The 62102-nt window shown below is 53.5% G+C and overlaps 2 protein-coding genes and 2 long non-coding RNA genes across 4 annotated transcripts; 2 read left to right on the top strand and 2 right to left on the bottom strand.

Annotated features, from left to right (window-relative positions):
- Positions 1–5464: 5464 nt before the first annotated feature.
- Tchp (trichoplein keratin filament binding) lies at positions 5465–20740 on the bottom strand. Its single transcript, XM_006993936.4, has 13 exons — positions 20598–20740; positions 19822–20015; positions 19292–19502; positions 17689–17745; positions 14926–14994; positions 13485–13658; positions 12686–12798; positions 12495–12561; positions 11290–11462; positions 10361–10442; positions 8602–8787; positions 7855–7998; positions 5465–7059 (listed from the first exon to the last, which is right to left on the bottom strand). Exons 2-13 carry the CDS (start codon positions 20013–20015, stop codon positions 7027–7029), a joined length of 1503 nt encoding a protein of 500 aa, XP_006993998.1. The 5' UTR covers positions 20598–20740; the 3' UTR covers positions 5465–7026.
- A 1095-nt stretch (positions 20741–21835) lies between these two features.
- LOC143270334 (uncharacterized) lies at positions 21836–30255 on the top strand. Its single transcript, XR_013047475.1, has 2 exons — positions 21836–22846; positions 28957–30255. It is a non-coding gene; the product is annotated as an uncharacterized LOC143270334 (long non-coding RNA).
- Positions 24026–26160, bottom strand: LOC143270335 (uncharacterized). The gene is made up of 3 exons (XR_013047476.1): positions 26052–26160; positions 25630–25791; positions 24026–24163 (listed from the first exon to the last, which is right to left on the bottom strand). It is a non-coding gene; the product is annotated as an uncharacterized LOC143270335 (long non-coding RNA).
- A 6616-nt stretch (positions 30256–36871) lies between the features above and the next one.
- Positions 36872–56973, top strand: Gltp (glycolipid transfer protein). Its single transcript, XM_006993937.4, has 5 exons — positions 36872–37092; positions 50400–50458; positions 51827–51960; positions 54029–54179; positions 55882–56973. Exons 1-5 carry the CDS (start codon positions 36990–36992, stop codon positions 56062–56064), a joined length of 630 nt encoding a protein of 209 aa, XP_006993999.1. The 5' UTR covers positions 36872–36989; the 3' UTR covers positions 56065–56973.
- The last annotated feature ends 5129 nt before the right edge of the window (positions 56974–62102 follow it).

Below are 62102 nucleotides of genomic sequence, written 5' to 3'. Positions count from 1 at the left end.
TGTGACCCCAGGCCCAGGTGGAGGAACCCACGCAGTCTTTCCAAGGCCCTGTGGGCCCTCCATCCTCTAGACTTCAGGACAACTGACAAAGCTTGTGTGCATCTCCAGGGCCAGTTTGGCTTCACAGAACATGTGAAGAGGCCCCTGAGACTGGCATACACTCCATGTATGGATAGGCATAGTATCTTAAGGCAGGTTATTGTATCTGCCAGTAAACTGACTTAGCAAACTATCAGCCTTAGATAATTTGTGCTGATACATATTCTTATATATTTAATACAAATGTAAACTCTCCTTACATTCCTATTTAAGATAATTGTATATTGATACAAATACAAAATTATATTTGTTGTATTGTACACATGTTCCTACTCCTATTTGAAATATTTTTTATATTAATACAAATGTAAAGTTACATTCGCCATACTGTATGTATGTTCTACCTCTGTTTAGGATATTTTGTATATTGATACATATTAAGGATATTGTTATCATATTGTACTATACATTTCTACCTCAATTTAAGATATTTTGTGTATTGTCACAATTTTGAGGTAATTTTCCTTATACTGTACATCTTCTTACAGATTGTTTACCTTGTTAATGTGTAGCCTTAGTCCTTAGGTTATTTAGGTAGATAAGACTTACAGAATTAGCCGGTGGTGGTGGTGGCGGCGGCGGCGGCGGCGGCGGCGGCGGCGGCGGCGGCGGCGGCGGCGGCGGCGCACGCCTTTAATCCCAGCACACGGGAGGCAGAGGCAGGCGGATCTCTGTGAGTTCGAGGCCAGCCTGGGCTACCAAGTGAGTCCCAGGAAAGGCGCAAAGCTACACAGAGAAACCCTGTCTCGAAAAACAAAACAAAAAGACTTACAGAATTATAGTCACCCATGCTTGATATTTCTATAATTATGTTAGGTTGTCCAGATTTACAGAAACATATGTCAGATGGATAGGTAATCTTCAAACACTTCATAGGCCTAGAGAATATGGCATTTAAGTGTTTTGATAACTTAGAATTCTGTTGACATGAGACACGATTGCTCCTGGCAGCACAGATCTGATCCCGAGAGAATGTTGGGCTTCTAAAACATTTCCATTTGGAAGTTTGTCGTCTTCTTGGCACAAAGTGGCCTGCTGGGCAAAGAACTTCCCTTGCCTTGACTGCTGACAGTACGAATGCTGTTCTTTCTGGATGAGCAGGACACAAGGAAAAGCGACTACTGAACTCTGCCAAGACAGGGTAAGATGGTCTTTCAAAATTCCTGCTTCTGAAAATGGTCTGTCAGATTGTCTAGGCCTGTAGACAAATTGGATGTCCCAACAATGCTGAGAAACGTTAGGTGACTGTCCAGGCTGCCAACTATCTCTGTCTATTCTCATAAGAACTTCAGAAATTGCTTGCTTGCATTTTCTGTTTTCTCAGGTATTATTATGTTCCTTCTCAGGTCTTTGATGGGATTGAAGACTAGCTAGTTACAGTTTCAATCTTCTCGTATCTTAGCTAGAACATATTAAGTACTAGAGCTAGAATCTTCACGATAGGACAGCTACTGGAGTAATCTCGGAAATTTGCCATTTACCTATGATCTGGACATTTCTGGACATTCAGCATGTCTTTCTCGTTTGGTGTTGTTCTTGTTGGTTGTAGTTCCATTTCTGTTTATGTTATTGCCCTTTGCTTTTCCTGGACAATATTTGATAATCATTCTTATTGTATATAGTTTGCATTAAGTTTAGAACCTTCTTATTTAGACAAAAAGGGGGAAAGTAGTGGTATTTGCTCCGCCCATGACCTTGGGCTATAGGGCTCAAAGGAGGCGGTACTTCCTGCCATTGTATGTGGCCTCTTATAAAGTAAGGGAGAAGAGTCACGAGTCCTTCTCCCTGCTGCCTGCTTCCTGGTCAGATCAGAGGATGACTTCAGCTGTCTACTCCGTTCTGTATTCATGAGTGTATCTCCTCAGTTTATATCTCAATAAATTCTGTTACCCATTAAATCGACTCACATGGATTGATGTGACAGGCCTGGCCCTGACAGGAGACTCCCACACTCTCACAGGAATTTTCCTGCTGGAGGCATGCCATAGGAGCTCGGGTAACTTTAATTATCTCCAGTGTTTGCCTCTTACATCATCTGTTTTTCACATTTATTATCTTTTTATTTACAGAAGTCAGCTTGCAGGAATCAGTTCTCTCTGTGGGTCCCAGAGGTTGGACTCAGCGGCCAGGCTGGGCAGCAGGCTCTGCTGTGTGCTGAGACATCTCTCCAGCTCGGTTTTATTTTTAAAATTGCGTTTCAAAGGCTACAGCTGTTTTCTGTGGGGAAATATAGACAAATACCCAAAATGAAAACAACGTGGATAGGGATGTAGCCCAGTTGGTGAGTGCTTGCCAAACATACAAGGCTCTGGCTGGATTCTCCCCAGCAAAATATAAACCAGGCTGAGCAGACACACGCCAGAATGAAAAACACCATTTACCCTGTTAGAAATCACCATAATGCATATTGCTTCCTTAAAGTTGGAATTCTGTAATTACTGCTTTCGAGACACTTTTTTTTTTTTAAATTTTATTTTACAATACCATTCAGTTCTACATATCAGCCACGGATTCCCCTATTCTCCCCCCTCCCACCCCCTCCCCTTACCCCCAGACGACCCCCCATTCCCACCTCCTCCAGGACAAGTCCTCCCCCGAGGACTGCGATCAACCTGGTAGACTCAGTCCAGGCAGGTCCAGTCCCCTCCTCCCAGACTGAGCCAAGTGTCCCTGCATAAGCTCCAGGTTTCAAACAGCCAACTCGTGCAATGAGCACAGGACTTGGTCCCACTGCCTAGTTGCCTCCCAAACAGATCAAGCCAATCAACTGTCTCACCTATTCAGAGGGCCTGATCCAGCTGGGGGCCCCTCAGCCTTTTGTTCATAGTTCATGTGTTTACATTCATTTGGCTTTTTTTTTTCAATAATTGAGTAAATCGAAATTTATTATAAGCCACAGTCGTCCTAGGGACCTCCATGCTACATATATAGCCTCTGTGGTTCTATGGTTTGTGGTCTGATTGTTCTTTATTTTATATCTAGAATCCACTTATGAGTGAGTCCATACCATGACTGTCTTTCTGGGTTTGGGTTACCTCACTCAGGATGAGACACTTTTTAACCTATCCAGGCATGACTAGTCTCCAGAACTTGGTTTACAAGTCTGCTGCTGTCTTGGTGTGTAACACCCCAGCCTCCCAGGTTGGGCACCTCAGTGAGCTCTCACAGACCAGCACGTGAGCCATGTCTTTGCCCCAGGCTCTTTCCAGGCCAGGATGCAGGGTGGCATGTTCCAGGAGGGCTTCTGGGAGGTCACTGCAGGCCAGTGACTCTGACTGGAGGTGTGAGATTGTAAAAGTTCTGACCACATCGTGAGAAGATGGGGTGAAGAGAAGTCCCTGTCACCTGGAACCGTGATGAGGTGGGAGACTCTGGGACCCCAGGTTCCTGTCAACTGTGCACTTAGAACACAGAAGGGCAGATGGATTTCTGGGTTGTGATGGAGTCTGGACTCATCTGGTGACGGCTGAGCAGAGACCCTGAGGTGCCTGTAACTCCATGGTGGGGATGTAGGAGTTGGAAGTGAGGCTGCAATCCCGTGAGGTACTGATGTGGAAACCAGGGTCTGCCTCATGTCACCCGAAAGGCCTGGGAGGTGTCTAGGCCTGACCCTGCAGGGCTGCACTTCTGAGGTGACAGCTGGAAGAGACCGGTGTCACTGCAGGTGCACTCAGAGCAGCTCACGTCTTGATTTTCATGCATGTGTGTGTGCGCGCGCGTGCGTGTGCGAGCGAGCGTGTACGCACACACATGCAGCTACTTGCGGAGTCTGATCTCCCCTTCCACCATATGTTCTTGAGGACTGAAATCCTTAGGCTTGGCAACAAGTGCCTCTATCCACTAAGCCATCTTCCTGGCCTCCGAGAAACCAGTTTCTATCCACAGCCCAGAAAGGTCCAGAACAACTATGTGTGCTGGAAGCCAGAAGCAGAGCTGTGGCCAGTGAGGTCTAGATGCCCAGTGCGGTCTTGGGAGTGACCGGTCAAGTGGTGTCAAGGACAGCATGGCCCAGCGTGGGGACTCTGACGAGAGAGCTGCAGATGTGGTGTGTCTCCTAAGACGAGCACCGTAGGGCCGCGCAGCCTGGGGCCCTCCAGGACTCTGAGGGCTGCAGATGTGGGGGTCACGTGGGGTCACACAAGGAACTGTAGAAAAGCCCATTTCAATAGAAAAAGGCGGAGACAAAGGAAATGAGAGAAGGAACAGCAGTGTACGCGTACGTCAGCCTCGTGCAGCGGAAACAAAGGAGCTGTAGCTGGTGTTGGAGAAGCATGTGACTGTGTCCTGGTGACTGTCAAGTCCCCTTCCTCAGATAAAGACACTGAGGTCAGACTCCACATGGCTGAACCCAGGCCAGGTCATAGACAAAGAACCGCAAGGCCAGTGGTTTTCAAAAGTATCACACTAGTCCTGCAAGCGATACTTATTTCATGAACTGAAGGCTCCCTAAAACCCAGACGGCAGGAAAACACTTTCTGTCCATACACAGGGCTACGGCCGGGTGGGGGTGGTGCACACCTTTAATCCCAGCACTCCACAGGCAGAGGCAGATGATCTCTGGTTTGGTCTAGAGTTCCAGGACAGCCAAGGCTACACAGAAACCCAGTCTAGATAAACCAAGAGAGAAAGAAAGGGGCTGTGTCTCCTTCCTGGCGCGCCATGGTCTATGTCATGCAATGCTGTGTGTCCATGGCTGAGTCCACCGTCTGACTCCTGCCAGGGTTCGGAGCCAGCCAGGGACCTTCCCTAGGGAGACTATGCCAAAAGCCCCGCCGAGGACAGGCTGTATAGAGCATCCATCACTGCATGGCCATAGTGGCCACAGAACGACTGTGAGGGGAACCTGCCGAAGACATCTCGGACCACGCTGAGTCACACAGGGTCGTGTGCTGCATGATGATGTGCTGTAACAGGCAGGGAGGACTGACTACTGGGGTCCCGGGGTGCAGAACCCAGGGTTGGCCTGTGGAAGTTGAGTTTGCACCGTGATGAAGCCACACGCTCCCCACAGCACACTGCTGCCCTCGGTGACTGCACACACACACACAGAGGCAGCTGGAGGCGTGAGCTCTTACAAGAACATGACAGCGCTGACTTTAGAAAGAGCGTCTTGACTCCGTTTGTAGAGGAAGTGTTCCAAACATTTCAAACCAGAGGCCAGAGAGACGGGTCAGCAGTTCAAGGCACTTGCCACACAAGCCTGATGACCCTAGTTCAATTCCTGGGGCCTTCATGAAGGGAGAAGGGAATGTACACAACTGTCCTCTAATCCCATGTGCACACCACCACACACACCATCACACAAAAGCATGCGTGTATACACACGCACACACATGAACACACACACGATGAGAAAACAGAGAACTAGTGGGACATCATTTTAATGCCAGAAAAACAATGCTTGTCCAGTAAACCTTCGATACCTGTGTGCAGTGTCTGTCCACCGGGTTCTGCCCTGGAGCAGTGTGCAACCACTAGTGATTTTCTGTGGTTCCGGGAGAAATAAGAGGGAAAAGCCATGTGGGCAGAGTGCCGCACACCTTTAATGCCAGTACTCAGGAGGCAGAGGCAGGTGATCTCTGAGTTCGAGGCCAGCCTGGTCTACAGAGTTCCAGGACAGGCAGGGCTACACAGAGAAACCCTGTCTCGGAAAACAGGAGGGGAGAGAGAACCATGTTCACAAGAGAAGTGAGAGTAACCTGTGCGATGTGACCAGTGGAAGACCCGTGATGTGGGCTGTCCGCATCAACCTGCCCAGCACCCACCGGCAGCAGTGACAGCCTGAGCTTTCCTTCACGTTAGTGAGCATCTGAAAAGTGCCTAATGGAAATGCTGCTCGGGGACCACATCCGAGAGCTCCAGTGGGAAGTGCAGAGGCTGGGCTGGGGTTCCACAGCGGAGGAGGAAAGGGACGTGGCCCACAGACCTGGGCTGTCTCATAAGCTCTGGGTTTCCATAACCAGAGACGAGACCCTACAACTGGCTGGAGTTTACTGGGGTGCGGAACCCCAGAGGAAGGGCGTGGGAAAGTACAAGTCATAAACCTAACAACTGTTGCTGCAAGGAGCCACAGCTGTGGGCAGAGGTGAGTCGGGCCTGTGTCACACGGGATCCAACAGTGGGGGAAATGGGGTCAGCTGTGATTGATTCCATTTCTCCAGGGTCGCATGCTCCTCTGGGCACATAATTCCCACAGGGCTGCACACAGGCCTGCCCTGGACTCTGGAGGTCCTAGTCACGCCCCTGCCTTTACTAGGCTAGCCAGCCAGGTGCCCTTGACGACATGTGTTCTAATGCTCTATGGGCTTCTTTTCTTCTTGGTGGGGCTGGGGCTGGGATGAGGACCAGACAGGTTCTAGGGAAGCGTTCCACACTGAACTACGCCCCGGCCCCCCATGGGAATTCTCACAACACTGCAGAACAAGGAGCTCCTTTGCCGGGTCTTTGCAGAACGCACGGCAGATGAAGCCCAGACTGCCGGGCTCTTCCTTTGGGGCTACGCAGCTAATGACCTGAAATAACTACACCAAGACCCTGCGAGTCTGCCTTCAATAGAATAACTTATTAAATGGCAACTTTAAAACCCGAAAGGTCCTTCCTCTCTGTGACTGGTCCTCCCTAGAGCTGACATGTACAGGGAACCTACATATCCTGTGCTGGGAATACAACTTGTTCTCGGTAGCTCTGAAGTCTATGCAGAAAGCATGGATGACCTCTGGACAGTGCTGCAAACGTGGGTCGGGGTGAGGAAGGCAGGGGAGGCTCTCACCGGGCGCTGCACACCTATGGCATCTTCACATTCCGCTGGACCACGATGTCCTGCCATGGCCAAACTACCCAGCAGCGCCCTGAGCCCTGGCCAGAACAAGCACTGTGCAGATGTCTGGAGCTGTCTATCAAGTCCGGCATGCTCCTCTGTGCTCAACGTCAGTCCCAGGCAATTCTGGGGTGTCCATAAGGCTGAGAAAGCAAGCAAATGATTAATCGGGTCAGCAGTCTGGAACTCTGGGAACTGACCTCTCGCTCTAGTAGGAGCACACGAGTGACTTTTCACTTGCAGCTGAGAAAGCCCTGACTCTGAGCCACGAGTGAGGCACTCTGTGACTGGCCCTGAGACACTCTGGGTGATCTGTGAAGCCCTGGCCCCGGCACCCTGATGCATGCTCCAGTGACTTTGGAAACGCTGTCTCCTGTACTCGGAGCCCTCTGCCTGGTCTGACTCTGAAGTCTTAGTCCACCCCGGCCCCTGGCTCTCTACAGGGAAGCCGTCAGCCCTCTCTCCAGCACACACCCCTCAGAATGCAAGGAGCCAGGTGGCCTGAGTCCCTCTAGCTGCTGCAGAGAGCCTAGTCAGCAGGTCCCTCCCAACAGGCACGACAGCCTCCATGGTGCCCTGCTCAGGGCTCACACAAGTCACTCAAGAGCACCACATAAGGAGCACAGAGAGATGAAGAGCAGAGGAAAAGGGGGGCGGCACAGAGAAGTAGGTCCCGGTCACCTGGCTCCACCTGGTCCCACGGTCACCTCTCACTAGCTATGGCCTTCATTCTTCAGGTGCAACATCAGCAGTCAGGCTTTCCGTCTTTGCAAAGCCTGAAGCGGCGGGAACCAGAGCAAAACCACTCCGGCCACTTGAGGTCCAATCAAGGAAAGGCCTCTGCACTGAGGCCGTCAGCAGCCGCACAGACAGACACAGGGAGGGACAAGAGAGCCCAGGATGGGGCTGCGGCGGCCAGTCACCTGGCAAGTGCCTACCTTGGGCCGGTAGCCCTCCTCAGCCATGGCCTTCGCCTCCTGCTGCAACAGGGCATCCGAGAGCCGTTCTGCCCGCTGGACCTCCTCCTCTTCCGCCTCCGCCTGCTGGGCTGCTTCCCACGCCTGGAGCTGGCGCTCCGCAACCTGAACACCAAGAACAGAGTCACCAGAGACCAGACCCGTGGGGCAGAGCCCTGCCTCTGAGCCAGGAGGCAAATGCCAGCAGCCAGGATGGGAACCTGAGACCATGGAGATGGCGCTGTGGACCTTGTGAAAGCTCTGGGTGCAGCCATGTGTTTGGAGAACAATGGAGGAGAAAAAAGTAACCGTGACATCAGCGTGGTCCCCACAGAGACTAAGGAACCAGAATGGAGCCTGTGCCACGGAGCCATGGCTCAGCAGTTGGGAGGACAAACTGCTCTCCCAGAGGAGCCAAGTTCAGTTCCCAGCAACCGCCGGTGAGTGGCTCTCGTGCCTGTGACTTAGCGCCAAGAGATCTAGTGCCCTCTACTGGCCTCGTTGGGCACTGCACACAAGTACACAAACCCATATTCAGACACACGCATGCACATAATTCTTTTGAAGTGTCAGGGCTGCTACAGAAACCAAAAGGGATTTAGATATGAATGAGGAAAGGAACTGAGTCATGGAACTCTGAGCTCTGTTCTTCAGTGTCCCGAGAACCCTGCAGAGCCTGCTGCCTCCAGGCCCTGACCTACAGAGGCTGCCCTGGCCCTCGGCGCCCACCTGGGCTTCCAGCTCCTGCTTCCTGGCTGACTTCAGCTCCTCTCTCTCCTCCTTTGCACGCTGAGCTGACTGCTTTGCCTCCTCCAGACTCTGGATGAGTTTTTCCCTGTGTTTTAGGGTTTCCTCTTGTGCCCTCCGGTTCTGTTCGATCTTTTCTTGTATCTGCTGCTGCCTCCCCATGAGAACCTGGCCAAGGGGAAAAGAAGGTTTGCATTTCAGTCTAAGACACCCGTTCTAAGCTTCACATGGGCCGCAGCCACAGGGTACCAATCCAGCCTAATCCTCACACACGGGCAGCAGACCGAACCACAGGCCCAGTGGGCCACTGCCCTTCCCAGCCATGCCACCCGCCCTGATGAGTTCCGTTTCCAATGCTCCACGATCAGTTGAAAATGCCTCCATGGGTTGGCAAGTCAGAGGGGGATTTTCCTGGTTAATGATTGACATGGAAGAGCCCAGCCCACTGTGGGCGGTGCTAGCCCTGGGCAGATGGTCCTAAGTTGTACAGGAAAGCAGGCTAAGCCAGTCATGAGGAACAAGCCAGTGAGCAGCACCCTCCATGGCCTCTGCTTCAGCTCCCGCCTCCAGGTTCTGCCCTGACTTCCTTTGGTGATAGACTGTGACCTGAGAGCTTTAAGTCTCAATAACCCTTTCCTGTCCAAGCTGCTTTAGGTCATGTGTCTTATCACAGCACTAGACACCCTGGCTAAGACACCAACCTACAGGACACAGCAGTGTCATGGGGGAAACACTGGGGAGGCCTCTCCACAGGCCGCCAGGACGCAGTCACGCATCCTCGATGGCTCCAAGCAACAAACACCTGCTGCTGTTTCGAACTTGGACCTTGGCCCAGAGCACTGAGATGTCCCAACCCCAGCCAAGGAACCAAGAAGCCACAAGACATGCCTAACGCCTGCACCGTCAGGAGGGGGACATAAAGTGGCCACCACCAGGGGGAAACTGAAGTGAGGAAGTTCGAAACCCACAGGGAATCTGCTACACACAAGTGAGCACCAACCGACCAGCCAGCGTGGCCTGATTTCCAAACATGGGGCTCACCGTTCCAGCCCGCCTCAGCACAGCTGTCTGTGCAGGACAAGGACCTGACAAGGACCTCCCGCCAGGTCCCTGCACCCCTCACATGCGGCTCCTCTGCTGGCTGCTGGCCCCGGGGGACACGGACTCCTTCATGAAGGTGCCTCCGAGAATACCCACTCGAGGAGGAGGAAGGGCGGGCTGCAGCCGTGTGGTGGTCACGGATAAGGAGCTGAGGTGTGCTAGCGAGAATGCTCGGAATCAATAAACAGCACGTTGGGGAAAACCGTGTGTAGCTAAGAAGCCGTGCACTGGGGCCAGGACACAGAGCAGCAGGAGGCTGTGGGGGAGAGGACTGGGGACTTCCTGCATGTTCTTTCTGTACGTTGCGATCCTTTTAGTAATCCTGTGCTACTTACACAGTGACTTCAACGCTACTTAAGACAACCAGAGCCGGGCGGTGGTGGCGCCCGCCTTTAATCCCAGCACTCGGGAGGCAGAGCCAGGCGGATCTCTGTGAGTTCGAGGCCAGTCTGGGCTACCAAGTGAGTCCCAGGAAAGGCACAAAGCTACACAGAAACCCTGCCTCGGGAGGAAAAAAAAAAAAAAAAGGACAACCAGAGCAGGCAAGTTGGTGGGGCTGCCCATCCCCGTGGGACCAACGGCCGTCCAAGTCCCCATGTCTGGAATCACCTCACTCATCAGTCCCCATGTCTGGAATTACCTCGTTCATCAGTCTGTCCCTCGCACTCTGCTCTCGAGCCCACTCCGCTTCTCTCCTTTCCCACATCTCCTTGGCCTCCTCCCTGGACAAACACAAAGGGGACACAGAGGTTGTGCGCCACCACCAAAGGCAGGGATGGACGGCAGAGCGGGCACACACAGCTGCCCTGCTCTAGACACGCCCATCCACACCAGCTCTCCAACGATGACGGCTAAGGACAGCACTCCGGTAGCATTTTAGGTCATCATTTAATACTTCATCTCCTTAAATTAAAAAAAAAAAAAAAGTACCACAGCCATTTAGCACTAAGGTAAATAAAACCATCAGGACCAGAGATGGGAAGGGTGAGAGCACTAACCTGGGCCGACCACCACCCTCCCAGGATGGCTGCCAGCTCACCTGGCAGCAGCTAGCCACCTCCTGGGGTCTCCCCAAGTCATGTACCCACCACTAGGCTGAATGTCGGGGACCAATCACCGTGTCTGCATATCAGTATGGATTGCCTGTTATTTGGCTATTTCCATCTGTGAGCTGGACTTTTAGGCCCCAAAGCTGGGCGCATAGGCCAGCAGTCCTAAGCCCCTGGGCCCTGAGGAGCTCAGGAGCGGGGACCAGCCAAGGCAACATGGTGGGACTGTCTTCAGGAGCACATTGGGATCCAGGCTGGTTTTTACGGAGCTTAGAAAAATTAAACTGATGGGAACAGTCTCGTCACGTGGTTTAAAGACTTTAGGTGAACGCATTATTACTCTGAACCATAATGACTTCCACCGTGAATAACGTGAGGTCACTACCCCAACCTACTAGCAAAGACATGGTCCCTAGGGATGATGAGTTACAAGGACAGATGTTTCGGAACAAAAGTGGCCTGCCCAGTGACCTGAGGGCACCTCACAGAACCAGAGCAGAGGCCAGCAGCTGCCCCTCACCTCAGCAGCAGCTGCAGCTCTGCCTCCCGAGCTTTCTCGAGCTGCAGCTGCTCCTCGATGACCTGCTTCATCCAGGCTGCATCGGCCAGGGCCTGCTCCCGCCTGGCCAGCTCGACACGCTGCAGTTCGCCTTCCTTCTCCAGGAGCGCCTGCAGGATCCGCCCGTCTGCCTCCTAGAGGGGGGGGCGTGGAGGTCAGACAGAGGAGCCCACCTCCCTACACAGCCCCTTCTGTGTGTCCCAGACACGGCCATGTAGGGCCTGAAGCATTCTCAGGACAGAGGGAAGGGGCTGGACTGCTTCTGGGTAACCACAAAGGTCCGCTGTAGACACTGCACTGCTCGTTAAGGCCCATTCACACCCGCATCACTGGCATCGTTTTTCCCATCAAGAATACCTAAGGAATGGGCCGAGAGATGGCTCCGAGGGGGAAGCATTTGCCACATAAACCTGACAACCTGAGTTCAATCCCCAAAACTCACAGAAGGAGGGACAAACTGCCCCCGAAAGTTGACCCCTGACCTTCATGTGCACACTGTGGCACATGCATGCCCTCCCCTGCAAACAATAATACAGCTTAAATTTCCTTTCTATGCGTTGAGTGTTCTGACTGCATCTGTGTGCACCACATGTGTGCCTGCTGCTTACAGAGGTCAGAAGAGGACGTCAGGTCCCTTTAGCACCCTGTGGCTGCTAGGAACCAAACCCAGGTCCTCTGCAAGAGCAACAAGTGACCTTAACCACTGGGCCACCTCTCCAGCCCCCAAAATTTATTATTTTTCTAAATGAATACCTAAGAACTAGGTGTGGTGGTGCATGGCTTTAATCCCAGCGCTTGAGAAGCAGAAGCAGATGGATCCCTGTGAATCTGAGGCCAGCCTGGTGGCCTCACAGCTATTCCTGGCCTGCCAGGGCCACACAGTGAGACCCTGTGAGTCTCCAAAACGAAGAACCAAAAACCAGTACCAATGGAGTCTGCCGTGGAGCTGCCCCGAGCCCTCACAGTTCAGGTACAGAACAGCACTGACAGCTTTGTCAAGTGTAACCCCACACCTGCCAATTCCTCGGCTCCTCTGTACCGTCCACCGGCATCTCTCTGCTCCCCTTTGTGTTTTAATTCTCCTGAGGATGCACTCAGGTCCTGAGCGGTGAAAATACCATTTCCAAAGGATGGAAACTGCCGGGATGGGATGTGGGCTCACTCACCAGCTCCTCCTGGATCTGCTGGGTCCGCCTGTGCAGCTGCGCATTGTACTGATGTCTCAGGAAACGCCTAAAGATGGGGAGCAAGCGGCTTCAGGGCCACAGGACCAACAACTGCTCCACACAGGCCACACCCCCTCTGGTTCTGGGGAGACCCCATGGGAGTCTGAGAGGGCAAGAGGCTTCCCACCCACCCCAGCTCCGCCTTGCGCCGGAGGGCGGCCATCTGCTTCCTCTCCTCCTCCAGCTTCTCCAGCTCCCAGCGTTGCTTCAGCAGGTTCTCCTGCTCCTTCTTCAGCTTGGTTGCCTGCGGTGACATCGGGAACCCGGTAAGATGGGCAATCACTGTCCTCACGCGTCATCTCCGTCTCTGGCGGGCTCCACATGAGCACAGCCTGGCCTCCTCCATGGGATTGAGTCCCACCTCAACTGAACTATTCCTACAAGCCTGGCCCAGCCCGAGAGACTGACTCCCTGAGCTGGCCCACACCTGCTCTGACTTAACTTCTGTTTCCTCAGCCAACACAGAAGAAGCCTTGCTCAGGCCCTATCTCCTGGTATCTAGAATTAGCGAGAGGCACTCAATTTCTAGCTACTGAAACTATGGGGCTAGGGAAAAGGGAAACGGACAGAGACCAAAGAGGCGAAGCCTCTCTCCATCTGGACAGAGACTCAGTCCTCTCAGGAAGCCAGTGTTCTCGAAGACAGCCTCCTGGACCACCACATGGCTCACACCCTGAGACCCAAACCTGCTACTAGTGGAACAGTGTGCTGGAGCATGTCCCACCGGAAAACCCGGGATCCCAGTGCACAGGTGTGTCTCTAGACCGTTAACGTCCCGAGGTCTGAGCACACGTGGGGGAGCACAGCAGAGCTGGGGCGGAGCACCCACGAGAGGGGAGCACCCAGCTCTGAGAACGGGGACCCGTCCATGGAACCCCCACCCCGCTGGCCTCGGAATGGCTGCCTCGGGCCTGGAGGGCTCCCCCTCACCTCCATCTCCTTCTGCTTGAGCTCCTCCATCTGCTGGCACAGCGCCTCAGCCTGCAGTTTGTCTTCCTGCTGCCTCCGCTCCGCCTCCGCTCTCAGCCGGTCCATCGCCTCCCTGCGCGCTGCTTCATACTCGTTTTCAAACCGCTTCTTCTCCTGCTGTTCCGTGGCTTCTTGCTACCAGAGGGCAACACTCTCAACACACAGCCAGCCGGCCGCAGGGCCCAGGGAAGCTCCGCCTGGAGCCCCTTCCCCAGCAGGGACCTAGAGCTCTCCACGTCAGGCTCTCTCCCCTCCACAAGAGAACACAATGAACGCAAAGTGACCCGTGCGTGCTGTGGACTCATCCCCAGAGGGGCTGCGATGACCCAGGGCTGAGCGCCTGGGACGCAGGTTTATGATGCTGTGGCCAGAGAGACGGCTCGGCAGTAGGGACTTCTCTGCTCTGCCAGGGGACGAGCAGAGTTCAGTTCCCAAGCACCGGCATCAGGCATCCCGGTCACCTGGAACTCCACCTCCCAGCGACCTGATGCTCTCATCTGGCCTCTCAGATACCAGTACACACGTGGCACACACTCAAACACATTTAAAAAAAAAGTAAATACAAGTGAAAACTTGGCGCTGGAGAGATGGCTCCACAGTTAAGAACACCGTGGCTACTCTTCCAGAGGACCTGGGTTCAATTCCCAGAATCTACGTGGCAGTCACAGCTGTCTATAATTCCAGTTCCAGAGGATTCAACACCCTGTTCCTGCCTCCACAGGCACCAGACATGCTTGAAGTATACAGACAGAGCAGGCAAAACACCCATACACAGAAAAAAAAACTTTTCTAAATTTTTTAATTAAAAAAAGCAGCCAAAGTGACACATGCTTACAGCTCAATCCCGGAAAGTGGAAACTGCTGAGTCCCTATAGGTCCCCAGTAGTCTACTTGGGAAAGCTACAGGCCACTGAGAGGCCCCATCTCAAAATAAGGTGGCTGGCTCCTGAGGACCATCACCTGAGGTTATGCACTGACTGCCACATGCACGCACACACACCTACATACCTACCCACACCTGCATGCATACACCCACCCACCCATGTACACACACACACACACACACACACACACACACACCCATGCACACACCTGCACACACCCACCCACACCTGTAAACCCACCCACCCATGTACACACACACACACACACACACACACACACACACACAGTTGCAGACACACACACTTGCAGACACACACCCATGTGCATACCTGCATACACACGCACACCTGCATGCACACACCTGTATCCACAGTCACATGCATGAACATGCATGTAGGCACACACAAAGCTAACGTTCAGGCTGCATGTGCCTGCTCATCCAGCCAAGAGCAGAAACAAGACACAGTGAGGGGGGGAGGAGCCACGGCACAGCATGCAAGGGGCACCCATCACACACCTGTTTTTTCTCTTCTTTCTGTGTTGCCCAGGAATCGATCACGTGCTTCTTGTGAAGGTCCAACTCAATCTGAGGGTGAGAAAGAGAGAAGATTAACTTCCCGGTGGGCTGTGTGAGACTGAGGTGACGTGCTCCTGTCTGTGCCGTCTGCTGGAACCTGACCATGACTCTCTCTGTGAACTTGGAGTGTAAGGCAACCCCAACGAGAACACTGTGAGTGAGGGCGCAGCCTGCAAACCCGAGCTCAGCCTCTGGAGCCACCTGTGGAAAAAGCAGGATGTGGTGGCATGCGTGTGTGGTCCCAGCACCTCTGTACTAAGATGGGAGGCAGAAACGGAGAACTGCCTAGAAACCCAGATGCTTGAGGGCCAGCTAGCTTGGAGTGCTCGGCCAAGCGGCATAAACAAGATAAACCCTGCCTCAGCGGGGGGGGGGGGGGGGGGGAATGACTCAAAAAAGTTGTCCTCTGACCTCCACAGTCACCACGGCACACTTGTACCCCTCACACCTCGCACACAATAATCCATAAAATCAGCAACAAAACCAATCTGAACACTCAGCAGGTAGGAAACCAAAGGACCAGCCGCTTCTAAGCCCAGTTCACACCTTGAACAGAAGGGCCAAAGCTCGCTCCTGGAGCCCCAGGTAAGCAGGAAGCATTTCTCAGCAGACTCGGAAAAGGAACTGAGATTTGAAAGGAGAGCTCAGGAGACAGCTGGGTAAGAAACAGAGCCAGCCCCAAGCTCGGCTCACCAAAACTTCCATTACAAAGGAGCAGCTTTAGACCAGGCTGTCCTTGAACGCAGAGACCCGTCTGCCTCTGCCTCCCCAGTGCTGAGATTAAAGGAGTGAACCAGAGCCTGGTGGATGGTGTCGTGCAGAGCCTTTAACCCCAGAACTTAGGAAGCAGAGGCAGGTGGATCTCTGTGAGTTCAAGGTCAGCCTGGGCTACATAGTAAGACCCTGTCTCAAAACAAAACAAAACAAACAAACAAACAAAAAAAAGTGAACCATCCCACCCAGGTTTCTTATTTTTTACATTTTGTGCATATGCGCGTGTGTGTGCGTGTGCCTGTCAGAGGACAACTTGTGGGAGTTGGTTCTCTCCGTCCACCATGTTGGTCCTGGGGTGAAACTCTGGTCACCAGGTTTGGCAGCAAACACCTTTACCGGCTGATCCCATCTCACCTGGAAACTGCTCCTGGCCGTTTCCAGACTTAAGAAGCTACTTCAAGTGAGAGAACCTAACTCCTACAAACACTGCTGGAATGATAAACGCTATCAGTAACAGGCCTAACACCCTCCAGCCAGTCTGCTCAGTGATGGAAACCAGGACATCACTCCCGCTGTCCCCAGGTCTGCAGACTCCTGTCTCCTCCACCCCAGTCTGCCTTCACCTCAGGGGCCCAGCAGCAGCAGCAGCACCCCTGCCCAGCTGCTCACGCCAACAATGCTGGCAGAGAGAGTGCCCCAGGATGCAGCTGTGCAGGGGTGCAGCTGTGTGGGGGTGCCCGGGGATGCAGCTGTGCGGGCGTGGCCCAGGACGCAGCTGTGCAGGGGTGCCCCAGGATGCAGCTGTGCGGGGGGTGCCCCAGGACGCAGCTGTGCAGGGGTGCAGCTGGGGGGTGCCCCAGGACGCAGCTGTGCAGGGGTGCCCCAGGATGCAGCTGTGCGGGGATGCAGCTGTGCAGGGGTGCCCCAGGATGCAGCTGTGCAGGGGTGCCCCAGGATGCAGCTGTGCAGGGGTGCCCCAGGAAGCAGCTGTGCAGGGGTGCCCCAGGATGCAGCTGTGCAGGGGTACCCCAGGATGCAGCTGTGCAGGGGTGCCCCAGGATGCAGCTGTGCGGGGGTGCCCCAGGATGCAGCTGTGCGGGGGTTCCCCAGGATGCAGCTGTGCGGGGGTGCCCCAGGACGCAGCCGTGGCCCTGCACACTGTTAAAGTGGTCCAATGCCTCTGAAGGAGGCCAGGCAGTGCTGCTCAAGGTCTAGCCCGTCTACTTCACCAGCTCCATCACTTCAGGACTCTACTCTTGGGCACCGTGGTCCCCCTGGCCTTTACAGCCCCCTGGCTCTGTTCTCACCCCACAGGCCAGTTCTTCAGCACCTCCATCCAGAAGGCCCTTTCTTCACTCTGTACTGCAGAACTAAAGCCAGCAGCCTGCATGCTCCTCCCCTTCAGAAACCGCTCTTAGAGATGTCCTGAGCCCACCCGCCCAGGTCTGTCTCTGCAGCCTGCTGGGAAGAGCCCCAGGGCCAAAGAGTTAGCGGCCACTGTTCAGCCCTGTCCGACCAGGCCTTCTGCCTGGTGATCTTTTTTCCTCTGTACCAACCCAGCACAAATCCAGATTCAAAAAAAAAAGCCAGGCGGTGGTGGTGCATGCCTTTAAACCCAGCACTCAGGAGGCAGAGGCAGGCGGATCTCTGTGAGTTCGAGGCCAGCCTGGTCTACAGAGTGAGTTCCAGGACAGCCAAAGCTACACAGAGAAACACTGTCTCGAAAAACCAACAAAAGGGGCTGGAGAGATGGCTCAGCGGTTAAGAGCACTGGCTGCTCTTTCAGAGGCCTGGGGTTCAATTCCCAGCACCCACATGGCAGCTAACAACTGTCTGTAACTCCAAGATCTGACACCTTCACACAGACATACATGCAGGCAAAACACCAATGTACATAAAACAATAATAAATAAATTAAAACAAACAAACAAATCTGAAAACACAATGTCACCCACCCAGGCAAAGTGATAGAAGGCCCTTAATTCTCACCTCTCGAAGTTTGGGATTGTTTTTTTTCCAGTGTTCATATAAGAGTTGTTCAGCAATCTATGGAGAAAACACAGAAGAACACCTGACGTCACTGTTCAAATCCATTCACGTAGACAAAGTACAGCAGAAGTCAGCTCAGGCCATGACCTTCTCCATTCAGCAGTGTCAACCCATCTGCCACTCAAGTCTGCTCTCCTTACACTCATAGGTCTGGGGACAGGCCATCAGAGGAGAATGGACCTAGAACTAGCGAAGAGCTGATGCTGTGGCTGGGTCCCTTCTTGGAGTTTCCAAGTACACAGCAAGTTGAAACACACAGACTGAGGCTAATGACCACAGCCACTCGATAAAAGGTCAGTGTTCCCAGACCTTCATGGGACACAGAATTGAAGAGAAGAGGAGGAATCACTTGCAGTGACTTATTCAGCAGAGAAGGGAGCTACCACACACCAAACACGCCCTCTAAAGGCATAAGTGTGGGTGCTGGCTTTTTGTCTCCCCTCATTCTTGCTGGCAAGCTCATCCACTGTCACTGTGGCTGGTATTAACTCCAACTTCTTACAGCAGAAAACCAGAAGTTAACCAGGTAGTGGTGGAGCACCTTTAATTCCAGCACTTGGAAACAGAGGTTGGTGGAAGCGGATCTCTGTGAGTTCGAGGCCAGCTGGGACTACACAGAGAAACCCTGTCTCAGAAAAAGAAAAGAAGGAAGGAAGGAAGGAAGGAAGGAAGAAGGAGGAAAGAGAGAAGAGAGAAGAGAGAGAGGGAGGGAGGGAGGGAGGAAAATGAAAAAGAAAAAATCCCCGACTCCAGCACCAGGCTGGGCGTGGAGAGACCAAGCTTCATGGGTTGAACAACTCCTGGACCCTCGGTCTGCCTGCTGTGCGACGGCACTGTCGCCGCTGTGACCACCCGGACTATGTGCCGAAGGCGCTAACCAAACATGGCTGCCCTCCCCACCCTGTACAGACCTTTAACGTTTTACCGTATCTGGTTCAGATCGTTGCTATGAGCCGGATCTGAATTACTCCTGATGCTTACATTTTAAATACTTGCTCTCGGCCAGGCAGGCTCTTCCCCTCTCATCCCAGCATGAGGAGGTCAGAGGCAGCCAGATCTCTGTCACTTTGAGGCCAGGCTGGTCTACAGAGAAAGTTCCAGGCCAACCAGGACGACACAGACCAGTTCAAAACCAACAACAAAACCAACAGCAAGAACAATTGCCCCCCAGCTTTGGCACTATGCAGAGAAGCCGCGGTGCCTTCAGGGGGTGAGGAAGTAGCTGGTGGCAGCAGCCCCCCACCGGAGCGTATCTTTGAAGGCTACAGACCAAACCCTCCTCCTCATGCGCTCCCTGCTCCCTGAACCAACATGATATGCGCTCCAGCGGGCAAGGACTCCAGGCCTTCCCCATTAGGATGGCCCGAGACCCTATAAAGTCATGGGCCAAAATAAAAAAGAGTGCTTTTCGCACGGACTGTAGAGTCCCCTGGCCATCTCATCTGACCGACCACCTCAGCCGAGAAGAGCCCCAGGGGTGGAACCTTCAGTTCAGGCTGCGGCCACGTCACCATGCGACCTTCCTCAGGTTTAGACTAGGTACCAGTTTCCTTTGTTCCTCTCGGGCTGACTTCAGATCCCGGTGCTGTGCCCGGATTCTTCGCTCCCGCAGGCTCATGCTCAGCCTCAGCTCCTCCAGCTCAGCGGCCAGCAGGTCCTGCTCCTCCAGCACCAGCTGCCTGAGTCTCTCACGCCGGACCTCCAGACTCATCCTCTTCTCCTCCCTCAGCTTCTCACGCTGGTACGCGTGCATGCTAGGTAAGGAGCCCACTGTGCGTCAGTCAAACCCAGGCCACAGTTTCCTATGCATTTCTATATCAGTAGGGGGTGGGTGGGTGTATTTAAACACAAACACCTGCAGAGAAGACGACCGCTCTGCATACATCTTATCTTTCATAATGCACGTTATTTCACTGGTTATTTTCCCCGCACACACCCCAACTTTCAGCTAAAATAGCATCACCATGTAGATTACTCAGCTGTCACAAGCCACGGTCCCTAGGCCCTGAGGCCACATCCCCCGAGCATCTATCTAGTGGAAGGAACCAGCAGGCAGGACACACTGATACTTGCCTCCGCCGATAGGAGGTCTCGGAGCTCCATTCGGCCTGTTTGGAGCTGTGGATGTCCGAAATCCTGAAATAACGGCTGTTCTCTTCCCACTGCAGGCGAAGCTGGGCCTCCTGCTCTCGCTGGCGCTGGCGTGCGACCTGCTGGTCCAGGGGTCTCCCGCTGCACCAGTAAGAGGGCAGCGTGGGGAGCGCCATCTGAAGGGGAGGGGCATCAGTGGGCAGAAACTGAGCCAGCTGCAAACGCTGGATACAACCCCCTCCCCCTCCTTGTCTGGTCTCCTCTCCTTTCCGAGGGGCGCCCGCCCCCTTTATGATCGATTTTTTAAGACGTCCACATTCCCACCCTGGAACAACTGAACGATCAAAACTTTAGAAGGAGGCCCATGCCAGCGTGTTTCCAGTGATGTGCCGCCAAGGCTGCACGTTATCAATTTAAATAAACCTGGGCTGTGGCCAGCCGTCATCGGGGGCACGACAGACACGGAAACCGCCCGGAAAAGTCTGGGAGGGACCACTGAGGACGTTTACACTCTGCAGAAAACTACACGGGCAAGCAGGGCTCGGCGGCATGGCCCCTGCAGACCCAAGGACGGACGTCGGAGGCCGGAGCAGGAAGAGACCACTCGAGTGGTCCCGGAGTTCAAAGCCGACCTGCCTCCAAAACAACAACAACAACATAACCGGAGACGACGCCCAGCACCGGACGGGCACCTGTGGACAGGCCCCGCGGCACCCCCGCCCGGCGCCCCCACCCCGGACCCCCGGGCCCAGCCTAACCTCGGGCTCGTGTTTCTCGGCCCCCCAAGTTCTCGAAGAAGCGTCGCCGCCGGCCTAAGCGCGAGCGTGCGCGCGCGCACCGGATCCGAGAGTCCCGCGGCGCCCGCCCGCCCGCCCGCGGCAGAGACGCCAGCCGTTTCCCGGGCGGTTGCCGGGCAGCCCGCGCGGGGCGACGGGGCGCCGCGAGGGCCAAAGCACCTCCGGCGCGACACCCGCCGCTCGTCGGGAAAAGGAAGCGGTGGTGGGGTTTTTTGCTCTGGCGCCCCCTCGCGGTAGGAGGGACAGCAACCAAGTGTTGCTAGTCCTTGACGCAGGGAGAAAGGAAGGACCAGAGTTCCGGGTGGAGGTGGGGAGGGGATGGAGAGGGTGGTGGCGAGCGAGCGTGGGGTGGGGATGGGGGTTGGAAGTGGAGGGAGGGCGGAAACCGACGGACTAGGATAGAGGAGAATTAAGCACATGTTTCTCAAACAAGGCACATCAGCATCAGCCCGGGAGCTGCCCCAGAGTCAAAAAAAAAAAAAAAAAGAAATCAATGATTTTCAAAGCTCCCAGGGTGTCCCATAGGCAGCAGAAGCCAAGAACCGCTGGTCTCCGTCATTACAAGTCATTGGTAAATTTCTACTGTTGCCTTAGATGAGCGGGGGGGGGGGGGGGTATAAGGGTTTTAATAACTGTAACTCGCCTGATTGCACGTATTTATGCGTGAACTATTCCATTCAAAAGAAAAGGCAACGCCGGGCTGTGACTATGTGCTGCTACCATTGGTTAATAAAGAAGCTACCATGCCGGGCAGTGGTGGTGCACGCCTTTAATCCCAGCACTTGGGAGGCAGAGCCAGGCGGATCTATGTGAGTTCGAGGCCAGCCTGGTCTACAGAGCGAGATCCAGGACAGGCACCAAAACTACACGGAGAAACCCTGTCTCGAACCCCCCCCCCAAAAAAAAAGGAAGGAAGGAAGGAAGGAAGGAAGGAAGGAAGGAAGGAAGGAAGGAAGGAAGGAAGGAAGGAAGGAAGGAAGGAAGAAAGAAAAGGCAGGGCTGGAGAACTCGGAGATTGTGTGTGCTCAGCATGCTCAAAGTTCTGAGTTCAATCCCCAGCACCCCCAACATAGTGTAAAAATATCCCATCATTCATTCTTTTTTCTTTCATTTTTCATCCCCCTCATCCTCCATCCCTTTGTTTCTCTGTTCCCCATGAAGGACACACACTGTTGTTGGGCCTCTACGACCAGGCAGCGTGGTAAGTGTGGCGATGCTGGGCTGGTCACCTCACCCTCTGACCCTGGGGCCTCCTAGGAGCAACCTTGTAAGAGACTAAAGGGAGGTTTAACTGGAGGGTATGGGGTCAGAGGGCGTGGGGTCAGAGGTCTAGGTCATCCCACCAGGACAAAGTGAGCGTACTTCTGCTTTCCTTCAGTTTTGAGATATTCACTGGGGGAATGCCTGCTCCAGACTTGAAGATCCTCATGGATGTCCTACACCCCGGCCATCTCCCATGCTGTATCTCCAATGAAGGGGAGGCAGCACCCCCACCCCACCCCACTCCCCACCCCCACCCTGCTGTGATCAAGCCAGAAAGGGCCGCTCAGCCATGGTAAGGAGTCCAAGGCCTGTCTGTTGGCAGAACTCCCTGAGTGTGCTGAGAACCTCAGACATGCATGAGTTAAATCCAGAGGGACCCGGCTTTGAGTCTTGATTTGTCTTGGGCAAGCCTGCTCCCCTTTCTGGGCCTCAGTTTCTCCAAAAGTACAATTGCCAGATAAACACACACTAGAGGGGCTTCAGGTCATGACTAACCAGTGTACCCTGATCCTGAGGTGCGACTTCTGGATCTCCTCTTTCTCCTCCTTTGAAACAGGGTCTTGCTGTGTTAACTGGAGCTAGAACTCAGTATGTAGCTAATACTGGCCTCACACAGGGGAATCCTCCTGCCTCCGCCTCCCAAGTTCTGGGGCTACAGGCATGTGCCTCACACACAGCTTTTACCTGGGCCTCTTTTACCGGCCGATGCGACTTCACGGCCCCCACAGTTCCCGATTCAGCTGCGTGGTTACATGGCGGTCACCTGTGGCTCGTTAGCATCCTGTAAGGCTCTGTTGCACCTGGAACTCTTGAGCGATATTTGATCACATCCATTTTAGCTCCAGTGGGGCCTCACACAAGTCTTCTTTCTTGCCTGAGGAACCGCAGCGGAGAGGTGTGAAGCTGGGATTCGAACCCAGCTCGGTGGACACGGGGCCAGAGCCCAGGTACTTCCTATCATGATGTTCCCTCCCTAGTGTAGCCTCAATGCCTGCTGCATAGTAAGCACCCAAACGTGCCAAAGCTGGGTATGGCAGTGTATGGGTTCGAGGCCAGCCTGGGCTATAAAATAAGTCTAAAATAAATAAATAAATAAATAAATAAATAAATAAATAAAACAGGGCTGGGGAGAGGGATCAGTGGTTGTACTTGGCCACACAAGCCTAATGACCTGAGATCAGACCCCCTAGAACAGGAATGGAGGGAGGGAGGGAGGGAGGGAGGGAGGGAGGGAGGGAGGGAGGGAGGGAGGAAGAAGGCAGGCGGGCAGATGTGGTATCACACATCTGTAATCACAGCACTTGTATGGCAAGAAAGTAGTTCTTGCTCATAGACCAGATGACATGAAGTCTACCTTTCAGCAGCTGAAACAAGAGAGGCCCCGCCCCAAACAAGACGCAAAGTCCAGAATCAACTCCTGAGAGATGTCCTCTGCCTCCACACACACGCTGTGGCATGTATACACACATACACACACACACACACACCTGCATATGTGAACCAGATTGACTTTATAAGGAAGTCAGCAACATATAATACTTAATGACAGGCCAGTGACAGTGGTCCAGAGGACTCACGTGGGAAGCCTGGCAAGGAAGCAGGGCGGAGAGACAGTGGACTTGCACCTTTGGGTGTCTTGGCATGGAAGGAGGCAGGAATGGGGAGGTGGGCACGGGCATGGAGGGGACTCTCCATCAGCCCAGAGGCCAGGCGCTGCCCTCACTTAGCTAGCTGGCAGGCACCACAGCGTGTTTACCAGCCCTTGGTTTTCTTGGCATCTCAGGATGACCTGCTCCGGCCTCTCTCCATTGGGCTGAGCTGATGACCCTCCCTGAAGACAGAGGAGGAAAATCAACCCACAGGCTGCCTCTAAGAGCACAGCTTTGTGGCAAGCAAACTCGAAATAAGTATTCAGGGGAGAAGATGATACTGGACGCACTGTTCCCTGAAAACAGTGAATAGCGCTGGGGGCAAGATTCACGACGGCTTCCTTTCTTTTTTTCTAATATTTTATTTATTTATTTATTATGTATGCAGTGTTCTGCCTGCAGGCTAGAAGAGGGCACCAGATCTCATTACAGATGGTTGTGAGCCACCATGTGGTTGCTGGGACTTGAACTCAGGACCTCTGGAAGAGCAGCCAGTGCTCTTAACCGCTGAGCCATTTCTCCGGCCCCTCACGATGGCTTTCATCTGCATTTCTCTGGGTCTGCGGTTTCGGTTCCGCTGTGGGCACTGGAGTCTGGGTAATGTTGCTGTTGCTGCTGAGAAATAGAACACTGATTGGTCCCGGGCCTCGGCTGCATCGCCATGTGAGGTACAGGAGCTTAGGACAGCAGCAGCCGGGGAACTTTTCCAAAGCCTGATGCCAGGCCAGGAGCAGCAGCACATACCTACAATGCTGGCTGGCCCAGCTCTGGAGGCTGAGGCAGGAGGATTGTGATTTTGAGGTCAGCTTGGACTACACAGGGAATTACAGGCTGTCCTGGGTTGCACACTGAGACCCTGTCAGAAAGAGGGGGATGGGGAGGCGGGGTTAGAGACCCCAGCCTCCAAAAGAAGTGTCAATTTAGCCAGGTGATTAAAGGCGCACGCCTTTAATCCCAGCACTCGGGAGGCAGAGGCAGGCGGATCTCTGTGAGTTCGAGGCCAGCCTGGACTACAGAGTGAGTTCCAGGAAAGGCTCAAAGCTACATAGGGAAACATGTCTCAAAACAAAACAAAACAAAGAAGTATCAATTTATGCATATTACTGATATGGGTGGAACCTGCACATTGGCTTTCTGTTTGGTTTTTTCTTGTGGTCGTGGGAACTGAGCTGGGGCCTTGAAGGTAGCTTCCTTCCCAGGCTGATGGGTTTATTTTGAAATCTGAGGTCTTGGTGTCGCCTAGTCTGTTCTCAAGCGATCCTCCTCCTTGTCTCAACTTCACAAGTAACTGGGACCCAGGTGCTACTACACCCAGCTTGTTCTTATTTATTTATTTACATTGGGGCAGGATGTGAGGCAGGGTCTCACTATGTAGCCCTGGCTGTCCTGGAACTCACTGTGTAGACCAGGCTGGCCTCGAACTCATAGAAATTTGCCTGTCTCTGCCTCCTAAGCAATGGGATTAAAAGTGTGCAACACCATGCCTGGCTTAGTTTTATCTTAAATAATGTTTAAGGGCTGGAGAGATGGCTCAGCAGTTAAGCGCATACTACTTTTGTAGAGGACTGGAGTTTGGTTCCTAGCACCATCAAGTGACTGACAATGTCACTCCAGTTCCAGGGGAATCCAGTGCCCTCTTCTGGCCTCCAAAGTCACTGCAGTCATGTGTGCAAACACACAGAGACACATGCAAATACACATAATTTTAAAAAAATATGTTTAAGCCGGGCGGTGGTGGCACTCAGGAGGCAGAGCCAGGTGGATCTCTGTGAGTTTGAGGTCAGCCTGGTCTACAGATTGAGTTCCAGGATAGGCACCAAAACTACACAGAGAAACCCTGTCTGGGGACAAAAAAAAAATGTCTAAACAGCCAGGAACTGGTGGCACACACCTTTAATCTCAGCACTCAGGAGGCAGAGGCAGGCAGATCTCTGTGGGTTCGAGGAAAGCCTGGTCTACAGAGTGAGTTCCCAGGACAGCCAGGGCCACACAGAGAAACCCTGTCTCGAAAAACCAAAAATAAACAACCTTTTCATTTTAGAATAGCTTCAAATTTACAGGAAAATTTGAAGAAACAATACCTCGTTTCCATGCCCTGCAGCCTCTCTCCCCATTATTGGCACTTCAGTTCTGGGCATCAGGAGAGACTTTCCTCCGGAGGCCGCTGTCCTGCTATCATGGAACTTCACTTTTAGCGATTGTCCCCAGTGACCCCTTGATCTCTCTCCAAATGCCTGCAGAAACTGGCAGGAAGGAAGGACGGTTCTCACCCCAACACACATGGGCCAGCTGCACGTCACAGCCCTGGCACACACATCCCTCCCCACGTAGGGGGCATCCCGCCCTTGGTGGCCTTCTTCCAACACGTGGCCAAAACGCCCCAGCATCAGGTAAGCCATCAAAACTTATTCTGACAGGCCTGCCTCGTGCGGACAAGAGGCTACATGTGGAATTCCATTCTGGAACCTTCCGTTCATTCAGCGCCCCCTCAGGCAGCCCCTACCTGCTTCCGTCTGCTGGAACACACTCGTGGGATGGAATGGCAGGAGCAGATTTTGCTGCCCGGATTATCTTCAGAGGCCAGCTTGTTTCGGGGAGAGGAGGCGCTACGGACTCCCAAGAGTCCCTTAGCGCTGAGCTGTAGTTCGCCGCGCATCAACTGTAGATAAAACGGTTCTCCACACCAGCTACGGCACACCTCCACCCCCGTGAATGACGGGGATAGATATGGGCTTTAGGCACAGTTCCCTTCAGTGGCCCGTGGGGACATCTGCTTGGGGAGATGGTGACACTGGGTGTCATCCCATGGCAGGAGACCCACAGTACTGCTGTAGCTGTCATGTGACCAGCAGGGACCCACCCAGCACAGCCTTTCTCAGAGCAGAATGAGAATTCAGTTCCTGACGATGATATCAAATACAGTAAACTCACCCACAAACCTGACCACATAGCGTAGGTCCTTTTTTTAAAAAAGATTTTATTTTATTTAGTCCATGTCTGTATGTGTATGGTATATGTATGTGTGTGGCGTATATACATATGCTGTATGCATCTGTGTGATCTATGCATGTATATGGTATATGTATCTCTGTGTGTATATGCACAAGTGTGGTATGTGTATGCGTGATATATTCATGTGATAAATACATGTTTGTGTGGTATATGTAGGTGTGCTGTATGCATCCGTATGTGTAATATTTGCATCTGTGTATGTATGAAATATGTGTGTGATATATGTACGGTACTATGTGCATCTGTGTAGGTGTGATATATGCATGTGTGTACACTTGTTTCTACAGGTCCTCTCTCCCATGCGTGTGTATATGGAGGACAGAAACACATATGTATGTGTCTTTCACTGTCCAGTTTATGTTGTCTGAGATAAGATCTCTCACTGAACCTGGAGCTCACCATTTTGAAAAGACTGTCGGGCAAGAGAACCCCAGGACCCACCTGTTGGGGTTACAGATGTGTGACACCATACCCAGGTTTTATGTAGGCCCTGGGGATCTGAATGTGGGTTCTTATGCTTGTCTAATAAGCATTCTACCTACTGACTCACTTCTACCCAGCTGATGATGATGATGACGATTTGAGATAAGGTCTCACTCTAGCTCAGAATGGCCTGGAACTCACTGTATAGCTCACTGGGGTCTTAAACTCATGGCAATCCTCCTGTCTCAGCCTTCTGGGATGGCGAGTCTAAGTCACACCTGGTTTTGAGACCCTTTTTTTTTTTATATAAGATTAAAAAATACAAAGCTGGGCGGTGGTGGCGCACACCTTTAATCCCAGCACTCGAGAGGCAGAGGCAGGGGGATCTCTGTGAGTTCGAGGCCAGCCTGGTCTACAGAGTGAGTTCCAGGACAGCCAGGGCTACACAGAGAAACCCTGTTTTAGAAAACCAAAAACATACATTTCCTGCTTAAGTCATTCTTCAGTCACCAGGAAGCATTCTCATGGACAGAGTTTTGTAGAACAGCATTACTCAAGGTGTGATTATTTTATTTTTAATGACGGGGGGCCGGGGAGGGGGTAGTCAAATGCTTCTATGTAAGCTCCACCTTTCAACCATTCCGAAGGCTGCAGCTTCATGGCCTCAAGCGCATTCACAAAATCCTTGACTGACACCATTCCACCGTCAGGGGAGCCGCGCACGCGCGCGAGAGAGAGCTTATTTGTTATAGTCTTGGTGTCGTGGTGACTTCCCCATGCCAGGATCAGGATTCAGTCACCCTGAGATGGGTTCCAGCTATCTGCCTTCCCCAGCTTCTCAAGGGTGGCCTCCTCCCAAAGGGTCATGGAGACCCAACCGCATTGGCTCCTCCCACCGACCCGGGTCAGGTACTGCCTGGACCGCACAGATATGCACAATCGCAGCCTTGTGAATGCTTGCTTGTTCCACACCACCACTTAGAAATCCTTGGAGAAACCTGGTGCTACCCTCGCTGCAGTGAGGACACTGACTTCCAGGTCACTGTGTTTCTGTCCCTGTCTCTCTCTTTCCCACCCTCTGGTTCAGCATGCACATCCAGAATGGCGTTTGCATTGCCCTGGAGTCACCCCACCCCCACTTTCCTCTGGGGTCTTGTTTGTGTGTGTGGTTTCTCAAGACGGGGTTTCTCCGTGTAGTTTTAGTGCCTGTCCTGGGTTGTGATCTGTAGACCAGGCTGGCCTCGAACTCACAGAGATCCTCCTGGCTCTGCCTCCTGAGTGCTGGGATCAAAGGCATGCGCCACCACCACCCAGTAGGTCTTTTTTTTTTTTTTTTTTAATTGTCACCTGGGCTAGCCTTGAACTTGTGACTATCCTCTGTCTCCGATTCCTAAGTGCTGGGATCACAGATGTGCGCCACCATGCCTGGCTTCTGGGGTCTCTAAGGAGAGCTTGCTTCAGTTTCCTCCCGAGTCTGGCTGCCATGTCTCCCTGCCCCTGCCTGGCCCGCTAAGTGGAGCTCATGCCCCACCACAGTGGAGCTGAGCGACAGAGTCTCTTGGTCAGAATAAACAGGACACAGGTCAGGAGAGGGTCACCGGGCATCTGCCATTGTTGACAAGTTCCTCTTCAAAGTGACAGAGGTTACAGGGCAGGCTCTTGGATCTTAGGCTGTCCACCAGAAGGACACCCCATAATTATGTGTATGACCCTGGGGGACACTGCCATGGTACACCAGACAAGTGACACACATACAGCACACAGACACACATGCAGGCAAACACTCATACACATAAAATAAAAATACAGAGATCATAATGTACACCTTTAATCCCAGCACTTGGGAGGCAGAGTCAGGTAGATCTGTGGGTTTGACATACACACACACACACACACACACACACACACACACACACACACACACACACACACCACTCTGCTGTTTAAATGACCAAAATGCTATTTTCCTCCAGGAGCTGAAAAAACTTGCAAATATTTGGCTGCCATGTGTCGCCTCGCTTCCCAGGATAGCAGCAAGCAGGCCTGTTGGCTGGCGTCACCTCGGCATTCCTCAGAGAGAGGTGGCAGACAGCCCTGTGGAACAGAAAGGCAGTTGGCACGCGGCCTCTCAACGCTAAGGGGAGTTGGCTCAACAAGGCTCGTTTGGTACACTTAATCCTGCTGAAAACCTGGCAACAGGAGGGGCGAGATCCCCGGGATCTTTTCCCCTACAGTAGCCAGTCTGGGAGGAAACAACTCAGGAAATCAGTGGACAGTAACTGTGCCGTTCATGGCAGCTTTTCCTGCCAGTGTGCCGATGGCCAGATCCGCGCGGACCCGTGAAACCTCACATCAGCCCTGCGTTGAGGCCACCACTGTGACTCCTCGTGTGACAGATGAGACGACCAAGGCTGAGGCAGAGAACTGTGATGGGTTGACTGTCGGCTCCAAACCCTCGAGACCTCTAAATGCTGCCCCGTTGCTAAGAGAGAGGTCTACGTTGCTTTCCTCATGGGGATGACGAGGCACCTCACAAACGCAGCCTGAGGAGGGGTGTCCTTTGCCCACAGTTTGGGTGCAGTGTATTAGAGCAGGGAATTTATGGCACCCACAGTCAGAGAGACGGATGCTATGCTCAGCTTGGCTTCTGTTTATTCAGCCTGGGACCCCAGTCCAGGCAATGTTGCTACCCACAGTCCAGGAAGGTCAGTTAACCCAGTCTAGAGACACCCTCCCCGACAGGCCCAGAGGTTCGTTTCCATGGTGATTCTAATCCCATCAAGTTGACATTAAGCATCACAAGTTCCCCCGGGGATCTTGAGGCAGGAGATTGATTATCTGGAGTATCCAGTTAGGCCAGCTGCTACAGTTTGGATATGGACTGTCCCTCCACAGGCCCATGTTGTCAGGCACAGTGATCCATGCCTATGCTCCCGGCACTCAGAAGGCTGAGGCAGGAGGATTGCACATTCCAGACCAACGGGGCCTAGAACTGATGGCTCATATCAAGATTGTGTCTCAAACCCAATTTGGGTCCACAGCCGAAGGCACTGTTCACAACTGACAAAACCTTTAAGGTGTGGCCCGTAGGGGGAGCCTAGGGCTGGTCTTCTGGTCACTGGGGGCAAGCCATAGAAAGGGATGTTGGGCCCCTGGACCCTTGCTCTCTTTCCCTTCCTAGCCATGCAGTCAGCCATTGGTTCTGCCTTGCAATTCCTGCCATGGGGTCTGAGTTTTATTTCCGCTACTGTGAAAAAAAAAAAAAATAACCCTGACAATAAAACAACTTAGGGGAGACAGAGCTTATTTTAGCTCACATTTCCTGGTCACAGCCCACCACAGCAGAGACGTCAAAGGTGGCCGGAACTAGAACAACTACTCACATGGCATCCACAGCCAAGAGCAGAAAGAGATGAATGCATGCTTACTTTTCAGCTGTCCTTCCCACTACAGTCCCGGACCCAGACCCAGGGAATGGTGCCACCCACGGTGGGCATGTCTTCCCAATTAATGTAATTAAGGTAATCCCCACAGACACTCCCACAGGCCAGCCTGAGCTAGACGATCTCTTGTTGAGACTCTTCCTGGTGGCTCTCGAGTGTGTCAAGTGTACAGTTAACACTAGGAGTTAGGGGGATGGCTGGTAAAGTGAGATCTCATAAGGACCCACAGGATGGAGGACGAAACCTGACTCCTGTAAGTTGTCCTCTGGCCTCCACACATGCATGGAAGCATGAACCAAACTCTCTACAGATAAATAAGTTTAATAAAAAAAAAAAATGATTGGGGTTGGGCACTCAGTGGTAGAGTGCTTGCCTAGCAAGTGCAAGGCCCTGGGTTCGGTCCTCAGCTCTGACAAAAACAAAACGAAACAAAACAAAAAAAGAGTAATTAATTTTTGTTGTTGTTGTTTTCAAGACAGGGTTTCTCTGTGTAGTTTTGGTGCCAGTCCTGGAACTTGCTCTGTAGACCAGGCTGGCCTCAAATTCAGAAATCAGACTGCCTCTGCCTCCCGAGTGCTGGGATTAAAGGTGTGCACCACCACTGCCTGGTCACATTAATTTATTTTTAAAAAAATTAAAATTGCACAGGGCGATGGTGGCACATGCCTTTAATACCAGCACTTGGGAGGCAGAGGCAGGCAGATCTATGTGAGTTCAAAGTCAGCCTGGTCTCATGAGTAAAGACATCCAAAACTGTGGGCTAAAAGAAACCTTTTATCTTCTTTTTAGATTTATTTATTTTTATTTTATGTGTATGGGTGTTTTGCCTGCATGTCTGTATTACACCATGCTCATGCCTGGTGCCCTTGGAAGCCAGAAGAGGGCATCAGATCCTTTAGAACTGGAGTTATAGATGTTGTGAGCTGATGTGGGTGCTGGGAACTGAGTCTGGATCCGCTGCAGGAGCAGCCAGTGCTCTTAACCACTGAGTTGTCTCTCCAGCTCAACTCTTTCTCTATAAAGGAATCATCTGAGGTATTCTGTTGAGGTGACAGAAATGTCACAAATGTCCTCGTAAGAGAGTATGAGGAGAGACTTCATGCACACATCGGAGGGGACAGGTGCAGATGTTGGCAGAGATTGTGTAGACACAAGCCATGGAACACTTGGCACCAGCAGGAGCTGGAAGGGGGTGGATGGGGTTCTTCTGAGCCTTCTGAAGGAGTGTGGGCTAGCACACCTTAGTTTTATCCCGGTGATACTGATCTTGGGTGTCTGGCTGTCAGAACTGGGAGCTGACATCAGTCATTAGTCATCAAGATATTGTCACAGCAACTGTAGGAAACACAGTGACTCCTCCAAGACCACACAGCTAGTTTGGAGAAAATATGTTGTGGGGTTTTGTATACAGCAAGTGTTCAGTACATGCCAGCTGTCATCATCACCATGACCATCATCACCATGACCATCATCACCATCATCATCACCGTCGTTACTGTAGCAATCCTGCCCTTGAGGCTGTTTCTCCGATGAAATGTCACAATGGTTATGGACTTAGATGCCACCAGGGTAGGGCAGGGTTTGATGATTCAATTTGGGAAGGTGCTGTTAACAGAGGGTGGAGTTGGCTCAGGAAAATGAAGAAACTTCAGGTGAACACCCTCTCTGAGTCAGTACGAGTCCCCCAAATTACCGCCACCAGTCCAGCTGGTCTCACTCAAAGTATGGGGTGGCCCAGCAGTCGAAAATGGTGAAGGGGCCTCCCTGGGGGGTTTGTTTGTTTGCTTTGTTTGCTTGATTTGGTTTTGGTTTTTCCAAACAGGGTTTCTCTGTGTAAGAGCCCCGACTGTCCTGGAACTCGCTCTGTAGACCAGGCTGGCCTCGAACTCACAGAGATCTGCCTGCCTCTGCCTCCCAAGTGCTAGGATTAAGGGAGTTTTAAAACTTGAATCCTGTGTCTCTTTGATGGAGTAAATGGAGCACACATTTGTTCAAGTTGTAAATGTCTGTTCTACTCTATATAGTAAGCTGGTGTGGTTACTGGGGGACTGATGGCCCTAGCTAAAGCCAGCTTGCCTAATGGTCAAGTGCTCTTCTCCCCCTCCCTCCACTTTCACTCAGCTCCCTCCCTCCTTCCCTCCCTCCCTCCTTTCTTTCGAGATAGGGTCTCACTATGTAGCTCTGACTGTCCTGGAACTCACTATGTAGACCAGGCTGGCCTTGAACTTGAGTGCTGGGATTAAAGGTGTGTGTCACATCACCTGCCCCCTTTCATTCTTGAACAAGGATCCATGGTGAAAGAGAGGGTACCTGTTGCTCAAAAGAGGGGTCTCGGAGACTAAATGGGTCTCTGCATGGGTGGAGGTAGCCAGCATGAAAACTGGGGTCCATGGGAAGGAAAGGGGTCTCCTCTTGGAACTGTAGGCATGAGAGGCATCTTGGTTTTGGGGCCATTGCAACCATTAGGAACTTGCTCAAACCAACAGACCAATGAAACCAATGAGAACACTGGGGAAGGGGCAAGAATAAGCCCCTTGGTCTTCTCCCGGGACTAGATCTACCAGAGCCAAAACCCTCGGCATCCATTCAGACAGACAGACATCCACAGAGGCTGCCGCTTCAGATGCCCATATACGTTCAAAACTCCTCTGAGAGGGCTCTGAGATGGCCACCAGCACATCCCGATCTTGGCTTCTGAATATGATACCCCACTGAAGGGAGCCAGGGCCCTCTGGAGAGATGACTGATTTCAGGACCAGGGAGGGAGGAGAGTGTAAGCCTGGGATATTTTGTGTAAGAAGGTAAGGAAGTACTTACCGCATGGTGGGGGCTTGTTGAACAGACACAGAGGCCGGTTTGAAGGGGCCGCACCTGGGACAGTCAGATCAGGGCAGCAGCAGATGGCCACGGCAGGTCTGCGCTGTGGCAATCGGCACCAAGCACGGGGTATTTGCTCCTTTTTAGAAAGTAAAGGAACCGCGTGATAGTGCAGAAAAGCGGAAGTGGCCTTGCCTTACTCAGATGATGAAATTAAGATCTGAGCCCATGACAGTGGCACACACTGCAATCTCAGCCCTCAGAATAAACTCACGCATAAACAGGCAGCTCTCGGTGGGTTTGAGGTTAGCCTGATCTACACATGAGACCCTGTAAAAAGATTTTTTAAAAAGCCAGGCAAGAGTGGCACATGCTTTTAATCCCAGCACTCGGGAGGCAGAGGCAGGTGGATCTCTGTGAGTTCGAGGCCAGCCTGATATACAGAGTGAGTTCCTGGACAGCCAGGGCTACACAGAGAAGCCCTGTCTAGAAAAACCAAACCAAACCAAACCCAACAACTTCAGTAGAGGACCACTGAAGTCACATGTGTCATTGTGTACCCGTAGGGTACAACGAGGGGACCCAGTGTGTGGCTGCTGCATTGTGAGATGCAGAACCTGTGATCCAAACAGAAGACCTCAAACCCTCTTCAAAGAAACCGCTTGCTCTCTTCAAAAATGTCAGGAAAGACTGAAGAATGTTCCAGACTGATGGACACCAATAGACAGGACAACCACACTGCACGAGACACATGATTCTGGACCGGGGCCCTAGACACAAAAGACAAATCGAGACTGCTGAGTGTTATTCATTCCCTGCTTGTGGGTGAACAATGGTTCTGTGGGATGCCTTTGTTTGGAGAGATGAGCATTAAAGTTTTTTTTTTTTTTTTTTTTTTTTTGGTTTTTCAAGACAGGGTTTCTCTGTGTAGCTTTGCACCTTTCCTGGAATTCACTTGGTAGTCCAGGCTGGCCTCGAACTCACAGAGATCCGCCTGCCTCTGCCTCCCGAGTGCTGGGATTAAAGGCGTGCGCCACCACCGCCCGGCCGCATTAAAGTATTTTAAGATCGTTTCAGTGACAAGTTATAAGATAAATCCAGTGACTGTACACATTTTTGAGAATTTAAGATTGTGGGTTTTTTTTTGTTTTTTGTTTTGTTTGTATTTTAACTGTCTAGCACTTGAGAGGCTGAGGCAAAATTCGCCTGGAGTTTGAAGCCAGCATGGGCTACAGAGTTGATGCTAGGCCAGCCTTAGCTATACAGTAATGCCTATCTCAAGTAAAATAAAAAATAAAAATAAGCCAGGCAGCGATGCTGCACGCCTTTAATCCCAGCACTCAGGAGGCAGAGACAGGCGGATCTCTGTGAGTTTGAGATCAACCTGGACAAAGTGAATTTCAGAACAGCCAAGATTTCTCTATTACAGAGAAACCCTGTCTCAAAACAAACAAACAAACAAACAAACAAACAAACAAACAAACAGAAGTAAATAAATAATAAAGGGAAAAGGAAGAGAAAATGAAGAAAGGAAGGAAGGTGGGGAGAAAGAAAAGGTAGAAAATATTTTTGTGTGGCTTATGAAGTTTTTAAGTAGCCAATATGTGTAAAGTGATTCTTTTGGAACCAAAAAAACCAGGTTTTAGACTTGTTTTGTGGGGTGTGAAAAATGAACACCCAAGGACAACAGCTGGTGAGATGAACAGCCTGATAGCGTCCGTCAGATGGATTGTGTGACCCTTAACTTTCCAATCTCGGCCCAACTGCTCAGCACACCACACACAGCCCATGGCACTGCCTTGCCAGCCTTCACCCTTGAGAGTTGTGGGACCACAAGAGTCAAGTGGAGAGCAAACACTTTCGAATGAGTTGGATGGATCAGTAGGTGGATGGACAGATGGACAGATGGATGGAAGGAGGGAAGGGTGGGTAGATGGGTACATGGGTGGATGGAGGAAGAGAGGGATGTTTGGCAGATGGGTGGCTGGAAGGAGGGAAGGATGAATGAACTTTCAAAACACCACAAACCCACACGCAGGACCTCTCTCAAGACGTCAAGTCATTATCTTAAAGATCAGCTTTCCTGTACCACACGTGGTTTTAGAATGGCTTGGCTGGGATGAGCGGGTTGAGAAACCGGGATGTCATCTGATGCCAGAGGCCCCACGCAGGCTGTTATCTCTCTGTGGAATTGATGGAGGCGTCTGGAAGGTGGGTGGGGTTCTGGCAGAGGTGGAGCTCTAGGGAGACTGCTGCAGCTTTAGTAAGATTGTATCTTGGGATGCCTGAGGCAGCAAGGCTGGGTGGGGTGGGAACCAGCCAAAGTTGGTGGCTCGGGCTCCTATCAATTGACAATCTAACTTGATGGAGCACGTCATAGTCTGTGTGAGCAAGAAATAATAATGGTCCTATCTCTCCCAACCCGTGACTTCCTGGTTCCACCGGGGGTCACGCCTGTGGTTTGGATCAATCTCTTTTGTCACCTGACCCCTGAAAGGGTAAATTAAAATCACTTAACAAGGTCTAGCATATGCTTTTCTGGCACAAGCAATCTCTCACTGCCCTCATAAACTACCAAGTCTTTACTGCACCCCGGCCCCTGCTCGCCTGCCTTCCCCATCTCAGTCCTAGCAGTCTCTTTCCCCGGCCCACTCCTCACAATCTCTGGTTCCTGGCGCGCACCATTATCACCCTCAGTTTAAGACTGTGCTCAAGCCCTCCCATCCCTTCACCTCTCAGACCAACGTCACTCCCCCTAGAAGTGCTGGCCGGACCCCATTCTCTGTTCATCCAACTGCCTTGCTTATTTATCTAAGGACAGGATCTCTGCCCCAGCCTGGTCCCAGGGCTCCTTAGGTAACATAGGACAACCACTTCCCGGGCGCTGGGGTCACAGGCACGCACCCTATCCAGTTTATGCGGTGCTGGGATGCAACGCAGGACCATCTGACCTACACCCTCAAGCCTGCTTTGTTTTCTTCACCCACAAGCCAGCTCTGGAACTATGAATTTGCGTGTTGTGCTGCTGCACGGAGTCCCGACTAGACTGCTGGCTGGCTCCAGGACAGGGGACTTAGCTACATGGTCACTGCATCCTCGGTGCCCAGCACTGTGAGCAGCAGCCGCGCAGGGCAGGACCCTTGAATATTCGGTGTGGGCGAAGTACCAGGCTCTCCACGGCGAGGGATGTGGGGTGCACTGAGCTCTGGGTTTTAGGGCACAGCAGCGAGGTTGGATGGTGGCTGCGGGTGAACCCGGGTGCTGCGGCTGCGGGAGGCGTGAACCTGCGACCTTTGGAGGACCCGGGATTGGGAAACAAGGCCCCGCCAGGAGGGTTGGACTGTAAGCGGGTCGGGATCAGAGCGACACCGGCCAGGACCCCAGGTTGGGGACCCAGGTGACCAGTGACAGGCGGGCGGTGCAGCGCCTCACCTGGGCGCGGCTCACCTGGGGCCCGCCGCCCGCGCTTCCGCCAAGCCCCGCCCCCGGACCAATGGCAGTGCGGCGGCGGGGGAGACGGGCTCCCATTGGTCAAGGGGGCGCGGCCGTGGACGCCTATTGGCAGAGCCCCCGGGGGGCGGGGCCGAGCGCTCCATGGCTCCGGCCTGCGGGCGGCGCTCGGCGCTCGCTGAGAGGCGCGGGCGGAAGTGGCGACGCTGGCGTCCCGGGAGGCGGCGGGCGGCGACAGCCCGGGCGCGGACGCCCTCGGCGCGGGCTGGGGCATCACCAAGGGCCTCGACCCCGAAATGGCGCTGCTGGCCGAGCACCTGCTCAAGCCGCTGCCCGCGGACCGGCAGATCGAGACCGGGCCCTTCCTGGAGGCGGTGGCCCACCTGCCGCCCTTCTTCGGTGAGTGCCCGGCGCCGCCAGCCCTTCCCACCTGCCCAGATCTCTCTGGCCCCTTCACTCCCTTCAGATGCACCCCAGCCCTTCTCCACCAGCGCTCCCTCTCACCCCTCGTCCCCCCACGGAACATTCCTCACTATTGCACCAGGGGCATGCTGCACCCACCCTCCCCCGGCTCCCCGGAACGCCTTCCTCTTCGGCTTCACCCCCCCCCCCCCCCGTCCCTTTCAGAATGGTTCTCAAGTCTCCTCCGACCCTTAAAAGGAATCAGCCCTTCCTTCCCCAGATCAAAGACCACCCCCCACCTCCAAGGGCTTGAAGATGGAGCTGCAGAACTCAAGGGCGCTTTTCAGAGGAAGTCATGAAAAAGATTTTCCTCGGTCTAGGAAAGGGGTCAGGAGAAGGGGAGTGGGTGGGATCGTTGGGGGTGATGTCAGCGTCAGGGTGCTTAGCTCGAATCCCTCCCTCCCTCTGGCTTGGAGAGGAGGGAGTCCTTCCTCCATATGTCAAGTTGAAGAAGCTTTTAGGAGTGTTAGCCTGAGTCCGTCCCCCCCCCCCCCCGCCCCGCCCCGTCCAGTTTCAGACCCTCTTCCTCCCCTCCTCCAGCCCAGGCCTTGTTGGAAAGTGGAAGGAAAACCGATGCCGCCTGCCCTGCCCTTTGCCTTGCAGTCCACAAAGGGTGCAACCCGAGCCTTGCTTGCTTTCTTCTTCGTGGGGACGCTCCCAGTGCCCTACCCTGCTAGCTCATTTGGTGACTTTGCCGGACGACACCAGCCCCCGGGGCAGAGTCCAGTTGAAACCCACGCTTGGGCAGAGCCTTGGGGCTCCTTAGCCTGAGGAGGTCGTCTGACAGCCACATCGCCCCTTGCTTGGCTCGTGGAGATGCTTAGGACTCGGTGCCAGCAGTAGTTCCCACAGCGGCTGTGTGGCCATGTGGCCATGCAGATGTGGACACCAGTTTTCCTCTTGAGCCTCAGAGTTCCTGTCTGTGGAATGGAGGTGCTGGTCTAGGCTGGTTATGGGGGATAAATGAGGGCTTGTAAGAGCAGAGGTGTGCTGTGGAGAGGAAGCCCTGGATGAAGAAGGTCTTGAATCTAATTTGGGGCCCTTTCCATAGATGTCTGACAGGTGGCGTTCACCCTAACCCTGAGTGCAGTTGTCTGTGAGGGGAGGAGCGGTGACCTAAGAGCAGGCTCTTGGGCTCCCTCAGCTACTGCTGTGCCCCAGGTGTTCTGAGCATGAGCCAGCAGGTACTCTGTCAAACCTGTTGAGTGCATGCGACCTGCTTGTCCTCAGTATCTCAGCTGGAGATCTCAGTATCTCTCCAGGCAGGGAGCTGCTGGCTTTAGCTTTGATTTATATGACCGCATTATGGTTTTTTTTTTTTTTAAAATATATTTATGTATTTACGGGTTTGCCTGCCAGGGCCTGGAGGACACTTTTCAGAAGTCAGTTCTTCCCTTCCGCCATATGGGTCCTGGGAATTGAACTCGGGTCATCCAGCTTCACAGCAATCTCCTTTACCCGCTGAGCCATCTCGTCCACCCCGACCACACTGAGTTTTGTGTGTTCGTTTCCTCCTTGGTTCTCTGAGTAGTGGCTAGTTAGAGCCAGCCTGTCCTGGGTTCGGATTCTACGGGAGCCGGTAGTTCTCAAGTGAGGGCAGCTTTGCTCCTTAGTGGGTATCTGCTGGTGTGTGTGGTGCTGAATGCTGCAGGGCACTATCCAGTTGCTTCTAGACATCCTCAACACACAGTCCCAGCACTCAGAATGCTGCAGCCCTGTCAGTGGCTCCATGGTGGTAATGGCATGGCTTCCCTGTCTTCACTGGGGTGGCATGTCAGCTCTGTACTTGGGGCCACCCCTTGTGGGTATGAGCGTCTGGCTGCTTTGGGAGGAGATGGGAGGAGGCAGCTGGAGCCAGGGCAAAGGAGTGTCCCTCCCTCCCTGCTCCTGGTCTCAAAGGACCCTTGTCTTTGCTGCCATCCTGGGCTGTGGATGTCACAGCTGTGGACAGAAGCGCCATTTAGACCAGCGCTTCTGTGGAGTTGGCCTATGAAGGGTTAACTGGCATGGGTCACCCTAGAGCCTTTTATTGTTCACCAAAGAGGGTCATTCTTGGCACCTGCATAAAAGAAAACATTTTGAAAGCGCTCTTCCTGGGTGGAGCTTTCTCCTGTGGACTCAGGTTTCAGGAGGGTTCTCCCACCCTGGCCTAGGAGACCCATTGTCAGCTGTAAGTGGGGTCTTGGTCTGCATCTTTGGAGTGTCCCCAATCGCTTGGATGATCCAGGCACAGTGTGTGTGGCCCTATACTACAGCTGGTCTGGAGTGATGGCCACAAGGAGCCTCTCAGGCATTTTGAGAACAGGTTTTCAAATCAGCAAAACCCAAAGGTGACTGCCATGTATGGAGCATTTACTGGATGCTAAGGATCTAATATGGATTAATTGGTTCACTTAATTCCTTCACAGACATTGGTTTTGAAACCAGGGTCTTGTAGCTCAGGCTGGCCTTGAATGAACTATGTGGCATGGACTGGCCACAGTTTCCAAGCTGCTGGGGTTCTAGGCATGTCCACCATACTCAGTTTCAGGCGCCTATTGTTTGGTTGTTTGGTTTTCTGTGCTAAGATTTCACTCTGTCCTGGAATTCCCTGTGCAGCCCAGGCTGGTCTCAAAGGCGGCTCTCCTGCCTCAGCTTCCAAATGGCTGGCATCACAGTTGTGAGCTACACTCTTGGCATCTCACAGCCTTTTGAAGTAGGATTTTTGAAGAACAACCCTCTGCCGTCACTTCAGAATATTTTCCTTCTAGATTCTTCTTTCTATATCTTAGAGAGAGAGAGAGAGATGTTCAACCTCATTTTCCTTCTAACTACATAGTGAGGCTGTCTTCCTACGTCACTTGTCATATCCATAGTGGCTTAGGCTTCTACTACTTGAACGTGGCCACGATTTAGCAATCCCCTCATCCTGGACACCTGCATGGCTTCTTGCTTGTCGCTGTAGTGGACAGTTCTGCTGCTAACATCGCCAGGTCTATTTCTCCTGCCTAGTTCTTTGGGTGTTTCTCAACCTTAGAAGAACTTTCTGGATCCAAGGGCAGGAAGGCTTCGGACCTGTTGGAACAACCACCTTAACTCCTCAGGGTGTGGCCTGGGATCATCGGCTGGGCTGGGTCAACACTGATTCTCTCTGCTCCTGTGGGTGTGGGCCACATGGCAGCCTGCTCCCCTGGTTTACAGCATCCCCGTGGGGACTCACCCCGCCTCTCCTCTGTATCTCTAGCCTGAATTCTTCCACTTATGCAGGTCTTACCACGTCCACTTAGAGGCTGGTCCTTCACCCATCTTTTTTCTCCCCTCTAACCCAGTAATTGGATCTTCCCGGCTGATCGGTTACAAGACTGACCTGTGACTCCTGCTCTCTTATCTTTTAGGTCAGTTCTGCAGCTACTCTAGAGTCCAGGAGGCCTGATGTCCCTCCGTGGCTGGAAGCCTCAGTGGTTCCCTGTTGCCCTCTCCTGAAATCTCTGTGGCCAGCTCTCTGAATGACTCCCAGCCCACAGATGGCATTGTGCCACTGTCCCCAGAGCGTTCCCTGTGCCAGCCTTTCTCCTCACTCTGCATACCACTCCACTCACCCACCCACACACCTCCTTCCTTTTGTCTGGCTGGAGTCCACAGGTCCTTAAGGAATTGGCCTAGCTCTAACCCTACCCAGAAAGTCCTCTCTCCTCCCTGCGGCTCCTAGAACCTATTGTGTTCTGTGGTTCTGAATAACTTCAGTGCCCAGAACACTGTGAGCTGCAGCATTTGCTGAATGCATCCTTTTTTTCTTTACTTTGTTTTTTTAGTATTTTGAGCCCCTTTGTAGCCCAGTCTGGCCTTGAATTTGTGACACCTCTGCCTCAGCCTCCAGAGTGCTGGCGTTACCAATCTACACCACACTTGGCTGCATGAAAGGGGTTTGGGGGGAGATGTTTGTTTGTTTGTTTGTTTTTTCCATTCCCATTCTTCTAGGTTCTTGCCAAAAATGCTTGGCTTTTCTTTCCATATTAGAAGACATGATCAAATCAGAAGCCATACCCTCTCTCCATCCTGCACATGTGACAGGCATTACTAATCAACCACACTTCTGTTTTCCCCTCTGAGCATAGATACAGCCTCAGCATATTTCTCTTGGTCAATCAAAGTTGGTCCATGAGGTGACTGTTATGACGACTCTTAGCTGTCATTGTCTAAGGAAAAGCCCCGGATGGAGGAACCTAGGGCCATGATTTCTGCCCCTCACTTCTTGAGGTTTTAATGCTGGGATACACTTCCTTCATTTGTGACTCTTAGCATAATTACATCAGTGTCCTTGGGATCTGCGGGTGCCTGCCACTCAGTAAATGTTCCTGAGTCCGAACAGTGGCTCTCCTTTTCCTCTGCTTTAGTGCCTGCTCCATTGGGGGTGGGCGGCAATGCTACTTTAGAACCTCAGAATCCTCTGCTTCCTGCAGCCCAAGAAACTGAGGCCAGAGAAGTTATAAAACTTGCCAAGGTCACACAGCCAGTGAGTCACCCATCTACCGAGACCAGAATTCTGGCCTCTGACTGCTCACACAGTGCTCCTGGCTCCCTGTCCAGCAGAGGAGGAGAAGAGCCCCTGTGGACACAGCCTGCTGGGCCCCTGCAGAAGTCCAGTAGCTTTGCTGGCATAATAGTGACTTTGCCACATGGCAAGTGGCCTGGGAGCTACAGAGTAGATGCCCATGTGTCCCTCTAGGGGACCTCTGTCAACCACCCTCCTGCCACTCTGAGCCTGTGGCTCCTGCTTCTTGCTGTTCAAATTAGAACAACTGGGGTGCAGGGACTATTAGGCTTGGGGGAACCCCAAGCAGGACAGTGTTTCCTCTAATCGGGATGCACAGACCAAACACATGGGAAGTGCCTCCTGATCTCTAGGACACTCCCCTGGTGCACCAAGCCCTTTTGGGGGCTGAGGACCCCCGGCCACAGCCCCGCTGTGTTTTACATGTCCGTTGAGGGGTGTTTGCATGTTGACTCTTCTAAGACAGGTGCGGTGGGACTTTGCTCCCCCTCCACTCCGGGAAGCTGGTGACGGTCCTCGTGGTGGAACAGGGGACGTAGACTGTGCTGGTGTAGGGGGGCACTTGGAAGGTGAAACAGTACCCCGAGGGGACTGAGAGCCGAAGAGACCCTTCCTGTCCTGGTTTGTTTGGCTTTGAAAGTCCGGTAGCGGTGTGGTATCAGAGGGAGGCATGGTGAGCCCTGCCCAGCGCTGGTCCTCCTGGCTCAGTGAGGACTGTTGCCAGCCCACAGGATGGCTGCCTTTGAGGTGCAGAGGGGAGCAGTGACTTTGAATCCAACTAGTTTCCTCCTGTACCCGTACCCTGAACACCTGGGATAAGTGGGTGGCAAGAAACGTGGACGATATCCTCGTCCCGCTGAGCCCCATTGGGTTTGAATTCTGTTGGCATCTGGGTAGAAGCACACAGTCCATGTCCATGCACTTGCATCTGAAGCCCCCAGGGGGTGACCTCACAAGGGGCCGATGGTGCTTGATGCTGGAGTCACCCCACCTTCGCCTGGGTGAGAGAGGCTGCCGGAGCGCATGCAGTACAGCCCTTGGGAAACGCGGCTCTGCCGCAGAGAAGGCATTCCTGAGCCTTGGTGACTGACTGCCAGGGCCCAGGGCCAACTCTTGGCTGCTCCAGCCTGAGAATCACTCCAGTGCAGCTGAGAGCCATGTGGAGTAGGTCTGGGGCCCCGGTGTCATCCGCTTGCTCACCCTGGCCTCCTGAGACGGCTCGTCGGCCTTTCCCTGTTCAGGACATCTGGTTCTGAGGTCCAGGCCTCTCTGTTAGTGTGAGAGCAGAAGAGCAAAGGAAATAGCCAAGTGTGTGTCTGAACTCTCGGACCTTGGCACCTCCTCGCCTGCTCTGCAGAGGGATGAGGCACACACAGTGCTGGGAATCTCTCAGGGGCCGAAGTCAGGCCCTCCTCCTGTGACCTGACACCCCCCCCCCCCCCGCTCCTCCCTCCCCCTCTCCTTCCGTGCCCCCCCTTCCCTCTCCCTCCGCCCCCCGCAACACCCCGGGCAGAGCAGAGGTGGCTAGGCAGTGTCCAGATGGAAGCTCTCCTGGCCCAGGACCTTGTGAAACACATGTATGCCCGCATCACAGTTAGCCTGACCTCCTTTAAGATGGCTCTCAGGGGCAAGCGTGGGAGTGGCTGGAAACTCATTTCTAACCCTTATGAAGGAAGGAAGGAAGGAACGAGGGGATGGGGCGTTTCTTAAAGAGGACCTCGAGGCGGATGCAGCCCTGGGGCAGGGCAGTCAGCCCTGCATCTTCAGGGACAGCTGTGTTCTGTGGGAAGTCCTCTTCTGGGCAACGGCTTCCTGGGCTTTGGTGTGGCTGGGGAGGGGAAGCTGGATGGGACATGTGACAGCGTCAGAGCCTGTGGCTTTTGGTCTTAGGTTTCATTGTTTCTGTTTTTAAAATGGCTTTGTGGGTCTCCTGCTTCTGTTACATTCTTACTCAGTCGGCCTTTCCCTTTATTGTTACAATGTAGCTAAGCTTTCTAATGGGACCATCAGACTCCTGCCTGCCCCGGGACAGTCGGCTTCCCCTGGCTCCCTAGTAGTCTACACGCCGTTGCTCCAAGGACATCCCTTTACTCCCACCCAAGACCGCCCCGTAATGCTCTGGAAGTCATGCCTGGGTGATTTCAGTTGGCTTTTCCTCTTCAGTCCGTCAGTGTTTCTTCCTCCTTCCCTTCTCCGATTTCTTCTTTAATCCTTCCCATGTTGTGCATGCTAGGCACGCGCGCTCCACCATAGATCCAGTCTCCAGCTTTCCGAACAACCAAGAGCATTGTTTTCTGGATTTCCTTTCTGGAAAGCCCTGCCTGTTGAGAAAGATAATGCTGTGATATGTAATAGGCATACTAAATAAATGCATAAATGCATAAATGCATGCATGCATGCATGCATGAATGAATGAATAAGACTTTTTATTGAGGTGCCTTTCAGGAACTGTGCTGAGCCCTTCCCGAAGCCTCGAATCATTACTCTTATTTTACTAACGAAGCAGTGTAGCTCAGAGACATTAGCTAATTTCCCCCAGGTCACACAGCAAGTCAGATTTTCTCAACTGTACTTACAACTCAAGGCTGGCTTTTGCAGGGGACAGGATCTCACTATATAGCCCTGGCTGGCTTGGAACTCACTATGTAGACCACCAGGAATAGCCTCAACCTCACAAAGATCCTCCTGCCTCTAGTTCTGCCTCCTGCGTGCAGAGAGAGTAAAGGTGTGTGTGTGTCACTGCACCTGGCCTCAAGGCCGGCTGTTATTAAAGAGGGCCACTGTGGACAGTGTACAGATGCAGGAGGGCTTCTTAAAGGCTCTGGATTGGCTTTTTTCCCCCTTTGTAGGCAGGTAATGTAGAGCAGAGCCTGCCTTAGAATGTGGGCGTCCTCCGTGTTCTTTCCTTCAGAATCCGCCTATGACCTGAGCCTGGACACCCCTCCCCAATTAATAAAAGATTCATCTCCATCAGCTGTAATTTGAACCCACCCCTTCTGACCTTGTAACTCAGGACCTGTAACATTAATCTGCTGGGAGTGTCTAACAAATGTTGTTATCTGGCTATGAAAAAAGGCATTCCCAGCAGAAACTCCCCACACACACAGCGTCTGTTGCCACATAGTGACCACTCCTTGGAAATAAGCGCTCAGGGATTGAGTTAGGTGTGTCTCATCAAAAGCCGAGTGCATCCTGGTTCTTCATGTGATTGCTCATTTACCTGTGACAGAGTCTGGCCATGTGGTTCAGGCTGGGCTTCAACCCTCCATCTTCCTGCCTTGGCCCCCCGAGAACTGGGATGACATTTTGTTCTTAAATGAAAATGATTTCTGAGAGGAAGTGGGGGTGGGGGTGTCAGGACATGGCTAATCTCTTTGTTGCTCCAAACTGGGACGACAGGAACACCCTTTGTTGCAACAGATAAAGCTGCATGCCTGTAATTCTAGCTACAAAGTAAGTTCAAGGCTAGCCTGCATCCCTGAAGTCTTATTAGAGAGACAGAGACAGAGAATGAACAAATAGGGCTTGGGAGGAAGACCTGAGTTTAATTCCCAGAACCCATGTCAAAATGCCAGGTGTGGTGGCTCACGCTTGTAATCCAGCGCCAGGGAGATTGGGATAGGTGGCTTCCTGTAGCTCACTGGCTGGCCAGTCTAGCTCACTTAACAAGCCACAGGTCAATGAGAGACGCTTACCGGCTCAAAAAAGATGGAAGATGGCACCCAAGGTAGACCTCTGACTTCTGAATGCCTGTGCACCCACGTGAGTGTACACACAAATAGCAGAATAAGGCAGTAAAGACCTTTGGAACACCTAGGATGGAAATTTCCAGACCCGTCTTTTCTGGAGAGGGAGAGTAGGGGGCACTCAGCCTTACTACGTCACCCAGGCAGGCCCTGAACTGAAATTTCCTGCCTCAAGCCTCCTAAGGGCCAAGGCTGTGGGCATGCACCGCCACGTTGCAAGGCTGGAACCCAGGGCCTTGCGCATGCTTGGCAAGCGCTGTCTGTGATGCCCGGCCACACCCCGGCTGGGCTGAGTACAATGACCTGTGTTCAACTGTGTTGAAGGAGGAAATGAGTGTTTCTGGGTGGCATGTAGTGACAAGTTGGCTGGTGGACAGTTCTGCTTTCTGGGCAATGTCAGCCATCTGTGCCGTGCTGGAGACCCAGGCAGGAGACCCTAGGTGGCCCCTGTCCAGGCACAGTTGTCCCGGAAGGCACAGCTGGACTCTGCAGGCAGAGAGGAAAAGTTAGGCATTCACGACCCAGAAGTGTTTTTAAAAAGATGGAAGACATTCAATGCAGTGCCCGTCGTGAAGGTTTGAGGGAGCCTGTGACGTCGCCAGGCCACCCCTTCTGTTTTTTATGATGACTCTATTTAGAAAGATACAAACGGCTTGCTCTATGGAAGCAGGAACATCAGGGTTCCGTTTATGGGTTTATTTTAATTCATGTGTGTGTGTATCTGGGTATGCTGGATGTCAAGGGGCACCTGGAAGGGTGTACTGCGCTGGTTTGGCCGGCGGCGGAAGAGTCGCGAGCCATGGTTACTAGAGTTAGAAGGGGCTTTGTTAGAGAGAAGGGGGGACAAGACAGGAGAAGCCAGGCCCGGCAGAGGGGAAACAGAAAGAGAGAGAGACAGAGACCGAGAGAGTGTGGGGGGTACATGTCCGGCTTTTAGGCTGGGACGCAGTCGCCTGCTGATGACGCAATAAGGTGCCAGAATCCTTACAGTGCCCACAGAGGAAGTCAGATCCCCGATGCTGGAGTTACAGGAGGTGGTGAGACACAGGGTAGGCGCTGGGAACTGCACTCGGGTCCTCAGGAAGGGCAGCAAGTGCTCTTAGCTGCGGGCCATTTCTCAGCCCCCTGTGCTACATTTTAATACATGCTATGGAGAATGGTTAAGCTGATATAGCTTAAAATTACTCAGTGGATGGAGAGATCCCCATTTAGTTGTATATTCTTCTTTCTCACTGAGATGAAGCATCTTTTTATTTCATCTGTGAATTCTTCATTCTAAAGAACTTTCTTCTTATTGTTCTGTAAATACTCTTTATATATTTGAGAGAGTAAACAGCCTTTATTTACTTTCTCTGCTTCCTGCCCCACTTGGTGCCGACGGCCTCTTATGAGACGCTCTGGGGTTTTCTAAGCAGATTTATTGACCTTTTCTTATGCCTTTATTAGGTATGAGAGGCATTTCCCCGGTGTTCTCCCCCCCACCCCAGCCTTCCCACGCAGCCTGCCTGTTGGGGCCTGTTGTGACAAGAGGAGGTGGTGGCACTGTGGCCCTTCCTGTTTTTGAAGGCAGCTCCCTTCCTCCTGTGGGTCACAGGACAAACTGGAAAACCTTCCAAGTGCCCTCTCCCTCCAGGCAGCGGCGGCGGCGGCGACAGCGAAAGAAGGTGAAACAAGTTTGAGGGAACTGCAGAACTAGCCAGACAAGAAAGGTGGTTTGTGGGCAGGCTGCGCCCGCCCGGTCTGGGGGAGCGGTTCGGGGACAGGCTGTGGGAACAGGTAACTGGGTGGGGCCAGCATGGGCTTAACTATTAGAAAGGCCACGGTGAGCGGTGAGCGTGGGGATTCAAGCCATGCTCCGGTGGTCCCTGCCCCAGCACGGAGCTCACACCAACAGAGACGTTCTAGAGAGGTAACGAGGGTCACTGTGGCCCTGTTACCCACCTGGGCTGCACCTCTGGGCTGCAGGAAGTGAAGGGTTCACCCCCAGAGTTCTTATGTCACTTGCCAAAGCCATTTCAGAGTCACAATTCACACCCAGAGCCGGCTGGCTCCAAAGTGACAGGCAGCTTCCCCTCTAACCACAGAGACCCAGCTTCTAGGTGCCACTGGCCTGTTTGGCCTGCCTCAAGGGGCACACCGCCCCAGGCCTTTCCTGCCCATCCACCTGGGGTCACCCTGACCCCACACTCTCAACTTTTACTTTCTGGGGTAGGGTCTCACTCTGTAGCCCAGGCTGGCCTAGAACTCATGACCCTCCTTCCTCAGTCTCCAGCAGGCCGGGGGGACAGGCCAGGCCCACTCTCTTTCTTCGGTCCCTGCCTCGGCATCCGCCTCCGTCCACTGCACCCTTCCCCCACAGCAGAATGGGGACAGGGCTGCTGTGGGGACAGGGCCCGCTGACCACAGCGGCTTTGTGACCCTCAGCGAGCACTGTCAGGAGAACGGCAAACAATAAGCCTTTCTCCCGCCTGCCACCAGGGCGGGCGCTCAGCGCCACGCCACGGCTGTGCCCTACGGTAGCCTGTGGCTGCCCACGCTCTGCCATCCAGCCCAGCTTCCCGGCATCTCCCTTTGAAGGCTGTGGTTGATGATCACTCAGCACCTGCCATGTTCTCAGCCCGTATCTCCCCTCGCAGCAGCCCTGTCCCGCGCGGGAGTCCTAGTCTCAGTTTACAGGAAGAAAGACTGAAGCCCGAGTTCCTTCACAGACCCTCTGCCATCTTGGGTGGGTGGGTGGGTGCTTAAAACTTATACTTGGGGGGGGGCGGGGTCATCCAAACTATGCTAGAGTGTAGACAAAGGGGAAGGGCGGGGTTGGTAAACTGAGGCTGAATCTGGATGCCTTTGGTACCCAAGGGGCCAAAACCACACCTGGGCTGTCTGTATCGGGGTGGGGAGGGGTGAAGACAAGAGAATCGCTGGAGCTTGATGTCTGTCCAGTGAGTGAGCGCTGGGTTCAGAGAGAGGCAAGGAGAGTGATTAGGAAAGGAGCCTCTGCTGGCCTCTGGCCCTCACACGCACATGCGCAGAAGTGTGGGAGAGGGGCCTGCCAGGGAGAGCGCCACAGAGGTGGGCTCAGTACTACCAGGAGCCCGCGGGGACTCTGAGAAGTAGGGCTGACAGCCCGCAGGCACCAGGGGCAGCGACCTAGGCTCCATGAGGGACTTCAGTGGGCCAATGTGGTGGGACACACCCGGCATCCCGGCGTTTGGAGGCTGAGGCAGGAGGACCATGGGCTACGCAATGCAATCTCCCCGAAAGAAAAAGAGTGGACCGTGGGGTGTACCGTGGGGTTTGCACTCTGCAGAGGTTCAGAGGGATTTTGCTGGGCTGGGAAACCTGACCCTAGAGCTAGGAGGTCACAGACTGATAATCCACACCCCTTTCTTTCCCGGTGTGTGCCCCACACTGGGCACCTTGCCAAGTAGGTGTGAAGTATTTTTCTTTTAAACTGATTCTTGCATTTATTTGTATGTGTGAGCAGGCACGTGTGAGCCATGGCACCTGAGTGGGGGGTCAAAGGACAACTTGTGGAAATCTGTTCTCTACTTCTACCACGTGGGTCCCAGGGATTGAACTCCGGTTACCCGGCTTGGGACTGAGGTCACCACTGAGCCATCCCTCTGGCCCTGAATTCAGTTTTTTTGGTGATGAGGGTCACACCCAGGACCTCACATGTGCTAGGCAGAGGCTAGCCTCCACTGCGCTGAGCTGGACCCCCAGCCCAGATGCAGCACTGTTTCTTGGTTTCTTTCCAGAGACTCTGCTTTGTAGCCCAGGCTGGCCTCAAACTCTGCGAGTCCCTGCCTCTGCCTCCTGAGGGTGGGGATTACAGGTGCACGCCACAGGCCTGGCTGGTGCGCCTCAAATCCTAATTTCTGATCCCTGTGCCAACCCTCCTAAGTGCACAGCGCCCCAGCTGACAATGGGGGGAAACCGATGTGCAGTCTGGGAGACTGGCCCCAGGGAGGGATGTCGGGTCGGGCCGTCTCATTACCACCCATCTGGCTCCTCATCCCACTGTGTCTGGGGTGTGTCTCTCAGGTGTTTCCAGCTCACACCTCTTCATGTGGGCAGTAAAAGAGTATTCTAGATGACCAGCCACACGTGCTGGTCGCCTTCACTGGAATCTGACCTGTGGAAGTTCTGCTGCTGTCATTCGGGAAGCCCTTAAGCGCCTGTCTGCTCCAGGGCAGGGCAGCGGCGGTGTCTCCCTTCCGTGGGTTTAGCGCCTGCCCTGTGCCCTTGACTCAGACTTAGCAAGCCCACTTCTCAGCAGGGAGAGGGTGAGTGAGGCCAGTACTGGAATGTGACCCCCGAGGGCCTGCACCCTTCTCTCTGAGCAGCTTTGGCTGCTGTGGTATTCGGGCTGCGGTGTGGCCTGCCAGAGGGGCAGAGCGAAGGGGGCGGGGCACAACTCTCATCCCCTGTGGAGCCTGGCAGTCCCTCCAAGCACACATGGCCAGACATGGCCAAGGCAGCTCAAAGGTGTCACGGCTTGTACTGCACCCCATTCTCCTGGGACCTGCCAAGAAAGGTTCCCACCTCCACATGGAAACGCGGTAGCTCCAGGGAGGGCAGGATGTGTGTCCTGTTCACAGGATGGGAAGCTTGAAGTCAGATGAAGGGCAGCGCCCGAGCCTACCCTGCCGGGTGAGTGGGGCTCAAGTCAAGTCCAAGGTCACGTGGTTAGCCGCTGGACCCTGCAGACGGGACACTGCAGAGTGTTCTCTTGGACCCGTGCTGGGGAGAGCAACCCCAGCAGTCTCAGAGGCCCCGCCCAGTTCTGGGGCGACAATCCACTCCCACCCAGAGCCCAGCACTCCCTGAATTCATGGCCTTCTGAAAACTTGTAAATGATCCTTCCTGAGCCCTAAACACACAGGTGACCGTCTTCCATGGCCTGTGGTGGTTCTGAATGCCATCTTGGTTGGGAATCTAAATCTCTCTTCTCATTCTGTTGCCAGATTGCCTTGGGTCCCCAGTGTTCACACCCATCAAGGCAGACATAAGTGGGAACATCACGGTAAGTGAACCCGCCCCAGCCCCGTTCCCAGCCTGAGGTCAGGGAAGAGGGCAGAGATCCGTGGAGTCCCAGCCCCTGCCCCGCAGGGCCAAGGTTCTCAGTGCCCCCTTGCAAGCACACAGTCCGGGATTGGCCTGACACTCTGCCACCCCCTCCGCCAAACAAGGACTCCAGAGATGGGGGAATGGTTCAGTGTTACAAACCTGCATGCCTGAGTTAGGACCCTCAAACTCACAGAAAAGCATTACTGGGCAGCACAAGAATGACCCCAGAGCTGGAGGAGTGGAGAGAGGTGGGTCCCTGATGGTCACTGGCCAGCCAGTGAGAAGCCATGTCTTAAAAAATAAAATAAAATAAAATAAAATAATAAAGGTGGAGGGCTAGCAGGATGGCTCAGTGGTCAAGGCTGCTTGCTGCTCTTTCAGAGGCCTGGAGTTTGGTTCCAGCACCCACGCTGGGCAACTCTCAAGTGCCTGTAACTCCATTTCCAGAGATCTAGTGTCCTCTTCTGGCCTCCGTGGGTACTCACATGTACACACACACACACACACACACACACACACACACCTCCAGTTAAGCATCGTCATGCAGGCAATCCTGTAATCCCAGCACGTAGGCTGAGGCCTGAGGATCCATGCTAGCCTGGGTTATCTAGTCAGGCCTCCACCGCCAAGAAAAGAACAACAACAACAAAAAATCAAGTCCATGGTCAGCTTGACTCTTCCATGCAGAGAGCACCCGGAGGGCAGCACAGGACTTGGGACCCACTGCGAGGTCTCATTTCTCCAACCCAGAGGATTTCGAACCCGGTCCCCCTATGACTGTCTTCACAGAGATGAGGAGCTTGAAGCTCAGAGTGGTTGATGGTTCACTTAAGGTTACACAGCGGGAAAGTGACGGGTGGGATTCAGACTCAGCTGGAGTCTCGACAGACCCATCTGGCGCCAGTTCAGGGGCTGTTTTGTCTGGATAGTGTTGAACCCTTTGCCTGCGTCCATCCTTCTTCACTGTGGGACTTCAGGTCTCTGATGTCCGTGACGGCATCAATAGCAGTGGGAAGACATGGCTTCCGGAGCCGGTCAGGCCAGGGCCCACTCCCTGCCCTAAACCTGTGGCCTTGGACACGGACGTGCGTTACCCCTGAGCCTCAGTGTCCTCATCCGTTGATTGGGTTCTGAGTGCGGTGTCAGGGTCGCCAAAATGACCGCGTGAGGCACTTGGAGCATTTCCGGGACCCAGGCTCCTGGGTGGCACCAGTACCCATGAGCAGGCGGGTGGCAGCGCCCACAGAATGGGACACTCGGCTCGGTGTGCGGCAGCAGTCTGTGGGGCAGGCTGTGATGGGAGGACACCTGTGCTCTATTCCAGAAAATCAAAGCCGTGTACGACACCGACCCCGCCAAGTTCAGGACCCTGCAGAACATCCTGGAAGTGGAGAAGGGCATGTATGGGGCCGAGTGGCCCAAAGTGGGAGCCACGCTGGCACTGCTGTGGCTGAAAAGGTGGGTGATGGCCTCAGGGTGGGGTGTGGCTGGGCCACGTTGGGCAAGGGGTGCTAACACTGCCATTTAATAGCTACAAGAAACTTCCAAAGGCTGATAGATTCACGGGGACAAGCTGTGGCACTTCCTGTTCTAGCCTGTTCACAGACGGCAGGGGAAGTACATTTTCCAGTCTTAGTCTTCTCCGTTCTTTATGCACCTGATAATTCTTAGACGCTGTGAGTCAGGTGTGCCATCTCCCCATCCCCACAGAGGAGGCCACAGGGACATCTGGACGCCAGGTCACAATCCAGGTCCTCTGAGCAGGGGTGGTGTCCTGCACAGAGGTAGTCAAGTGGTGCGTGCACAGGTGGATTTATGTATTCTGACTCTTAACAGAAATAGAGTAGATCTCCTGACTTTGCACAGGTGTGTTCCTGCTTTGAATCTTTTCAATGGTCTAGCAGCTCCAGAATCCTCTAGCTGTGGGATTCCAGCAGCTGCTAAGAAGCCAGGGACCCTTGCCCGGCCCTCCAGCGCTCACCACTGTTGACGTCTCAGGGGTCTGGGCCAGGACCTAGGAGGACAGCTTATCCCCTGCAGCCCATCCCCCAACACATGCTTCTCTGGTGAACCAGACCTGGGGAAGCTGGCTTCCCGGAAGTGAGGCCGGGTGGTCATCAGGGTATGGTTGCTCTCAGAGCTGCCCCAGGTTCAAGGCCTGACCTTGTCAGCAGGCCTTGCAGGCCAGGGCTGAGGAACATCCCCCAGTCCATTTACCCAGCAGTAGCAAGGCAGGTGATGTCGCTCTTCATACCCAAGTCACCTGTGGGCCTGTGAGTGACCAGGAAGGCGGTGCTGGCTCTGGAGCCTAACACAGATGAAGTATGACGGGCACCTGTCATATGAAGAAGCTTCCAGCCAGGACAAGCCGGGACGGAGCCTTGCTCTCAGTGGCCTGCTCCAGAAGCCCTCACCTGGGCCACCCCCAGCCCCCTGCAGGAAGGGAGCAGAGGCATTTGTTTGGGATCCAGTCAGGTTGTGTAAGGGGTAGAGAGGGCAGGAGGCTGGCGAGCAGTGGAAAGGGCACTTGGCTGTGGAGCGGCTGGTATGCCCAGATTGGCCCCATGTGCATTTCACTTCTGTGGCCATGGCGGGATGGGTCAGATGGAGGAGGGGTCCTTTTAGCCCACGGTCTCTGAGGGCTCAGCCCTTGGTCACCTTCCCTGATTCTAGGCCCCGTGTGAGACAAGACATCCTCCTAAAAGCACTGTGCCGAAGAAGCTGCTTGTCTCATGACTGACAGGAAGCAGGAAGTCGCCAGGGACTCACTTCCTCCCCCTAGACCCCACCTCTCACAGCAACACCTAAGCCTTCAGCATAGGAGCCTCTGGGAATTTTCCCGTTGTCTTAACGCACTACAGGGCTGGCGGCGATTTGTGATATCTTGTGTACCCTAATAAATTTGCCTGAAGATCAGAGAACAGAACAAGCCACTAGATTAAACATAGAAGCCAGGCAGTGGTGGCACACACCTTTAATCCCAATACTCGGGAGTCACGCGCCTTTAATCCCAATACTTGGAAGTCACGCGCCTTTAATCCCAGGAAGTGATGGCTGGGCGGAGGAAGGTATATAAGGGTGAGGAGACAGGAACTAAAGCCCTTTTCGGCTGAGGAGTCCTCGAGATAAGATGTGGCTTGTTCCTTTGTCTCTCTGATCTTCAGGCAAAGTTTATCAGGGCACGCAATCTATCACCACAGCGACTGCTTTCTATTCAGGTTTCTTGCTGTGCCCCATGAAGCATCTTAGGCAGGGCTCACTGTGCAGTAGAGGCGAACAGCCTGGGAGGCAGTGTGCCTGACTGTCTATCTCTGGCCTGTGAACCCTCTGAGGGTCACACTGGCTTCATCCTTTAGGCCACGAGAGGCCGCAAAGACCCAGAATAGGCTCTGCTTAAAGGCGCCCCGCACCGGAGCTGGGCCGTCACATTGCTCAGAATGTGTACCTCCTCGCCTAGGGGAGGTACTCCCCTGTCCGTGCACTCTTCCGGGCCCTGGTCCTAAATGACTGTCCCCTTGGACCACAGGGGCCTGCGCTTCATCCAGGTGTTCCTGCAGAGCATCTGCGACGGGGAACGGGATGAGAACCACCCCAACCTCATCCGCGTAAACGCCAACAAGGCCTATGAGATGGCCCTCAAGAAGTACCACGGCTGGCTGGTGCAGAAGATCTTCAAGGTGAGCCCCCGGGGGACAAGGAGACTTGGGTTCCTTCCCACTTATCCCAGGAAGGACTCGCCCGTGCTAGGAGATGGAGCTGGTGCACTGAGGCCCTCGGGCAACCACGCCAACCCTGTTTGTGCCCGCAGGTGCCCCTTAGTGTCCCCGCGGGTCCCTCAGCCTGTTGCTTCCATGGCTGTGAGAAGAGACAGGTCTGCAGACTCAAGACCTGCAGGGTGATGGTGGGCTGGCCTCACTGGCTCCCCTCTCACCCTGGGCTCTCACCCCAGGCACAGAGGGGCAGAAGGGCCCTGCCCACAAGGAGATAGCTGCTGTAAAGACCGGTCCTCAGTTTACTGTGGCCTATGTTGGGGTGATACTGACCACAGCTCCTGGAAAGGGCTCTCGTGCCAGCCTGGGTAGCTGAGAGGCCCTAGGTTCATCAGGCTGGGAGGCCTAAGGAATAGCAAAAGGCCTCCCAAATGTTCCTGGCTACCCTGCCCCTCACAATGTCCTCGTCACACTATCCCTTCCTTCCCCAGGAATCCCAGACCTCTTGGAAGGGTCCCAAGGCAGGCTGGGTTCAGGCAAGAACAGGTCATGACGCAGGAAGTGTGACCACCCCTGGGCCTTCTACCTGGGCATGGCTAGGGTCAGGGTCATCTTGAGCAGCCCATTCTCACACCCTCAGGAATGACAGTGTCCCATGGGCCACCCCAGCCGCCTGCCGGTGCACCAGTAGTGGGCGCTGTTTCCCACTCGGCCCTATGATGATCTCAAAGTCCCAGGGTTCAGCCTGGACCTGGCTGGCAGCCGCACCTCTTCCCAGGATGATCGTAGAGCACAGGCGTTCTAGGCTAGCCTGGGCAACATAGTCAGAACCCATCTCAGAAATAAAAGCTGGCACCTGGGAGCCTGCCCCCCCCCCCAGCCTCAGTGGCCTCATCTCTCACACCTCCAGACCTCCGCACAGTGTGCAGCATGTGGCTTAGGTTCAGGGCCCCAAAGCAACTACTGTCTTCATCATGTGTGACCTGCCCCCCTTCGCCCCACAAACCAGGGTCTGGGTGTTTTATTTGGCTGTGTCTTTGTCCTCTAAGGCTCTTAGGTTCTGTGAGTTTCTGGTTCTCTGCCTTTTGAAGTATTGAAGCAGCCGCCAAATTTAGCCCAGGACAGAAAGATGTGTGCCTGGTGCTGCACTGGGCACCTGTGTGCCCCGTGCCATGCGGGGTGATTCACACAACCTCCCTAAACATTTTGTTGTGTGGTTTTGTGTTTATGAGACAGGGTCTCACTATGTAGCCCAGGCTGGCCTAGAACTCACTCTATAGACCAGGCTGGCCTCCAACTCACAGAGATCCTCCTGCCTCTGCCTCCCGAGGGCTGGGACTAAAAGTGTGTGCCACCTTGCCCGGCTCTCCCCTCCCTAATCTTAACAGAAGCAACCAAATTGAGTGGATGCAGCTAAGGAACTTACTCGAGGCACAAGCTATAGTCTTCTGTCTGTCTGTCTGTCTGTCTGTCCCCCAAGCTGGTGTCCCTTACAGGGGAAGGGAACATACTTTTCTTTTCCCTTCCAACATAAGCAGAGAGACCAGCCCAGCACAAGTGTCAGGGACGCAGGCCTCCGGGTGCCCGGTGTGCCAGCCCTGGGTGCCCGGTGTGCCAGCCTGGTCTTGCCCCATTAATGCCGCACCTGCCTTCCCTCTTCCCTCTCAAGGCTGCACTGTACGCAGCGCCCTACAAGTCTGACTTCCTGAAGGCGCTCTCCAAGGGGCAGAACGTGACGGAGGAGGAGTGCCTGGAGAAGGTCCGCCTCTTCCTGGTCAACTACACGGCCACCATCGACGCCATCTATGACATGTACACCAAGATGAACGCGGAGCTTGACTACACGGTGTAGGCGCCCAGACACACAGCCCCGCGTGGGAGCAAGCAACCCCGAATCACTGTGAATCAAGCTGGGGTCCCCGGCTCAGCTTCCAGGCCAGCCCAGGTCTGCAGGGGCAGCCGCAGCTTGCTAGAGGTCATTTGCTTTTGTGTTTGTTTCTTGCCTGTTCTAATGGAGCAATAAACACCTAACTCCGGTTTGCCCAGCAGCCCAGGCTGAGCACACCCTTCCCTCCAGTGTGGTCAAAACCAATTAACGTGGCTAACGATCAGTTCCTAGGGTTTTCTGTCTTCTCCTCCTCTGCCCAGCTCGGGGGAGACATACACCTCACCCAGCAAAGAAACCTGGTCCATCTGGCCCAAGGATGTCTTCGATGTTTGGAGGACAATGGCGTCTGATTGGAAGTTCAGCAGGGGCCTGACTGTGGTGTCTGTTTAAAAAAGCAAGCTGGTGGGAGCCCTCACATGGCTGCACATCCGCCATGCCAGCCCTGTTCTCTCTTTTTCTTGCACTCTGTCTTGTCAGACAGGTTTTTGGTTTTTGTTTTGTTTTTTTTTTTAAAGCCGAAATGTACCAGCAAGCCTTTTCAAACGAGTGACTAGGCACACACAGGTGACCATACGAGACTGTATTCGCATTCTCCTGCATAATTATCATCTTCAGGGATGGCTTCTCCAACCTAAGAAACTGCCTGTCATGGGAGCCCTCCAGCTGTGGAGACCCAAGAAACTGCCTTGCTGCCTTAACTGTCCTTCTGGCGCTAAAAAGAGCTCTATTTTTTAAAGTATTGGGGTAAACAGACCCTGAAAGAATTGATGTGTGTTAAAGAAAAAAAAAAAAAAACCCAATGAGGAACAATTGGTGATTTTTATGCAGAAATTAAATAATCCTTAATAAATAAATCTATATTTTGAAATTGTATCTGGGTGCTTCTGTGGCTCTTGACTCTTTTATTATATTCTGCATCGGAGGTTACAACTGGGGAGTCTCATAGTCGTTAACTTGGCACACCTGGGAAGAGGGACCCTCAACTGAGGAACTGCCTCCTTCTGATAGACCTGTGGTGCATTTTCTCGACTGCTAATTGGCGCAGGAGGGCCCAGTCCACTCGGGTGCTGCTGTCCCCAGGCAGGAGAGTGTGGTATAAGAAAAGAAGGAGTAAGCATTGTTGCTCTGTGGTCTCTGCTTCAGTTCCCATCTCCAGGCTCCTGCCTTGACTTCCCTCTCTGATGGACTGTGACCTGTGAGCCACATAAGTTCTTTATCCCGCAAGGTGCTTTTGGTCTGAGGTTCGGCCACAGCCACAGAAAGCAGATTAGAACGGGGACCCTAAAGCCAACCAACAAGGACCTGTCTTCTGGCCTCTGATTTTAAAAAAATACAATTGGTGGCCACATAAGAGACACTGAGAGCTTTCCCAGAAAAATCACGTATGTAACTAACTCCTTTGGAGGCACCAGGAGCCAGATATGGGGGCATGTGCCTGTAATTCCAGCACCTCAGAGGCTGAGGTTGGAGGATTGTGATCCCAGGCAAGAGAGGAGAGGAGAGAGAGAATCATGTGCTGTGGGATGTTAATGTATGTCCTGTGGGAGCCCTTCTTGGGTTCCTTGTGGCGTTACCCAGCAGGTTTGCATAGAGGATGATTAGGACCATGGGCCTGAGTGCAGGTGTCTGAGATGGTCTGCACTTGGCTGTACTGGGGGATGGTCTGTATGTCAAGTTGCTCTGATTGGTCAATAAATAAAACCTGATTGGTCGTGGCTAGGCAGGAAGTATAGGCGGGACTAACAGAGGAGAAATAAAAGAACAGGAAGGCAGAAGGAGATGCTGCCAGCCACCGCCAGGACAAGCAGCATGTGAAGATGCTGGTAAGCCATGAGCCGCGTGGCAAGGTATAGATTTGTAGAAATGCGTTACTTTAAGATATAGGAACAGTTAACAGGAGGCCTGCCACGGCCATACAGTTTGTAAGCAATATAAGTCTCTGTGTTTGCTTGGTTGGGTCTGAGCGGCTGTGGGACTGGCGGGTGACAGAGATTTGTCCTGACTGTGGGCAAGGCAGGAAAACTCTAGCTACAATCATGGTTCTTAAAATGACCGTCCCTTGGCTAGAAAGGAGGGAAGGGTGCATTCTCCATTTGCCTTGGTTTCTGCCCAGCCCTCTGACCAAAGGCTGACCCTTTCTCTGCTACCAGGGTTACATGGAGAAGGAAATGCTTTCCTTGACCTCTGCCCTCCAGACTGGACAGTTTTAGTGTACAAGGTGACTCAGTACCCAGAGTAGGTCGGGCTGCAGGTGAGGTGCCACACCCCTGGATGCACCTTGAATCAACTCGCAAGGAAGTCAGGGTGTGGGCGGGAAGGGGACACGCCAGGGCACAGACACGGTGGTGGGACCCACTCTGGGTCCCACACCGTTACTATGGTTTTGGGGCTTCACCCTGGAAATTATGGATCACCTCAAGGGGCTTGAGCCTCCAGATACCAGATTTGGAAGGCTGCCTCAGATACGACTGAGGGATGGAAGCCTGAATCAAGTCGTTCCCTGTCTCCAACTTCGTGATCTGTTTTAATATCACTGAAACTCAGAAGGCCCCTGTTCTTCCTACCCTGTAATTGCTTTCGGAACCTGGGCCTCCTAGAAACACAACACTCTGCCAACAAAAAGAATTCTGTGTCTTCCCTCTAGCTCTGATGTACGACAGTGAGGTCTGGGGCCACTTTCGTTTTGGAAGGGAGAGACTTGCCCAGGGCCAGCCTCCTTCACTTCAGGCACCTGCTGGGATATTTTGAGCCCAGAGACAGGCAGCTAGCTCACCCTTGTCCTTGGGCCACTGAGTTCTGCCTGGGGCAGGGAGAGAAAGTAGATACAATGAGCACAGACTGTATACCAGGCCCAGCAAAGGTGCTTTTAACACATTAGTTCACAACCACCTGGGATGTCAGAAGCCCCACTTACCAGAGGAGAAACCCCCGCCCCAGCCCGCCACAAGGGACTCCCACCTGAGTATATGCCCCACGACTCCCAAAGAACCCTTTAGGTATCCCCCAAGGAACCCCTTACTGCCAAGAAACTCCAACCGCCCGGAGCTTGCCCCTCGATCTATCTGCTGGTTGAGTCATTCATTTAGAATGGCTAGTCTCAAGCTCCTTCCAACGTGTGCCTCTTACCGACGACAGACCAAAGCTTCCTCCACGCCTCCGGCCTCAGTTTCCCTATCTGTAACGCCGAGGTCTTACCAGGTTTAAGCATAAATCTTACCGCAGGATCTACAAGCGCGGCTGCAAGCGGTTTTGGAGCCGCTTGGCGAGTGTTAAAAACTGCACCCCCAAATGGAGGGCGTGTGTGTGATGTGACCGAGTATAGAGCTCCTGCGACCCCATCCCCACCCCACGCTGTTCCAGCGCGGACAGACCCTAGCCAGGCCAATGGAACCGTGCCCGCAGTTCCCGCGGATCCGGGTAGGTGGCGCTGTCGGCACGGGCGGCTGCTGGGGAGCCGGGGGGCGGGGCCTCCCAGCCCCGCGCGTGGCCACGCCCACAGTGGGCGGGCCAGGCCGGCTTCCGCGTTCTGGCTTGGGGGTAGTCCTGCAAAAGTCCTGTCACTTTTACTGTCGCCGCTGCAGCGCCATCAGCACCTGACAGTTCCTGGATGCAAGTCCAGTGCCCTGGCTCTTTTCAGTCGGCCTCTCGGAAGTCCCAGTGTCCCCACGTGTACGAGACAGGAGCATCTCTGCTCTTCAGGACTATGTAAAGTACTGTGTGGAAATGCCCGACACAAACACGAACCAACAACGAGACAATAAAATAGGGCTGGAGGAGATGGCTGCTCTTCCAGAAGACCCAGGTTCCATTCCCAGGACCCACACTGAGGTGACAACCGGCTGTAACTCCAGTGCCATGGCGTAGACGTCCTCTTCTGACCTCTGTGGGCACTGCCATGCACGTGGTGCACACACGTACCGGCAGGCAAAAAACACTCATGCAGTCACATAATTTATTTTAATTTAATAAAATGCCCGATGCACAGGACATGGTCGAAATCACCTTTGCTGATATTTTTGTTTTATTTATTGTGATTCTACCACCTGGCCAGAGCTCCTGAAGGGACATCCCAGGCCCCTCTTATTTTTTTTTCTTTAATTTTACTTTACTTTTATTTTATGTGCATTGGTGTTTTGCCTGCAGGTGTGTCTGTGTGAGGGTGTCAGATCTTGGAGTTACAGACAGTTGTTATCTGCCTGTGGTTGCTGGGACTCGAACCCAGGGTCTTCTTGAAGAGCAGTCGGTGTCCCTAACTGCTGAGCCATCTCTCCATCTCATTCTTAACCACACAGCAGAGCCTGTGCCAACATATCGGTAAAGAACAGCTCAGGAGCCAGGTGTAGTGGTGTATATCTGTAACCCAGCACTTGGGAGGGTCCGAGGTTCTGTTAGTCTGCAATGGACACCCGAGCCCTAAGACCAGCCTCTGGCTTGTCCTAGCTATGAAGTCACATCGGCCCTCTGTGGCCTGGGATGGGGCCACACATGCAGGGGCTCCGTGCAGCCTTGAGCTCCGGAGAAGGCTGACAGTCGTGGCTACTTGGTGACTAACCATAGCTCATTCCTTGGTCAGAGATGATTGCCTGGAAGGCTCTGCTGTGTGGTTAAACATGAGAAGTGTTGGGACTGGAGAGATGGCTCTTGTGTACTGAGCACCCACTCTGTGCCGGACCCTGGCAGGCTCATTGAATCCTGCAATAAGGCACACAGGCGCCCGTCCCCAGGCACAGAGCAGAGGAGGAGAGTCATAAAGCTAGACAGTGAGTGGCAGACAGGGCCGTGTCATGGGAATATCTGTGGAGTCCTGATTTAAACTGGGGGTTGGATGAGCTCTCTGAAGAGGTGGTGTTAGAGCTGAAACCTGAGCAGGCTCTGGAGAGAGGCTGGTCATAGCTAGTGTAGAGGCCAGGGAGTAGGGGAGGATGGGAGCGTTCTGTCTTTCCTGGTCAGGCAAGTTCTGCCACTGAGCCATGCCCCAGACACGAGTTGGGATGTCTTAGGGACAAAGAGAGGCCCAGGTAGCCAGAGGCAGACGGTCTAGGGAAGATGTTCCTCCTCTAGAGGCTGAGTTTAGCCAGGAGGGTTTGGGTTCTGTCCTCAGAACAGGGAACTGTCTTATCACTCCTGAGAAGACGATTGACAAGTTTACACTGTAAGCAGCTGTTCGGCAGGTGCTCAAGGAGGCCCCCGTTATGGACTCCAGAAAACAGCTGTGCCCTGCCCTGTTGTAATAAACGCATGGCTCTTTCCTGCTGGCACAGACACAGGCACCTGTATCACCTGCCTTTGTGGGCAGACCTGATAGGGTGGTGGTGGTGTTGTCTTCCAAGTCATGGTCCCGGGGCTGGGACTATAGCCCAGTTGGTAGAGCATTCAGCAAAGGCAGGTAAAACTCCAGCATCGCATAGACTGTATGTGGCTGGCATATACCTATCATAGACTCGGGAGGTGGTAGCAGATAGATCGGAAGTTTGAGGTCACCTTCAGCGACATAGCAAATTCAAAGCAAGCCCGGAATACTTGCGACTTCGTCTCCAAAAAAGCTCCAGACAGGCTATCCACATCTCACAGACCTTCATCCACACCAGCAGCCATCCAGGGACCCCTGTTTCAAAAGCCCTAATGTCCTCTCCCTCCCAATTCGATCTCTGAAGTGCCCCTGGCCAGCTGTGGCTAAGCCACACCCACAGGCTTCCAGGCCAGCTGCCCAGAGGAATGGCATCACACCCAGCGGCTAAGCCCTTTGAGTGGCTGCGCCCATGGTAACGGTCATCTGAGGAGACGGGCTTCCTCCCCACCTGGCCTCAGGTTTCTGCCCTAGGGAGAATTCCAGAAGGGCCTGATTGAAGCTGGGTCTTTGGCAGGGTGGAGTCTCCGGCTCTGGGAAGAAAGTCAGCTCTTTTCAAGACCAAGGTATACAAACCAACTCATCGTCCCCAGCCTCCCCGGACCCTATGTCTCCACGGCTTCTGGGAAGAGATGGGGGTGTGACTTCGTGGGGA

Source organism: Peromyscus maniculatus, chromosome 23 (genome assembly GCF_049852395.1).
Source record: "Peromyscus maniculatus bairdii isolate BWxNUB_F1_BW_parent chromosome 23, HU_Pman_BW_mat_3.1, whole genome shotgun sequence".
NCBI lineage: Eukaryota > Metazoa > Chordata > Mammalia > Rodentia > Cricetidae > Peromyscus > Peromyscus maniculatus.
The sequence above is the reverse complement of the archived record's forward strand: the minus strand, read 5'-3'. Positions and strand labels throughout refer to the sequence as shown.

Excerpts from the sequence above, each read along its gene's own strand:
- Gltp (XM_006993937.4), top strand. The coding sequence starts at position 36,990 with ATGGCGCTGCTGGCCGAGCACCTGCTCAAGCCGCTGCCCGCGGACCGG. Across the intron at positions 37,093-50,399 it reads CCACCTGCCGCCCTTCTTCG|ATTGCCTTGGGTCCCCAGTG; the intron begins GTGAGTGCCCGG and ends TTCTGTTGCCAG. Across the intron at positions 51,961-54,028 it reads GCACTGCTGTGGCTGAAAAG|GGGCCTGCGCTTCATCCAGG; the intron begins GTGGGTGATGGC and ends CTTGGACCACAG.
- Tchp (XM_006993936.4), bottom strand. The coding sequence starts at position 20,015 with ATGGCGCTCCCCACGCTGCCCTCTTACTGGTGCAGCGGGAGACCCCTG. Across the intron at positions 13,659-14,925 it reads AGAAAGAAGAGAAAAAACAG|CAAGAAGCCACGGAACAGCA; the intron begins GTGTGTGATGGG and ends GCCCTCTGGTAG. Across the intron at positions 7,999-8,601 it reads AGCAGGAGCTGGAAGCCCAG|GTTGCGGAGCGCCAGCTCCA; the intron begins GTGGGCGCCGAG and ends CTTGGTGTTCAG.